The sequence below is a fragment of the Melospiza georgiana genome, chromosome Z (genome assembly GCF_028018845.1).
Source record: "Melospiza georgiana isolate bMelGeo1 chromosome Z, bMelGeo1.pri, whole genome shotgun sequence".
NCBI classification, from domain to species: Eukaryota; Metazoa; Chordata; class Aves; order Passeriformes; family Passerellidae; genus Melospiza; species Melospiza georgiana.
In genome coordinates, this window is record NC_080465.1 from 3879021 (window position 1) to 3939968 (window position 60948).

At 44.3% G+C, this 60948-nt stretch overlaps 1 protein-coding gene across 2 annotated transcripts; it reads right to left on the reverse strand.

Annotated features, from left to right (window-relative positions):
* Nucleotides 1–13427: 13427 nt before the first annotated feature.
* PRRC1 (proline rich coiled-coil 1) lies at nt 13428–38433 on the reverse strand. Of its 2 annotated transcripts, none has more exons than XM_058044624.1 (9): nt 38353–38433; nt 32279–32396; nt 28898–29293; nt 27326–27483; nt 25039–25141; nt 21869–22032; nt 20349–20452; nt 16430–16532; nt 13428–14945 (listed from the first exon to the last, which is right to left on the reverse strand). In XM_058044624.1, exons 2-9 carry the CDS (start codon nt 32373–32375, stop codon nt 14736–14738), a joined length of 1335 nt encoding a protein of 444 aa, XP_057900607.1. In that variant the 5' UTR covers nt 32376–32396; nt 38353–38433; the 3' UTR covers nt 13428–14735. The 2 variants fall into 2 exon arrangements, with proteins under 2 accessions (XP_057900607.1, XP_057900606.1); XM_058044623.1 differs by lacking the exon at nt 38353–38433 and adding an exon at nt 38133–38242.
* Between the last annotated feature and the right edge of the window lie 22515 nt (nt 38434–60948).

Here is a 60948-nt window from a genome sequence, read left to right on the forward strand (position 1 = left end):
GAAACAGTGAAGACACAAAAATTTGAATACACTTACAAAATAAAATAAAAGAGGTAAAGCACAAAGATATTTGTGAAAACAGAACACCTTGTCAAATGAGAAGGGAGTAAACTTGAGGACACAGATAACTGAAAACTGATTTAATTTTAAAATAGAGACCTCTGCTATGCACACAGGGTCAAATGGAAAAATTCTGTTTCAAGCTGAGAATTGACTAAAGAGTTCAGGGAAAGACCTGAAAGTATGCATCTCACCACAAGATGAGTACAAGTACTCCAGATAATGACTTGGAGCACTTAAATTAGATTAATTTCATGTGCCTTCATATGGCTCTCCATCTCTAGAGACCACAGAGGAAACTCTGAGTTCATAAGCCCTTGTTGGTCATGGGTGGGCCCAGCAACAAAACATAGTTCAGATATTTATGTGAACAATAGCATTAACCAATTAAATCCTTACTAATTTCTGTGGGGAAAAAGACTTTAAACAAGCGACCAGAAAAATTTGTGCACTACTAAATCTTGTCAGATGCCGCACTGATTTTTCATTATTTGCCACTTTGGCAGAATGTCCAGGCAGCCCTGGGAAAACACAAGATGACTGAGTGTAAACACGGCTCTACATGGCTCTAATTTAATAAAGAAGCGCAAGCACAACTTTAACATTAGAAGAGAACCATCCTCTCTGGTTCCCACAGCCTATCCTAGGTGCCTCTGCTTAAATCTGTCTGATTTTCCCAGTTTTTACCTACAGAACTGGGTGAAATTCATATTGTTTTATAGCAATATGTAGCAAGTAAGACAACATAAAATTTAAGGTGCAGGATAGTGCATCATTCTCACTTTATCCCTCCTTAGAGCAGTCAGGGCAGGAGAGATGGGAATTTGGCACTGTGAACAAGCTGGATTGGTGGGCACGGGTGAAATTTGTTCCCAGGGGGGTGATGAGTGGCATTTTTGCTGCAAGGATGGTGGTAGGAGCAGGGTTCCCTCACCCTGAGGTCAGGCAGCCTCTCAGCATTCGTGGAGTGCACATGAGGCTCACGTTTCCTTGCTGGCTGTGCTGGGACCCAGGTGCTTCCTCTTGTTTCAGGGGCTGCACTTTGTGGTTTGTGAGCCGCAACTTGTATTTCCACAGCACTAACAGGATGGGAGTGAATGGCACAGAGAGACTCTGAAATATCCTTTTTTCTCCTTTCTTTTTTTTTTTTTCTTCCCCCCCCCTTCCTTTTTTTTCCCCCTTTTTCCCCCTTTTTCTTTTCCTTTTTCTTTCCTTCCCCCCCTTTTTTTTTTCCTTTTTTTTTGGGTTTTTTTTTTTTTTGTTTTGTTTTGTTTTGTTTTTTGTTTTTTTGTTTCGTTGGGTTGGGTTTTTCTTTTTTTTTTTTTTTTCCTTTTTGGTTTTGCTTTTGGGTGTTTTTTTTGGTTTTGTTTGTTTGTTTGTTTTTTCTTCTTTTTGGGTTTGTTTTGTTTTCTTGTTTGTTTGGTTGGTTTGGTTCTGTTTGTTTGTTTTGTTGCTCTTGTTTTTTGAGTGTTTTTTTTTGGTCGTGTTTTCCAAGAGTTCCTGCCCGCTCTGGAGGTTTTGTATCCAGGCATGCATTCCTGAGCAGGAATATGAATGGGGGTTAATAAGGACAGAAAGTAAACCTGACATTTGCTTTTTCATTAGCAGAGAAAACAGGCAGGGCTGATGGCTGAGCTCTGAAAAACATCACCACCTACATCTAATCAAGTGAAACATTCAGGTCAAATGCACACTATAATATAAATGTCTTTGCAAAGATCCACAGCACTGAGATACTTAACAGGCTTGTGTTTTCTCATGTATATTTATTTTTTTTTTAAATGCTGGAAAATGATATTTTCCATTTAGCTGAAAATCCAAGAATGGGAGGTCTCTGCTGTATAAGAGGAAGAAGATTTCTGCAAATTATTGAACTTATAGAAGAAGAAGCACTACCAATGCAGCAAGGCTGACATTGATATAGTTTGGAGTCACAGTGGGAACAGAGAGGGACGATACTTGTAAATATGGCTAGTGGAAGTTATGGTCAAGAATTTTATCTGCCACAGCTTGTATTGAAGACATTTTATTTAGCAAGCATTATTTCCAGCATTTCCTCCAGAAGCCTAAAACAACTGGCTGAACGCTGCTGGAATAAATTATGCCTCCCCAATTTTCATATGCATTTAAACTATCCAAAGATCTCCCAAGTGGTGGGTTACATGTGAAACACAGAGGACTGTTGAAAACAGTTTAAATTTTAAATTTTAATTAATTTCTTCAGTATTTCTTAAAAATACCTGTCTACCACTATTGATCCAGTGAGTTTTCCTTTCTTTGCCACTACATGCTAAAAAATCCAAGAAGAAAAAAAAAAAGCAGCAAGATATTTCTGAGGCCTTGAAAAGAAATCAATGTTTCAATTAAAGAAATATTTTCAGAAACAGCAGGAAGGATAAGAGGTTGAGAGATTTCCTGCAGATAAGAAGGTGCATCATCTCAGGGTAATGACTATTTTGATTTTTTTATTAGACATTTTTTGGTTTGTTTATTTATAAAGCAAAATGGACTAAGCTAATTGTACTTATGATTCCTCCACAGCCAGATTAAAATTATGTGTCCAAGTACTTTCAGTATTTTCATGTCTCCTTGGTCCAAAACTTACTTTTTGAACATTTCCTATCAACTTAAGAGGAACATTTCCTATCAACAAATTCAATAGCATTTTACAACAGTCCCACCAAACTGCAAGAGTATGTTTTACAAGGAGTTGACCAAGCTACAGGAAGCAGACCTGATTTATCTCTAAGGTATTGTCTTAAGGGCAACACCTCCAGTGAGAAACAATTTTTGGAACACACCAAAACCTTTGAGGCAGAACTTACTGCACTGCTAACGCTGAAAGCAGCTAAATGTGCTTTTTTAAAATTAAAATTACTGAGCTCTCCCATTCGGATTCATGACTGAGCAGGAGAGCTCAGGTTTTCAAGCCATGCCTAATACTTCTGTGTCACATGGCAGGCAGATTATCTCCCTGCTGCTGGCTAATTAAAGTCATTTTTTCCCCACAGGGCTGGACTCTAGTCCACTCCACTCTCCCTGACATCCAGTGCCACCATGTGGAGACAATTTGTTACTCTCTGGATGCCTGAGAGGAGCTTTTTCTAAGGACAAACAATTACATTCACTTAAAATCCGGTATTTGCAATAATGAAACTATTTTTTGGGGGGAAAAATCACATCAATAAGGTGTTTGGCAGTTAAAATTTCCTTGGCTGTTAAGAACCTCCTTAATGCCTCAGATGTGTACTGCTAGCTGCCATGACTTCTCCCTGTATTAAAATAAAAGAAACCTTTTCTAAAAGAGAGCTCTAATCTTCTAAAATGGTATGAAAGCATCATTCACTGGAGTTTATTTTTGGGTGCTAAAATTTTCACTGTCTTTCCTCAAGGACAAAGTGACAGATTCCTTCCTTGAGAAGAAAAAAGAAACCAGTTTTATCTTCCATTCTTACATAACTATATGCCCACACAGACACACATACACTTCCGTATCCACAAATGCACAAAAAACCCCCATAAAATATTTAACCTGGAGACAGATTATGGGGGAGAGGATGGTCTCCTTGTGGTCACGATATGTTTTGACCTCCCTGAGACAGGAGCTCCACCCTGGTAGGTTTCAGACTCAATGGTGGCCTGAAGGCAAATCGATGTGAAGACGCAGAAATAAAAGAGTAAAACAGTTTGTGCTCGCTTCCAAATTGTCAGAAGCTGCACAGAAAACACATGTGACAGGTGGCTGTCACATTAGCAAATGTCGGGTGCTGCAATGCACTGACTCCTTTTGCCTCGTGTGTTTCCTGCCACAGAACAAAAACACATTTAGCTTTGGCACAGCAAGTTTTCCAGGGAGGTCAAAATGACCTTCAAACAAGCAGGTCCACGATGCTTATCAGAATCCATTACTGAGGATAGCAAAACAGCACATTAACTTTATCCGAAATGATACCCTGTGGTCTGTCCCACTGCCACAGCCCAAACATCCAGTGTGGAGATACAAACCAAAGGAAACAAGTGGGTCATGTTTCACCAAGCCTTAAGAGCCCAGGAAGTAACCACAATTTGCTGTGTGACTTTGGCAGGAGCACTTTTAATTAAACATGCAATGAATTGGGATCAGGTCTGTATGTCGGGAGAAATGAAATCTGAAATTAAATTCTGAAGCTTTCCCCCAAATGCCTACAAACCACGGTGAAAAATGTTGTGCACAGAAACAAGCAGGGAAGCAGGAATTCTATATTTGTCTTACTTTGCCTCAGACATGGAAGCACTGACAGCATCTCTCAGGTCGGAAAAAAAACAGGTTATCACCCCATACAGCAAAGTCCTAGTCAAACCACTGTGACACTTTCAAGGACTTGCTGTGCCACAAAACTTTTCACTAATCTGGATTAGAACAAAGAAAATCACAGCAAAACCAGCTTTCTTTCCCTTTAGCAGAAACTTTTCCTCTTGAAGCCCATGACACCACGAATGTTTGTTACAACTTAGAACTGCTCTTGCAATACAGTCCCTTCTACACAGCTCTTATACTTTAGAGGGGAAAAAAAAGGCAAAACATTCAAATGAGGATGCTGATTTGCATTTATACGTACACTTTTTAATATACTATAGAAAATACATTAAAAATTTTAATAATCATGCATATATAAGTTCATATAAATGCATGTGTATGACCAAAGTAAAAAAAACAGCCAGACTTCTTGGTGAGAGTACAATTTCTGCCCTGTTTTGCCTAAGCTTTTATAGCCTCTTCATTTGGCAGGCCAGTTTAAACAGGGCCAGTAATTGCCAGGTCCTCAGAATTGTGTCCATGGTGAATAAACCAGGAAGATTCTTTGTTAAAGAAGCATCAGTAAAGCAGCCTCTGGGCAGCACTCACAAGCATAACTGAAGAGTCTCAAGCACAGAATACTCAGAGGTGTCACTGGTTTATGCCATCCTGTGCTCTGTCTCCTGATTCACAGGGGCCAAGCTAGAAACCAGAAATTAATCTGGCTTCTGCTGTAACAGAGAACAAAAACATTTTTGAAAATACCTCATCATCCAAAGGAGAGCCAAGGAGAATCTTGATTGGATGCAGGGGAAAGAAGTGACACAGGAGCAGGAAAGGGCTGAGGTACAATACTCATTTTCATGAAATGGAATAAAGGATGAAACAATCCAAGGGGAATGGGTCAGTAAGGTGCTGTGTGACTTGTGTTTCACTTGTGACAACCACAGATCTGTGGGGCTGGGTGGGATCCAACTGAGGATCCTGAAGGAGATGGAGGAAGGCCTCACTGAGCCACTTTCATCCTTTTAACAGCAGTCCTGGCAACCCAGGAAGGTCCCAGATGACTGGAAGTTGGCAAATGTGAAAAATGCGAATTTTTATTATTGGTTTTTCCAGGCTTTTATCCCTCTTCTTGGCTGTTACATTGTGAAAAATGCATATTTTATGACTGGCTTTTCAAAAATATTAAAATGAATATTATATGTGTTGTGTTAGAAAGTGATGCTGTATTAATTTGCTTAAGCAGTGTGTTAAATATAGTTTTAGGTTATAACATAATGTTAAAATAGAAACTATTCTATGCAAGATAATTTTTTAAAAAAAGGACTCTCACCGAGATAGCAGCCACAGGACAGCTGAATCTTTCAGAGAAAGACAATTTATGTCCCCAATATCAGGGGGAATGAACTTCTTCCTGCCTCGCTCAAGCATGAAGACATTGTCAAGATTAGGAGGAAGAAGGTGACACTGACGAGACAGAATCCTGTGTTTGAATGGAATTTATGAATCATGTATGAGGTGTATGAATATGCAACAGGTTATTGTTTTTAAGGGTTAATCCTCTGTTAACGTGGGTCCTTTTTCAGGCTCGTGCTGCCCAGAAAATGGTACCTGGACATCCGTAACTCTTTGTTTCTATTGTCTCATATTGTCCCAATCCAAATTGTCCAAATTATTATTACTCTAATTGCATTACTATTTTATAACCATGTTATTACTATTAAACTTTTAAAACTTTAAAAGCAAGTGATTGGCGTTTTTCACAGGAAATGTGTTACCGACCTCCCAGAGGCCCAGATGGAGGGTCTGGGGAAGCACCTACAGGCCAGTGGGGTGAGGGACAGCAGCGTGAGGCGCTGGGTCCTGCCCTCGGCTCACAACAACCCCATGGAGCTCCAGGCTGGGGAAAAGGGGCTGGAAAATATCACCGACAAGGGTCTCTGTACAAATCACAAACGGGATGGGACTGCTGTGGAACGCGCCTCGAGCTGTTTGATTTTCCAGCATCACTCTCATTACATGGCTATGACAATGGGAAGATGCCAGCAGCTCACATCCCAGGCAGCAGACACAGAACTCAATGTCACAACTCACTTTATAAGATTTTTGACCAATCACACAAAGCGAAAACACATTGACAGTAGTTCTATCCAACCACTGTAAGCACAGGTACCTTTGGTTAAACAATGCTTGCTTATTTCAAATACAATACCTGCTTGTAAGCCTTAAAACACAATGCACAGTCCTCCATTATTAAGCTTCAAACTTCCTAATATCTTGCTAGATAAACTTTTCTGCAGTTTAGGGAGTAATTCTAGACAAGTGTTAATACACACACCATTCTTCTATTTGTCCTTTCATTTCTTTGTCTTACTTTTCTTCTTACATAATTTTTCTACTGACCTATCTCATGGCTGCTGCTTGGCTATTCACAGTCCCGCTGTCTCTGAGGCCTGCCTTTGCAGCTTTCCCCAAACCCTCTGGTTTTGTGGGTTCCCACAGGAAAAGGCCCCGGGGGCGCTGTGCCAGCAGCCGGACACAGCCCAGGGGTGCCCGGGGGCCCAGAGGCCGATGGCCCCGGGGCTGTGCCGGCCTGGGGCGGCAGCGGGAGCGGGGCAGGGCCCGTCCCTGGGCCGGCCCTGCTGAGGCCGCACCTCGAGGGCTGCGGCACCTCCGGGCCCTCACACGGGCAATGGAGGGGCTGCGGCGTGGCCGGGCAGGGAACGGAGCTGGGAAGGGAATGGAGCCCCGGGAGAGGCTGAGGGAGCCGGGAAGGGGCTCGGCCTGGAGCAAAGGAGGCTCAGGGGGCCCTTGTGGCTCTGCACAGCTCCTGCCAGGAGGGCACAGCCGGGGGGTGTCACCGTGATATTCTGTGAAAAATTGCCTCACCAGGATCTTTTCTCCTGAGAAGCTGGGAAGCTTCAGCTTCTCCATGTTTTGTTTTTCTGGAATGTGATTTGGAGAGGTGTTTACTCAGCATGTGAATTGTTTTTAATTAATGGCCAATCCTAGTCCAACTGTGTTGGACTCTGCATCTGTCACAGGTTTTTATTATTCATTCTTTTCTAGCTTTCTGATGTCTCTCTTTCGTTAGTATAGTTTTAGTATATAATTTTCTTTTAACATAATATAACATCATTATATAATAAATCAGCCTTCTGAGAACATGGAGTCAATTCTCATCCCTCACCTCGTCCTGGGGCCCTCACAACAGCACAAAGGGGGGGTCGGGCTGTGCTCCAGGGAGCAGGGACAGGAGCAGAGTTTGGAACGGCCTCAGGCTGGGACAGGGCAGATTTGGACTGGAATTTAGGGGAAATTTCTTTGCCCAAAAGGTTGTCAGGCATTGAAACAGGCTTCCTGAGGAAGTCTTGGATCCACCACCCCCAGTGCAAGGAAGTTTTAAGTCACCATGTTCACTTGTTATCTACATGTATCACATGCCTTGTGGGCTTTTTTTTATTTTTAGATTTTCAACAGTTCTGCCTGTACAATGGCGAAATAAATGCCCTTGGATTGGGCTAAAGGAGGACACAGCAGATTTATGCAGGTGTTTGTGCTCAGCAGAGAGACACCAGACACAGGCAGCCGCTCTATCTGCAACCCCTCACACAGGAGTCTGGTACCTCTTGAGATTTCCCTTTCTTGTTTTTTGGCCTCAGTATCCCTCAAGTGGGTAATTACAGGATGGTTTTCAGGGTAGATCATCTCCCTTTCACAGAAGCACACAGAAGAAAACACACACTCAAGGATTACACAGCCAGAATGTAAAATGCCAAAATGTTTTTGGCCCAGCACGTGGCATATGCAACCCATAAAATTAATACAGAATTGCAGCACTAAAGCTGATTATGAATTGTGCTGACTGCAAGCACAGAAGGAAGATGTGTAGAAGACACAGTTACATCCTCTGCCAAGAAACATTTCCCTCCTACTATACAAACTTCAGAAAAAGATATGCTCTGAAATGGCATTATTTTATCTGTTTTATTCACACCAGATTATTAAAATTTGCCAGAATTTTCTGAGTAGGTCCTTTGAATGGTTTAAAAAAACTCTCAGCAACAACATGCCTTTCATTAAAAAGTTAAATTTAAACATTATTGGGCAACTCCACAGTCGGAAGGATGCAGCAGAGGCAGGACATTCTGCTCAAGTTCATCCTGAAAACGTGTGTCAACACTGACTGGAAGGATCTGCTCTCATAGAATAGTGTTTATTCACTATTCTTTCACTTCCAGATGAGTTCATCCCGCACCAAGAAGAAGGGTGGGTTTGGTCACAGCCAATGAGCAGAAAGATTAATTTCTGGGGAAATCTGAACTCTCAGTTCTCAAAACTAAGAGAACTTAGTGGGCTTTATTGAACTTATCTTGAAGATGTGGATTCAAACCCAGTTTGTTTGTTTTGCCATGACTCAGAAGTCAAAACAAACTGTGAAGAAAACACTTTTTTTCCCCTATTAAATTAAATGTATGGGAGCAATGCTTTGGTGTTAGACAGTTATGCAGATCTTGGAAAAAAACCACTCACGACCTCTGCTGTCTTTAAATGAAATAAAATAATGAAAACATGGAGCTACCTTATCACCCCACATGAATTGCTGTTTAAACACTGATTTAAACTAGCAAAGGACTGGGACTTTGACTGAAACCAGTCATGTTTCAGTCAACAAAAAAGTGAGACGTGGACTTCCTTATGAAGAAAACAGAGAGAAAATTGTGTATTGGGAATATAAACAGCCTGCAGTGAGAGGAAACTAAGATTAGCAAAGTAAATTAAAGAGGTAATTCAAAAATGCAACAGAGGTCTTCTGTGGGCAAAATGATGAAACTTTCTCGTTCATAGCAGCAGAATTTTCACTACTAGAAATGAGTGTAAGAAGAGGCAGCACTCTTTCTGCTTCCTTTTTCTAAAAGTGCAATTAATGACTTTGTGCAGGTAATGTATGGACTTTGCCAATACTGCTTTTCATGTGCATCAGATAATGGGACAAATCTTACAATGCTTATTTTATCACAATTACAACTTTCTAAATATTGGGATGTTCACTTCTGATATATATACTGATATATATTCTGATATAAAAACCCTGAGAACCACAGAAAAAAAAGAAACAGGTAACAGTGCAATGACTTATTACAGCAACTCCCATTATGTTAAAAATATTCTCCTGCCCTTTCTTTTTCAGACACAGGTTTGCTGATTTTTAGTTTTAATGCATTTTATCAAAATAACTAATTTCAGTAGTTATTTTTGTAATTTCAGTAATTTTGTATTTAGTAATTTCTGCCTTGCATGTGTAATTCTTTTTAGCAAGAAATGTTTTCTTCCTACTATATGAACTTGAAAACATATATGTACTGTAATGTCATTAATTTCTGTTTTATTCACACCAGATTATTAAAAGAGCATTATCATCCAAGAGCAGCATCTCGGGTCCACCGCTATTAATAGTATAATTAATAATAATAATGATAGTAACAATTATATAATATACTACATATATTATATATATATATACACACACACACCCTATAATATATATAATATATTATTAGTGTTATTATATAACTGGTCTGCCTGGGAATTCTTTCTAAGCCTGCTGCTGTGCCTGAAACTGTTTTTCACCTCTTGTTGGATGGGCACAGCTATTCAGAATCCCACTACTGGTCAAAACAGTCACACAAATTGCACTTCTCCAAGAACATGTAGAGCATTCAGCACTTGCTCTGCAATGGCTGCTCCTGCAAGTGTAAGGGTTACATTATGAAAATGAGCCATGGGTACTGTGCATTCAATGAGTTATGGTAAAAGCAGAGAAAGGAGGTGATACTTGAGGAAAAAAGAAATTAAGGTCCCTCTCACAGCAGTGAACTCAACTGCAAGGCATGAATACACAAATATTCAAGTTAAGGCAAGTGAAAACTTTCAAAACTCAGAGAACTCTTGAGGGAATACAAAACCAAGCTGACAAAGGTACTTGGCTGAGTGATTCAATGCGTTATTCACCACAAAACTACGGCAGTAGCTAATTTTTAATTTGATCCTTACCAAACACAGGATGGTTGCACTCATCTGACAACAAAGATTAAAACAAGTTTGAAAGTTTTGGTGTGTGATTTCCAATACCAGATTTTTTATTAAAAAAAACCCCAAAAACCAAAAAACCAAAACAAACAAAAACATTCACTCGTGTCATGGAGCATCCTTTAAAGGAAGCATGTTTTTGTGGTCAACACCAAAAAAGCCCAGGCATAACACAGAATTCCATATGAATTTGTACTAAAACAGCCAACATAATCTTGGAAAAACAACTTACCTTTCTCCTTTACTTCTATGAGGTACTTCCCTGTTTTTCACACAGCTACATTTGCTCACACATGTAAAATACCAAGACAGCTGAAAATCACTTTCTCAACACTAAATATTTTATTTTTTCCTGTAACCTTAAAGATCCATCTCCTTTTAATCCAGTACGTGAGAACCCCCTGTGTTAGCTCAGAAGCAGCTGTTGAGTGTTTTTGGACCTGTTATTCCTCCCTGTATTCCCAATTTAGCTGACAGGCCATAGTCTGGCCAGCAGAATCAGCTGGCTGGAGTATCCAAAGCTTTGACAGAATTCTGCACAATGAGATGATAAATCAAACCAATTGGCCCCTTTTCCTTTTAGGAATTTGAAATCCATTCACCATTAGTTTGATCACTTTTTTTCCTGAATTATGTAACTATGGATGGAACAAAGCCATAAAGTGAAAGGCAAATTACTCCCAAGATTCAGGATTTCAAAATATGAGTTCATGATAGGTTACAAATAGAAGTGTTGAAGTTAAAATCCACATCAGAAAATTAATCAAGTTTGAAGGTATTTTACTCTTGCTTTTAAGTCTGTTAACAACTTTTCATGGGATACAGCATGTTCTCATTTACTACTTGTTCCTAACAGTAGGAAATAAACAAAAGAATTTTTTTTTCTTTTTAAAAATTTGCTCAAAATTATTCAATGTAATTGCAAACTAAACACACAGAACTCTGTATTGCAGAGTGAACATTATTCAGTGAAATTCCTTACTTTCATCTGCAAAGTTTACTATTATGAAAAAAAGGGGATACTTTTACAAATATCCTTAAGAATTGTTACAAAAATTCTCATTTGCACAGGTTTATACTTACAGAAATCCTTCAGAAATCTCCCACTTGAAAAACACCCCCTGAAAAACTTCCCTCATGCTGCATGGAGGGGGGTAAACATCAAAAGCAACGTATAAACTTCATTAGACAGAGATATGGAATCACATCTGTGCTAAGTGTCTCTGCTAGAATATTTGCATGCTTGTGCTCTCCTAAAAAGCTGGCCAAAATTGGCAATCAGACACAAGTTATTCCACATTCCGGATTTCTCAACTACCCTCTGCAATCCTCCTGCATTCAGGCCTCACCAGATATTCCTATTTCTCTGGCACTCTCCTGATTGCTTTCACATCCTTCCAGACCCTGTTCTTTCCTTTGCCCTCTTCTGCCACTCCTCAATATCTTGCCAAATTGAGCAGGGGTCTAGAAAGGGGGAGTGGTATTATAATTTCTGAAAGCCTTTTGTTAAAGGAGAACACTCTGGAAAGAGTACGAGCAGTTATTGAGGCTGTTTTGTTCCTGATTTTGGACCAAGATGTTCCACCAAGCTGTAATTGCTGTTCCATCAGACCCCACACGCCCCCGTCCCTTCACAAACATTTAGGGACAATCTTGAGAAAGGCAGCTGGGTGAAAGCTATCAGACTTTGTTCAACAGAAATGTGTGTGGAATTTTATATCCAAGGTTTTTCTCACCATTTTCCCATCATTTTTCTCATCTCAGAGCCATGCTGTTCTGAGCAATGCCGTGATGAAAAACTGAGGCCAGGAACAGAGAATTAACTTCTCAACAAAAGCAGCCCCAAATGCAGATTTCTTTTCCAGAATTTTAAAGAATCTCAGTTTAAGGATCTCACAAATCTTTATGTAATGCAAACTCAAAGAGCTTGGCTGTTTTTTTTTTTTTTAATGTGGAACACAGTTTAAAAATGGTAGTATAATAGTAAAACATACAGTAGTTTTTATGATTTCTTCTGACACTCACATTGGAGGGACCTCAGCAGAAATGGCTTCTGCAGCTGTACCTACAAGTTACCCCCTGCCATGATGTGGCAGTTGGGAGTTGTAACAAAAGCTACATGTCCCAAGCGTCTCTGCTTTTCTAAGTTGATCTGTGTATAAATTTAATGCCCCTGCTGAGCTTTCTCTCTTATTATTGGCCACAACACAACTCTGGGGGTGGTAAAAAAGCGGAACTGTCTCCATAATATGGTTCAGAATTTATCCATGTAACTCAGAGCCTGAGCAAGGCCTCCAGAAAAATGCAGAAAGCAATTTCCAACTTTTTGGCCTCCCAGATCACAGTCCAGACATTTTTCCTTCCCTTGGCCTCTCAGGGAAGAAGCTAAGCTTGTTGTGCTCATGTGAGGATGTGACTTTTCAACACACAAGCAAATAATGCTCTCCAAAGGGAAAGAACTAATAGGTAGCTGCAAAGCTAAATAATTTTAATTCTTCTGGGAGCTGTCAGAAATAAATCACGAGACGTTCATAAGCCAGAGAAAAAACACTGCACTTGACCACACTGTCTTCCTCTACTCCTCTCACCTCTTAAAAAGTGAATGCCAGGGACAGGAAAGGCATAAAAAAAGGGTTGTTCATCTTCAGTTTTAATTTTAAGCCATGCCAGGGCCTAAACCTACTGATGACTTCATGTCCTCCTCCTCTGCATCATGGATGCTGCTAGCAGTGGATAAAACAGCAGCATTCAATTTATTATCTACTGCAAACTGAAATTACAGTAAATGCAAAGATGCCTTTGCTGCATAATGACAAGAAAACCTCTTTGTATCCCCTTTTTGGTTTAACAGGGAAAGAAGAAGTCTCAATGAGGGACCTCAAGATTGAGAGCTGGATCATGTTTTAGTATGTGACAAACCTGCAAACTGACCATGCAAATACAACTTCAATAAAGGTGTTCATCATCTGTAATAAAAACCAAGCCTTTAAAATAGATGCAATTCTCTAGGGAAAACATTTATTCAACTGCTTTACAGAGTAAGCCAATTAAGGCCAAATATATTACTTGGAAATAGACAGGCTTTCACTGGGTACAAATATGAGCTGGCTTAACAGTATACTGTATACAAAATGTTCTTTGAAAGCATCTAAGAAAGGTAAAGGCTGAGCAATACAAGCTGAAAAACTGCTTCTTTAAGGCAAACAAAAAGTATTTGTTTATTCTTTGTTTCTTAAAAAAGTATTACCAAAATATTTCTTCACAATTACTTCCATATTTCTAAGTAAAGATTTAAGATTGTGTGAGTGTGGATGGAAGATATTTATAGCCACCAAAAAAAAAAAAAATCAGACACCACTCAAAACTTACATGAGAAACAGTGAACTCATGACATCATGAAAGCTTTAGACTTAAAAGTGTTTAGAAAACTCAGAATAGCAAAGCAAGTGATACACACATGACCGTTTTCCATAATCAAATTACTGACAACTGTAAAATACATAGAAAAAAATTACATAATTACATATAACAGATGATGTCTGGAAGCACTGGAGTAAATCATGTCATTGAAACTGCTGAGATGATTTCATGTGGGGAGAGCAGTACCTGATCTAAAACCCACTGAAGCAACTTGAAATTGTGTCTGTGGTTCTTCAGCTGGCCACGAATTCAATTACTGTTACATAAAAAGCAGCATAGAAAATGAAAATTCAGAATTATTTAGCAACGACTTCAACTAACAAGGGCATGGATTTGTGCTCTTCTTCAGCAGCTCACTCTTAGGTGCTGTAGACACTACTTGGCATCACTCCTGAGAACTACATACAGACACCAACCCAAGGAGGTGGTAAGTATCCCCTAAACACATGCCCCAAAAACCACATGTAATACAGAAGGTACTCTCTCAGGATTGAAATCCATATATAACGTACATGTTATGCTGTCAACATGTTTATATTACTAATATAATAGAAATAGCTAAACAAATATCCCCTTTAGAAAGAATACTAACTAACTGTCTCAGCAAATGGCTGGTAAGGTGTCACACCACAGCACATTCCAGTTAAAAAACTGCAATGCTGCCTGTAGCAGTCATAAATACACGTTTGTTTTATGAATCATATGGGAGATCACACATTAGCTAAAAACTGCAATTGCTCACTTCCACTCCTGGCAATCACCTTCACTTCTCAACAGGCAGAGACGGTTTAGAGTTGAAATCACAAATCTTGCGCTGCTGAGCACGGGAACGCGGGGCTTCCACGAGAACCAAACCCGCGTTCCCGGCGTGAGGGCGTCCCTGCTGTCACACGGTCCTGGGCGGCAGCTGCTGCTTGTACATGCCTGCCAGGGCCTTGGCCGCGCTGTAGATCATCTGGCGGCGGGACATGCCCGTGAACACGGCGTGCCAGTCCGTGCGGCTCGCGTTCAGCACGCTCTTCTCCAGCACCTCGCCCACCGTCACCAGCAGCCCCGACCACCTCAGGCTGTAGTCCTGAGGGGTCAGGCTCTTGGCCTGCGTGTGAAAGTTTGACAACTGGTTACTCAAACAGTCTGGATTGGTAGATTTGCGTCTGCTGTTGGATTTAAGCGGATTTTGCAAGAATCATGCTTGTATCAACAGACCTATGTGGAAAATTAAAGGGTGTGAGAAGCAAATTTGTCACAGACATATTTTATGAAAAATACGTTTGCTAGGATTTTTCTCCGGAGAAGCTGAGAGTCCTCAGAGGAAAAGAGAAACAGTAATTATCTGCTGCTGTGAAATGCAACAGGTGCATCTGTGATTGGTCTCATGTGGTTGTTTCTAATTAATGGCCAATCACAGTCAGCTGGCTCGGACTCTCTAGTCAGTCACAAGATTTTATTATTATTCTATTCCTTTCTATTCCTTGCTTGCCTTCTGATGAAATAATTTCTTCCATTCTTTTAGTATAGTTTTAATATATAATTTTCTTTTAACACAATATATATTATAAAATAATAACTCAGCCTTCTGAAACATGGAGTCAAGGTTCTTGTCTCCTTTTAGTATGGTTTTAATATATCATTTTCTTTTAACACAATATATATTATAAAATAATAAATCAGCCTTCTGAAACATGGAGTAAAGTTCTCGTCTCTTCCATCGTCCTGCGGCCCCTGTGAACACCACCACACAAATTTCAGCTATTCAGAAATTGGTGCTACTGAAAAAAGCCCCAAAGTTACTGTTTGCTCACCCAAAACAACATCCTCAGGATCAAACCCCAAACAGTTCTGGTTATAAATTCTTCATGGAAACATTTATTTTAAAAGAATTTTCAGGCCAGAGTTAACTGAAGAATGACTCATATCTGCTGTCAGGCAACATGCAGTGACTGGAGTAATTCCCAGTCTGTGCCCAAAAAAAAATAAACCACCTCCAGAAAAACTTCTTTTGGTGGTATTTCAGAACTGCACACTACTGCAGCTCATTCCATTATTTTCACTCAAATGAAACATGGTATTTTCAATATTTAAATATTCTCATTTCAGAATTGTACATCTTTGCCAAAATAGCACATTTGAAATCAGCCTTGTCTTTCAGGTAGGACTCTGTGTTCAGAGGACTTAAGTCCAAGTATTGACCTGGAAAATGGAATGCTTTGTTTTTAGGAATGAATTTTCAGAGAGTAAAGCATGCTGCCTGCTTGGTTAGTATTTCTTCTTAAATAGGAGAGCAAAACTTGTGACAGATATTGCAAATATCCAAAGTGACAGATATTGCAGAATGAGACTCTTGACTAAGAAAAGCTTTACTATAAATGTCTAAAGATTAGTTCATTAACATGATGCAAAAATATTCTGCAAAAATATTCATAAATAATTCATAAACATGATGCAAAAATATCCTCATTCCATAAATGAAAACATTTAAGTGTAATAACTTCCAGTAAGAACTAACATCAAAACTAAAATGAAAACTTCAGTCTTATGTCTCAGCTGTTAATGGTAAGAAAACTGAAAATATGTTCTCACCTGCTGAACATACTGCAAAGGCACTGGTGTTGCTTGGGTGAATGCTTCCAGGTGAATTCCATGAATTGGATCCTCAATAATCAGACATCCAATGTCAAACCACCTGCAGTGATATGCAAATTGTTTTTTTTCTGAGTACTGGTGAAAACCAACATGCTAAAAGTTGAATTATGAACATTTTACAAGTCCTATTACAGCTGCAGTAATAATTTAATAATGAAACTCATCAAACTGTTATGGTATTTTGCAAGTGAAATTTGCATATGTCACTTTTCATCCATCCATCCATCCATCCATCCATCCATCCATCCATCCATCCATCCATCCATCCATCCATCCATCCATCCATCCATCTCTCATAATAGCGCATGTATATGCAAGTAAAACGCATAAAATACACAGAAATATAAATTTCATGAAACTTACAAATCAAAGAAAAAAAAGAGAGCTGGAGGGGTGGGTGTGTGGGCAGACACAATCCCTTGGCCACAGGTATTCTGACAGAGTTTTCATTTGATCTTTCAAAGAACCTTTCTCATTAAAATAACCTCCCCTAACAATTTTAAAGAAAATTTTCTATTTATCATTCATCTTCTACATTCAGAAGATTTTTTTGGAAAGTCTAATGCTACAGCAATAATTAAAATTATTTATTCAGGGAAACATTTCTGCCTGTCTGGACCACATAAGCCTCACAGTAAGAGTTTAGTGGAGCCAGACAGGAAGAAGCAGTTCCATCATCTTTTTAGCAGGGAGCAGAGCACTGGGATGCTTTGACTGGCAACTATTAAAGGCTGCTGAGAAAGCCTCATGGCTAAATATAACTTGCTTCCAATTAATAATCAAATTGCTGGTATTTTCTTGTCTTCTAATGTTTGCATTTTTATCCATGTGATGGGCTTTTATTTATGTTTTGGACAGATACTCTCCTTTTGCTATATTTTTCATTTAGTATTTTTAGTGAAATATAAATGAGGAATTTTCTAAAGTAAATAGGAGTAGGAAGAAGTTTTAATTTTTGTTTAGCATTTATTTCCATCTAGTCTGATTTAGACATTTTACTGTCTTTTCAAAGAGGATTAACTATGACATATATTATTACTAGTGTGGGTAGTTACTTGAAACTCCTCTCCTTTGGACATGTAGAAGCATGGTCAACACTGGAAGAAAACTATGTAAGTTTGTATTAAGAAAAACACAGCATTGTCCCTAATGTCTTGGCATTTACATATAAAGCTGCTTCAAGAACTGCCAGTCAAACAATGTTACAAAATCAAGTTGCAAAGTATTTTGAAACAGAATTTTTTGTGTCTGCGCAGTGCAAATTAGATGCAATAATACATTCTCAGTGAAAGGAAAACAGAAAATACATTATTTGATAAAATCATTTTGTTCTAAATGCCAAATATCTCCCAATATCTCTTCTGATACAATTTCAGAGAGAGAAGGGAGGATGCACACCCCAATGCACAAACTGTTAGCCAAATTCCAAATTTTACCACTCCTTAATTTTTTCAGCTCACTTCAATGTGTTTTTACATTGTCAATCTACAAAATCTGACAAGGACTTCATTATATTAAGGTCTCAAGAAGCCAGGACAAAAAGCTGAACGTCATCACCAAAACCAAGCCTGCCAAGATACTTCAGACAGATCTTCTCCTCCTTTCTCCTTCTCATTCTCCTTATTCTCATCATTCTCTTTCTCCTCCTTTCTCCTTCTCATTCTCCTTATTCTCATCATTCTCTTTCTCCTCCTTTCTCCTTCTCATTCTCCTTATTCTCATCATTCTCTTTCTCCTCCTTTCTCCTTCTCATTCTCCTTATTCTCATCATTCTCTTTCTCCTCCTTTCTCCTTCTCATTCTCCTTATTCTCATCATTCTCTTTCTCCTCCTTTCTCCTTCTCATTCTCCTTATTCTCATCATTCTCTTTCTCCTCCTTTCTCCTTCTCATTCTCCTTATTCTCATCATTCTCTTTCTCCTCCTTTCTCCTTCTCATTCTCCTTATTCTCATCATTCTCTTTCTCCTCCTTTCTCCTTCTCATTCTCCTTATTCTCATCATTCTCTTTCTCCTCCTTTCTCCTTCTCATTCTCCTTATTCTCATCATTCTCTTTCTCCTCCTTTCTCCTTCTCATTCTCCTTATTCTCATCATTCTCTTTCTCCTCCTTTCTCCTTCTCATTCTCCTTATTCTCATCATTCTCTTTCTCCTCCTTTCTCCTTCTCATTCTCCTTATTCTCATCATTCTCTTTCTCCTCCTTTCTCCTTCTCATTCTCCTTATTCTCATCATTCTCTTTCTCCTCCTTTCTCCTTCTCATTCTCCTTATTCTCATCATTCTCTTTCTCCTCCTTTCTCCTTCTCATTCTCCTTATTCTCATCATTCTCTTTCTCCTCCTTTCTCCTTCTCATTCTCCTTATTCTCATCATTCTCTTTCTCCTCCTTTCTCCTTCTCATTCTCCTTATTCTCATCATTCTCTTTCTCCTCCTTTCTCCTTCTCATTCTCCTTATTCTCATCATTCTCTTTCTCCTCCTTTCTCCTTCTCATTCTCCTTATTCTCATCATTCTCTTTCTCCTCCTTTCTCCTTCTCATTCTCCTTATTCTCATCATTCTCTTTCTCCTCCTTTCTCCTTCTCATTCTCCTTATTCTCATCATTCTCTTTCTCCTCCTTTCTCCTTCTCATTCTCCTTATTCTCATCATTCTCTTTCTCCTCCTTTCTCCTTCTCATTCTCCTTATTCTCATCATTCTCTTTCTCCTCCTTTCTCCTTCTCATTCTCCTTATTCTCATCATTCTCTTTCTCCTCCTTTCTCCTTCTCATTCTCCTTATTCTCATCATTCTCTTTCTCCTCCTTTCTCCTTCTCATTCTCCTTATTCTCATCATTCTCTTTCTCCTCCTTTCTCCTTCTCATTCTCCTTATTCTCATCATTCTCTTTCTCCTCCTTTCTCCTTCTCATTCTCCTTATTCTCATCATTCTCTTTCTCCTCCTTTCTCCTTCTCATTCTCCTTATTCTCATCATTCTCTTTCTCCTCCTTTCTCCTTCTCATTCTCCTTATTCTCATCATTCTCTTTCTCCTCCTTTCTCCTTCTCATTCTCCTTATTCTCATCATTCTCTTTCTCCTCCTTTCTCCTTCTCATTCTCCTTATTCTCATCATTCTCTTTCTCCTCCTTTCTCCTTCTCATTCTCCTTATTCTCATCATTCTCTTTCTCCTCCTTTCTCCTTCTCATTCTCCTTATTCTCATCATTCTCTTTCTCCTCCTTTCTCCTTCTCATTCTCCTTATTCTCATCATTCTCTTTCTCCTCCTTTCTCCTTCTCATTCTCCTTATTCTCATCATTCTCTTTCTCCTCCTTTCTCCTTCTCATTCTCCTTATTCTCATCATTCTCTTTCTCCTCCTTTCTCCTTCTCATTCTCCTTATTCTCATCATTCTCTTTCTCCTCCTTTCTCCTTCTCATTCTCCTTATTCTCATCATTCTCTTTCTCCTCCTTTCTCCTTCTCATTCTCCTTATTCTCATCATTCTCTTTCTCCTCCTTTCTCCTTCTCATTCTCCTTATTCTCATCATTCTCTTTCTCCTCCTTTCTCCTTCTCATTCTCCTTATTCTCATTCTCTTTCTCCTCCTTTCTCCTTCTCATTCTCCTTATTCTCATTCTCTTTCTCCTCCTTTCTCCTTCTCATTCTCCTTATTCTCATTCTCTTTCTCCTTCTTCCTCATTCTCCTTATTCTCTTTCTCCTTATCATTCTCTTTATTCTCCTTAATTTTCCTCTTCTTTCTCCTTATTCTCCTTCTTTCTCCTTCTCTTTCTCCTTCTCCCTCTCCCTCCCAAACTGCCACCAGCTCCTTACAAGGTGTCCCCACAACGTGTCCCCACCCTCCTGGGACAAACGCAAGGCTCTCACTTGTCAGGAAGCAGCTCCTCGATGAAGTTTTCCACCGACACAGCAGGCTGCTTCTCGTGGATGACTCCTGTCCGGCGCAGGCTGTCTATCCTCTCCTGGGCTCCCTGAGTGGCAACACAAGCTGTTAGACAAAACTGAGCCACAGCTTAGTGCTGTGCTTGCAGATCGACCCCAAAAGAACCCCAGAACACACTTTTCTAAATGACTCTATGGGAAAAAAACCCAACAACTCAAACTAAGGAAAAGCCAGGAATCCCAAACAGCAACAAAAACCTATGATAAAGCTAATTAAATTTTTTTAGGTTTTTTTGCATTCCAAGAAAAATACCCAGGGTAGCATGCAAAGAATTCCCAATCTGTGACAACAATTCCTAACCTTTGATGGTTTTAACTCTCACTTAAAGCATCAGTGTATATTTGTGTTACTTTGACATTTCTACCACTTAAAACTTCTTGGGTTTAGGGTGTTTAAGAGCTTTGGACCAGCTTTGTAAGAGCAAGGGAAAGAATCCATTTGTTGTGTTACATATCCAACTAACATACAGGAATTATTCCCCTGAAAACTGTTATCACTCTGAAGTTGTAACAGAAATATACAATATACTGCAGGAGATAAATAAAGGAACACGCACATTGTTTTGCTTTATCTTAATACAAAATTGCATCAGATAATACACTGCTATGAGGACAGGCTTTAGTCTGCAAACACTGCCACAACAGTCGGGGGAAAGCCTTCCTTTTTCATGAATTTTTGCTTACATTTAGTTAATAGAGTATGAAACAGCTGTTTTCAGGATTTTCACTCATTGGCCTGAACTGATGAAACAACCTTTGCTAACCCCTCCTCTAGGGCAGCACAGCAGTTTGCTAGGCTGCCCAGGGAATTCTTATTTTTCAAAGAGAACACAGATCTGTTCAGAAAGATCAAGTGTTAATCAAATTGTCTTTGATCTACAGAATCAGTGGGGAGAAAAATCAATCTTGGAGACTTTTAATTTCTAACATTTCCAACATGATGTGCTGGTAATATATTCAAAAAATGCCTAATATACTTGGAAGCCACAGTAATAGCCCGACGTATGCAAGATGTGATGGCAATCAGTGACAGTACAATGAAACTGACATAAATGGCATCATACACTGACATAGGTACTCTTCACTTGCTGCAAATATGTTTGCAAGAAATTTTGAAAATATTTCAAAGAGAGCTTTAGATCTAATGATCCAAACTGAGGAAAAAAAGACAAAAAAACGCCAAACCCCTTAACCCATAAAATAACAAGACCAATGAATCAACAAAAAACTCCATCAAGCCTGGACAAAACAAAACAAAAACCAAACAAAACAAACAAAAAAACCAAACAAAAACCACCTCAATGAACAAACAATAACAAAAAACGAAAACACCAAAAAAATCCCCAAAGAAAATGTTTACCTATCCCAGAAACTGACCTTCACTTTACAGAAAATGAGATAATTTTGGGTGAATTTCTCTTTGCTACTACTACATATCAACTTACCTTTAAGCCTGCAGCATAGCCCACAGGCTGTGGTGCAATGTTGGACTGTGCAGCCTCTCCAGTCACAACAGCCATCCCAAAGACTTCTTGAAAAGCATCCCGAATTGCTGCAACTTTCACCTCTTTATTGGAAGTGACCACTATGTCCAGCTCTCCTCCAGTTCCTGCAAAATAATTTTGTAAAGTGATCTGTAAGAAATGGAATATTTCTCCTTCCCATGGCAGTATAGTTCAAACACAGTTCTACAGCTTCTCCAGCTGCTTTTTCTCTTTGTCATGCACTGAACAATAATTCTTCCATGAAGCAGAAGTCACTTAAGTTAGGAACTGAAATTCAGATGAATAACTAAGGGATACAAAGGGGAAAAACAGGCAGCAGGAATAGATCTATTTTCAGGTTCAGCACCCAAAAAAAAAATCATACCACACATTCAAGATGACAATTCACAGAGCTTTAGGAAAATAACTCAAAGACATCCTTTTCCAAGGATGTTTTGGTGTCCTGTGAAGCATCAAGGAATACTGCAAACCCTCATGAATGGGTTGAAGAACACTGATGCAGGTCATAAAATCCAGTGAGCAGCTGCCAAATTACACAAGATTTAAAAGAAAGGCTCCCATTACTTTTTAGCTGTCCTTGGAATGTGAACTTCAGTGTCATTTTATTGCTCTTTTTAGATTTTAAATACCTATGGAACCAAAAAGCTTGTACAGAGTTCCAAACATTTCCTGTAGGGTTATATCTCCATAAAGAAGCATGAGCTTTCACTAAACTTTTTCAGAATGAAACAAAAGAACTCATGAATGAAAAGAAATCTAAAACTACCACAGAAGACTCAATCACACCTCACATCTGTCTGTCACAGCTGGATCACTTTTATTGTGCAGAAACACACAATAAAACTCATCCCTGCTGTGAGAAGCTTTCTCAAGAACAGATAAATCTTTCCTCAAACATGGAATATGACATCAGAGAGAGCTGCCTAAATAAAATACATCAACCACACAAGCTTACAGAGTTTGCAGTATTTATCCTGATTCAAGCTAAGTTCCTTCACTGATAAGGGTAAACCCAAAGCCTAATTTTAATGAAAAAACAATTAACTTTTTGGCTCAGCAGACCTCAGTTACAGGAATCATCTTATTTTTATGAATAATCACCAGATAGGCTAGAACCTTTTAGTAAAACCTACTATTTGTGGGGTTTAAGGTAATTTTTTATCATTTTATTTATCAATTGCTTTGCTGAATGTAATTAGGTGTACAGATCACTGAACTTGGAACAATTGTTTTAAATGCTGGGCAACTACTGGACTAAAAATAATTGAGAGTATCTTTTTTCATTGATTCCTTCTTGATATAAATCAATTTAACATAATTAAACAAGTGCTTAAAATTGACTGCAGGCTTTTACTGAAGTTAGCCTTGCCTGACTGCTCAGGAACAGAAATACTGTTCAACAGCTTTTAATGAAGTTAAAAACTAATCCATAACATATGTAGCAAATTACTACCTAACAGTTTTAAGAATGGCAAATGTGCCTCATGTCTGGTTGCAGAATACAGAATATGTTCTTTTGTATTATGGATCATCAAATATCAAAGCCATCTATTTTTTTCATCAGAGATACTACAGAACTGAAAAAAAGATACTACATGGGTTAAAAGAAACCATTTGTGACAAAATCTAGTAAAATGGAAACCTAAAATGTAAGAACTAGATGCACCCTGGTAAATTCAGGGGCAGAACTCTTGTATCAGGTTTAGCTCTGACACCTGAATGTGAAATTTCATTGTACCTTGTGCATTATAAACTGAAATTACAGTTCCTTATTTAATTTAAGATTCCCTGCTGTCTTTTGTTGTAAAAGTACTGTTGTTGATGCTTATGAGGTGACCATTTCCTGTCTAGATAGAAATTGTCTGTTCCAGGAGTGCAGCTCAGATAACACTTTCACCATGTGCCAATGAAAACAGTTCAGCTCTTTTCAAGAAAGAGATTACAGAAATACTATTTGTTCAGATGAGGGAGAAAAAAAAAAGAAAATTTCAACCACCTCATCCAGAAGCTTTAGTAATTTCAGGTTTTGGCAATGAGGAACATGAAATTCCTTGGCATTGCAGTAATGGAGGGAGAGCAGAGAGAAGTGGGGCTGTTTTTGTAGAATACATTTCTACAAGGAAGTACAGGCTAAGTTTACAAACCTCTGCTCCTTTTTCACAACCTGAAACTACAAAAATAATGCAGTACATAAATGGCCAAGATACAGATACTCCCCCTTCCAGAACTGTAGAGAGTTTAGAGGTAACTACTGACTTAAAATACTCAACCTAAATCCCACAAACCAAGCATTTTATTCATATTACTTCCTCCTCCAGATAAAGCTGTTCTGTCAATAAACACTGGGCCAAACTATCCAGGATACCAACAGATCCTGTTTCTAAAAAAAGGACAGCGATGACTGCAATAGAAACCTTAAATACACTTTGTCAAATCAACCTTTACTGTAGCTTTGCCCTGCATCCTGCTACTCTTCTCAAATACCTTTAGAAGGCATTGCTGGCTGGCCTCACTAGTTTTATTCCCACTCCCTCCTCCCTAGACAGCTGCTGGGAGATTTTCCCTTAAATGTAAGAGAATTAACTACTACTCAATAATTAAGTCATTTTCCCCTGTCCTCTGCACTAGTACAAAAGTGCAGCAGTAGTTAGCTGGGTCACCTAAAAGGTTCAGCTGAAAAAAAAAACCTCAGGAAAACAAAATAATAAAAAAATCATTTTAATGGTTTCTTCTTAGTCTTAGGTGTTTCCTGACCAGCTTTTGTCATAGGCAGAACAAAGTCAGTACTGGCACACCTAGGAGGGAGGACTAATAGCCTGCTTATCAGACTATTAGGAGAAAAAAAGCCATGCCAAAAAAAACAAAAATAAACCACCAGCCTGGACAACTGGTGCCTTTTGCTTGCTTTTTTTACTTTCAGGTCACCTACATGTGACATGCAGTGTCCGCCGGTAACATAAGAAATGTGAGTAACGCAAAGATTTTCTTTCCTGTTCATTTTCAATCTGTAACTGAAATGCTTTTACACTTCAAGTGTACAAGTAATGGCTTTTGTAGTAGCTTCTCCAGGATTTACAGGCAATACTTAATGGTTTATCATAAACACTTACTGATATATGGAACCATGCCAGGATCCAGCGTTGTGATCATGGTCTCCACTGAATGCTTGGTTTTATCAAGAACAGACTTCACCATGGGATTCTCAGCTACACCCTAAATTTAAGCAAATATATTTCCATATTATTTTCCTGGGTTGGTTTTTTTTTTTCTCCTCAAGAAATTCAAAATGTTACATATAATATAATATAACCAAAATATTAAGCTGCTCTGTAACATCTGCTGTGCATTACTCAGCACAAACACTGCAGGATAACACTTATCAGTGTATGGCTTTTCTGTTACTACCTCAGTAATGCAGAAACAGCCCTTGCAAAGCCAGGCAGTGCTTCTCCAGGTAGCATCCTGCCTGCCTAACTAACATAAAGTCATTATACAGATGGTTCCTGAACACTGAGAATGCTTCTACCTGTGGAGGATGCCTTTATGTGTTTATCTGCCTAGCACAAAGAGGGTGAAATAATCCATATTTTTATACAAATCCCAAACATTAGGTTATCGCAACAATTATGCGGAAATTAGTCTTGGAACTGCAATGGGACTGCTCAGGCATCTTTGAAGAAACTGAAACAGTCCCATTTGATTCCAGACCATTAATTTGTCAATTTTAGATTGACACAGTTTGCAGTATTAATGAGCTTGAAGGAAATCTGAAAGGAAGGTGTATGATTTCTTAACAACACCAGAGGAAAAAGGGTATATCAAATTACTTCAACAACAGAAATAAAGAAAAGTGTGGCAACTACTGCATGAGCTCCTCAACAGGAAATTCAGGATGCATTTCTGTAAAAATTACCACAACATGTCCCAGATTCTGGCTCACCTTTAAAAAGCACATAGTCTGATGTGAGCTTACTTCATACATCATGAACTTGATGGTTTCAGTATAACTAATGATTCCTAATTCTTTCACTGAAGAAATTCTCAAGCAGCAGTGACTGAACACACAGAGCACATGGAATGCTTGATACTTCAACCAAAATCTTTTTACTGGAGTCAGTAACATAGACCCGCTCTATAAACAGAAACAGAACACCTTCTGGATCCTAGTGGCAGCACTAAAATGTGGATGAGATTGGCTTTTCAATTAATTTGCAATGGAAAGCTCTGGTACTCCAAGAAGGGCTAAAGAATCATGTTACAAGTAAAACGTTCTCTTCTAGAACACTGCCACCCACTGCAAATATTAGGAGGAATATAAGGACTGAAAGGAAAACACTGTTACTTAAAGGAAGAAGGAAAATGTGTTTTTTATGATCATGAGAAGACATTTCTCCCTGAAAATGGCAGCACGACACTGTGCTCTCAGTGTACTGATGGAGAGTTAATCTTTCTCTTTAAGGCTGTATCACTGCAGAGATGGAGGGTTCAGTCTGCCATGTCACACACAACTTCTTCTGCCAGGTTTTCAAGCTTAAAAGGGATTGAAAACCAAAATTTTTCAAGGGCACTGGGACAATAATTTTCTTTATTGTTCCTAAGGACAAAATGTGGTGCTGCTCTTGAAGACAGCTCAGTGTTGATATATAGCCCTCAGAGCTTCTTGCTACAATCTTCATGATGCCACTTAAATGTAGCATCTCTTACAGCTCCAGAGAGTTTACAGGCTAATGAAATTCCACTAGCTGATGTTGCTGCTTATTTCCTCTGTCTGATTAGATGGCATCACAAGGAGAATCTGTTCTGCACTGTGCATTCCATGCCTTCTAGCAGACTAATCTTACAAAATACCTTAGATGCTTCTTTGTGATTGAAAACATAGGTAGCTTGTCTGTCCTTGAAAAAAGACAAAATATAACTTGATTGTTATAGAACAAACATGACTTGCATCCCACAGGAATCCAACTCAGTTAATTAGGAAGTTATAGACGGGATATGCAAAGCATTCAGGTAAGGTAAAACAGACTTCTCTTTTTCTACATACATTCTACATTCTGCATAGTCTTTGTGAAGTAAAAAACACCCTTCAGGACTTAAAGGGCTCTAGAATTTTGTCTGGTTTAAGAACATATCCATATCGAACAGGCTCTATCACAAGTTCGTATCACAGCAATCAAAACTAACCTAGAACACCTGAATTTGTGAGTCCCCTCTCTTCTATACAGAGAAAAGGTAAAAGCATAGTTTCAGCAAACAGCACTATTTAAAACAGCCACCTTGCACATGAGGCTGGAAAAAGAAATTACTTATAGTAGCATGCACTTAAAAGAGTGCAACAAGTCTTCCTATAGTCAGTACAAGTTGGTAATTCCTCACGAAGGCAACAGAAAAACCCCCTACCTTTATAAACCCCCAGATTCCTCCAGCAGGTGCTCCACTCTGGGCAGTAGATACCCTGGGATCTTCATGCTCCTCGGGAAAAGTGATTGCAGAACCAGCCCCAGGAGACAAAGATGAAGAGAAAGTTGCCTGTTGAGTAATGGGATCTGCCAAAACACCTGTAAGAGAGAAATATAAAACACAAGGGTTTAATTTGTTATATTGAAGCAACATGCAATTGTTTAAGAGGAAAATAGCAGGAATAATAAAACAATTCCAGGCAAATTCATCTCATTTCTTGGAGGCACAAGAACAATTCTGCTTGTCAAAGGCTAGCAGATCTAATGAATGCAATCATACCTGCTAAGAAAATTGAGACTGCTTGCACATTATGTACAAAGTTAAACAATTATTCTTTCTCTTATCACACTAATTTAAAAGCTGTTCTTTTTACTGTATTCAAATTTTCAGAATAAACACTCAGTAAAGAGAGGGACAAGTGTTAGTCACTGAACAAAGGCACAGGATTGTTTTCATACAATAGGAAAAGTAAATTTTCTAACACCAAGTGCTGGAAATCAATAGTAGTAGAAAAAGGACGGAAGCTTTACGTATTTGGAAAACAAAACAAACTAAAACAGTAGAAAAATAAAGTCAGAGCCTTTGCCCCATTACTCAAGCTTATTTTAACGGATTTTCCAACACTAGGCTTAACTGAGAGTTATTTTTATTTTAAGCTGCACAACTGATAGCTGTTTTTAAACATCCTCCTAATACAGACTACTTAAAAGAGATATCACCAGTAATAATAAAAGCTTGGCCCAACTGCAGCTGAGGAGAGAAGTTTCCACTCCACAAGCTGGTAATTACATCAGTTCAGCAACCACAGCAACTGCCTGCATGGAAGGCATGTATTATTATGTATTTTTAGCTGTCCCAATGCAATTTTGCGGCTGCAAACAAAAAAAAAAAAAATGCAGAAGCTGGTGTCATGTGACAGCTTGTCAAGAGACAGATTTTCAGAACAAAACCCTGAAAATTATGAGTTTATTGTCATTCTGGGGAAACAGGTGGGACAAAATGGTCTTCAAGGCCTTTTCCACCCAAACCATTCTGGGATTCTACCAGTATTAAAACACAAGTGATTATTCAGGTTTACTACTATCCCCTGTAAATCTGTTTTAACTCCCTTCTATGCTGCTCATCTAACTATGGTCTATAATGGAAGGTATTATTTCCCTAGCCTTGCATCCTTAAAAAATACAAGTGCATCCACATCACTTCCTACAATAGCTTCAAGAATAAAAAAAAAGTTGAGGGTGGCTCTCTGAGCTGAAGAAAAGCTGGCCTTTGGTGTGCAAGGTAACAAAAATTAAAGTCCTCAAACAAAAGATTTTCCTGTGAACCTGAATGCCACCATAACTTAAAGCAGACTCTGTCCTGGACCATGACTGTATTTTAAAAGCGATTATGCCTTCTTTTGAGTAGAGCTAACTAATTAAGAGTATTATCCCTTCTAAGTACAACTAATTAATTAAGTATACCCAAAAGAATAATAAGCAAACAAGGAGATCCTCAGCAATAAACAGTTACCTGTGACTGGAGGTGCAGAGAATGAAGGCATCAGTGGGCTCTGAGGTGCTCGGCCAGCGTGACCTCTGGTGATATCATAGGTGGAAGAAATGGAAAACCCTGAAATGGGGGGACCAGTGGGAGGTGCAGCAAGGCCAGGGCCAGCAGCAGAGCTCAGAGGAGGAAGAGGAGGAGCAGCAGAGAACTGGGACACGGGGGTGCTGAAGGCTGCAGGGGCAGCAGGGGGTGGGACAGGGCTCTGGGGTGGCGCAATTGTAGAAACGGTGGCAGAAGGCACAAGTGGAAGAGAGGCCGAGGTCATCATGGGCGGAGGAGCTGGGGACACTCCAGCTGGCAAGGGGGGTGAGTAGGCAGGAGAAGATGGCATGCTTGGTGTGGCAAGGGGGCTGGAAAAAGCTACAAAAAATACGGGGGAAAAAAAAAAAAAGAGAGAGAAAAAAATTTAGAAGCCTTAATCTCAACGATTAAGTTATATATTTTGTTCAGACGCTTCAGTTATATATTTTGTTCAGTTATATATATTGTTCAGACACTCCACAAATAATTTTTAATCAGCCAGGTTTTTTTTTTCATTTGAAGTGAATTTGAAACTTCTGCCTGAGTTTTCACACAGCTCCAATGGCACTTAATCCCTGGTGACAGCATCTTGTAGGACACATCTCTTCCTGCATGACCCTACTGGTCATTAGCTTAAAAAGACAAGTCCGCATTTGACTACTGAATTCACAGCAGCTGAAACCTGCCTCAGAAATTTCAAGCTAGCTCTGTTATTCCTGAGGGACTGCTGCATCAGCTGAGGATGCAGGAAGTGCTCCTCCTCAGGAATAAAACACACACTCCTAATATCAGATTTAGAGGTGTGGCACTGGAAAATGGACTGAACCTCAGGCAGCTCTCTCTTCTCTGGCACTCACCTCCCTGATCCCTCTTTCCCTGTTTCAGCTGATCCTTGGATAAGCCAATTTTCCTGTCTACAGCCAATCAAGGCAGGAAATGAGGTCAGAAAAACAGAAATTGCCTTTTTTGATGGCAGCAACATGCTGAATCAGCTTAAGCATCTCACTGGCCTCAGCCTAAACAGCACAGTCAAATGATGTGCAATTCACACTAATGCCATGGTCTCGAAACTTGGTCACACACACGCATCAGTAAAAAAAGAAAAAAAAAAAAGAGCATCCATTCCCCCACGTAAAATCTACTTCTATATTGTTTACATGTACCACTGTTCAGTATGTCATATATATTACAAAACATTCACAACAAAAAATTTCAAAATTATGAGATAAAGACAAATGAAAAAAAATTGTCAAGAGTACAAAATATTTTCTCCTTGCACTGGAAATGGTTTTGATAATATACTATCAATATAATAATATAGTTCTTTAATAATGGTTAACATACTATATAACAAAATCATTGACAGTAACTTTCTAGGTTGAGCAGTGCAACTGAAGAACCTCAGCACTTTTTACAGCTTGGTTTAACACCTCATGGTGTGCAGGAATTTAAAGGTCTGCTTCTACATTCAGACTATTCTGATGCTTGGGTTTAAGGGCTGAAAAAAACACCTTACACAGATCCATATGGAGGAATTGCTTTGTTGGCTGTGTTTGCTGTACCATGCTATTCATTTCCCACTTACACCCATAAACCATGCATTTCCTTGGAATTTAGCTGGCAAACTTTCATCTTCCCCTTGCAAGATGAACATGCTGCATTTATGTATTTTAATTTTATTTTTAATTTTATAAATTTTTAAAAATTTTTTATTTTGAGTGTGTTCAAATCCCACAGAAACAGTTTGGAAGATGTTCACACAGGTCAGGAAATTATCTTTGCAGGTTGATGTCTACAGATCTGACAGTTTTTATGCAACACTTGCATTGGTTTTGGCTGCAGGAATGAATAATGATGGAAGTTATTTCCAAATATCAGTTTTGGAAATAGTTTCTCAGAAACATGACATTCTTATAAAAGTACTTCCTGCATCACTCCGTGTTGAAATGTCACCTTTACCTGGATGGGACAAGTTATGAGTGCATTTTTTTTTTTATAACATCAACCAGGTAGTAGTTGAAAGTATCAACTAGTCTCAGCAAATCTGAGACTTTTCGTTAAAAAAAGTTAATGTCCACATTAATTTCAACAACTCTTTTAACAGACCTTGCAACTGGTGGCCAGCAAACCTCTGCCCCATTAAAAAAAAATTAGATCTTTCATGGTTTCTCCCTGTGTAAGTAGAAAATACTGCCAAAGACGTACTATTTAAAGACCATTTCTATAAAATTAACTTTATTGATGACATCCTGTACCACAATTCATGCACTTCTGGCTCTGGTTTCTTTGCCTGTGTATGAATGAGGCAGTGAATACATTTCATGTGTGCTAACATCTCTGCAAGCCTACTCCAGAATCCATTTTCATCCTAGCTAAAGCAACTGCACCATCATAGGTTACATTTCCACAGTTTTAATTTTAGAAAATTGCTTTTGTTATACAACTAATTTAGTGCTATAGGCTGAGATCTTGTGAGAATATTCCTCCTTTAGCATCTGACAAAACATACCGCACAAGTCTGATTTAACAATGTCACATCTGCCAAAAAATTCAGTATGTGGTATTCAAATGTGGTGTTCAGAATCTTGAGAAAAATCAGAGAAATCACTCTGATTACCCCTCACAAGTGAGACCTTAAAGCACCTTTCCAGTACCTAAAGGGGCTGCAAGAGAGCTGGAGGGACTTTGTGCAAAGAGGTGGAGTGACAGGACAGGGGGAATGGCGTTAAACTGGATAATTTAGGGCAGTTATTAACAAGAATTGTTCCCTGGCAGGGTGGGCAGGGGCTGGGATGGAATTCCCAGAGCAGCTGGGGCTGCCCCTGCATCCCTGGCTGTGCCCGAGGCCAGGCTGGACACTGGGACAATGGGAGGTGTCCCTGCCATGGCACAGGTGGGACAAAATGGTCTTCAAGGCCTTTTCCACCCAAACCATTCTGGGATTCTACCAGCATTAAAACACAAGTGATTATTCAGGTTTACCACTATCCCCTGTAAATCTGTTTTAACTCCCTTCTATGCTGCTCATCTAACTATGGTCTATAATAAAAGGTATTATTTCCCTAGCCTTGCATCCTTAAAAACTACAAGTGCACCCACATCACTTCCTACAGGACTTTCAAGAACATAAAAAAAAAAAAAAAAAGCTAAAATTATTCTGTGCGATACCAGATGCATTACATATAAGGAGCCCACTTCCACGATTAAGAAACAATTTAAATGCTTCCAATTATCCTGGAGAAGAGAACTGCAATTATGCTGATTGCAGCTGGTTCTGTAGTGCTTCGAAAGCCCGAGTAAAGGTTTATTATTTATTATCATCACCTAAAGTGACAGGCGCGGCAGCAGCAGCAGCGTCCCCGGCTGCGCTCGGAGGGGGCGTGCCAGGCGGAGTCGTCTCTATGCCGCTCTCTTCCATCATCTTCCTTCAGCTACAAAAAAGCTGTGAGGGGGGAAAAAAAACCACATAAAGCGTCTTCAGAAATAAGGGAAAAGATTTTCAGTTCGAACACAAAGGCCACAACGCAGTTATTTACATTGCTGGACAGAGCAGGTAGTTCAAATACCAACTCTAGGGGAAAAAAAAGAAAAACACTGACTTATCTCAAGTACAAAATTATCCAGTTTGTCCCCCTTCTCCTGTATCTTCCCTTTATTTTTAGCACTTTGATTATACCTCAAACTCCCGGACTCTTTCTAAAATTCTTACTGTGCCTGTCCAGCTACTGCTTCCAAAATATACTGGTGGTACTTGGAAGAATAATCATACAGAAATAATTACACATCATAAACCCCATACCCCATTGCAAGAAAAACTTAACTACAGGGAACAATTCTGCAGCATTGTTGAGCTGTAATAATGCAAACCACAACCTGTTACTTCCAGCATGATTAAAATTACACTGACACCAAGTTTTCCAGTATAGCCAATTCCTGTAAAATCCATACACCACACTTCTCTGGTGATGTTAACAGAAGCAGAAGTAATTGAAGGCTTTGGTTTTTATTTAGAAGGCCAGAAGAATCTTTTGACATATTTGAATAAACCTTTAAGATGTACTACTTCTAAAAAAAATTAACTTAAGAGTATTAATGTAAAAGGTCTTAGAAAAGTGGAAAAATTAGGATTTTCATGAACACCAGGCGATTTTCCATGCTTCATTGCAGCAGCAGCTTACAAAAAGTCCTGCTTCTTCACAAGCCTGGTTAATTACCTGTACCACTCCTTGAGGCAGCAGTCCTTAAGGAACTTTCACTGAAATGACAGTCTTGTATAAAGTAATTATCTATATAAAAAACAGATAGGCTCAAGACATTTTCCACCACATCCATTACATCAGTGGCTACTGAAGACTGCCAGCTTATTCCCTTTCAGAATTCAAAGGCGTAGATAGTATGTTGAATAAAAATTCTCACATATATATAAAAAGACCTCCACTTACAAAGGCACAGGGGCGTTCCTCTGTTTAAAAAACAAAAGTAAAAATTCCTCATTCTCTCATCGTTGTTTCAAAGGTACATACAACTCTCAGTTTAATGTGAAGGAAAAATTACTATTATTACCAAACTGAAAAATCCAGAGAGCAGGACATCAATGTCAGTCTTGACAAGTGGAGGAAGAGTTCCCAAAAGAAATGAGAGCATCAAAATCACACACAGCAGAAGCCACAGACCCTCTGCCAAATTAGTATGATCTGCATTAAGTGATTCAGGATTAAATGCTTCAGCCCAGCCATGGAAAGCAAGTCAACGTGGCTTATGTGCAGCACTCTTCAACAAATTCTTATGACAGATGGATTTTGGGTTCTGAGCATCTCTAATTCACTTACAGGCTTCTCTTCAGATGGGATGAAAGGGTCAGTAGCTGCCTGGTGGGGAACGGACTGTCCTTGCAAAGTACATCCCATCATCCCATAAAAAAGAAATGCACACGCTTCCATTTAACTTTACTAAGGGCAGGAACTTGCAATTTATGATTTTTGTCTTTTAATCAGTTTACATTCCTCTGCACAGAGGTATTTCTTAAGTTATTCTTCCAGTTATACACTGAAAGGGATGAAAGAATTTTCCACTGTGCAATTAAAGTAATCACTGACCAAAACCTAGAAACATTTTTTTGAGGCTCTTCCAATCTGCTGCTTGATTTCACCCAATTCCATGATTAAAAGCTGGTGAGAGGTGCTTACTACTTAAAATAAATTCTGTGGCCATGCAGAATTACTGGTAAAGTTCCACAGAGCAACTTTCCAAAAACTCTGTGCAAGGATTTTTCAAATTTTCATCAATCTATTACAGTGGTGGTGCTGGGGGATGGGAGAGGGAGCAACACCCCAAAAAGCCACCTGATGTCTGGAAAAGTCAGGAATTAGTAGAAATATAAATAACTCCGTAGCTGTTTTTTGCTATTAACTTCATAATAGGAAAGATTGAGGACAGAAATAATAATTCCAAATGTGCAAAAAATCATGTCAGCTGCTGAAATACGATAAAAATCCCATATGAATCTGACTTCAACCATGTCTTGACTAATATGGAGCCTGCACAAACAGGCAGTGATTTTTTTTTCTGTACAGTGATTTTTCAACAGGATCCACCTGTGGTTTGCAAGTACAGCATTATGAAAAAAGTAAATAATTTAAAGGAAAAAAAAAAGGGAAAAGACCAGACACGGGAATAGGCAAAAGGAAAGCAGAAAGCACAAAGGGTAACTTAAAGCTAATAGCTCACAATGTTGAAATAACCCAGCACCACAGACTATTGAAATGATCCTACAGGATATTCATGAACATAACTGGCACACCCAAACCCAGCAGTGTGAGAGGAATGGGTGGAAGGAGAAAACCATGGGGAAAAGGACCCAAGAAATCCATTAGCAGCGTTCAGTCCTCAACGAAAATCCCAGAGGGGGTTCCCAACTTCCCTCATGGGAGATGCAGGGAAAAAGATTCCCAGCAGGATGAGCCCGCAATTCCTTAAGGACTGTCTTTTCAGTGACTTGAGAAAAAACCCCAAATCTATAATAGTAACTCCACATAATCCAAGCCACAAACACACAATTTGCAACAGGGAGCACCTGGAAACTCAGCCCAACTTCTCAAGGAACTGATTTTTGTGCCTTCTTGCAAACTGGAACATTTTGGTTTACTAAACTGAAGAGGCAAAGGAGAAACCCAGAGGCGGGGAAAGCGAAGCACATGGAATTTAGGTGAAAACAATTTCAGTACTGCCATCTAGTGATCCGTGACCAGAAGCTGCAAATTCGATAACGCCACGTCTTCCTAGAAGGAAATCCTGGTTTGTTTTTATATGGAAATGAAAAAGTGGGGATATGGTGATGAGAAATACAGGAAAAATGTATTTACAGTGATCAGTCATCCTTAAAACAAACCCTTTAGGAAGTAGAAGCATGAATTCTGTTTGACCAATTATTAAAAAAAAAAAAAACAACCCTTTTTCAGTACAATGAAGACACTATAAGGATGATGCTAAATCCTCATATTACACAAAGGAATTACAGTACACCCACAAAATCCGTCTCTAGAACCATTTCTACTGATTCTCACCAGCTGAACCTCATCCATTAATCTAAAACAAAATCTCAGCCATTAACCTAGTTCTCAAACTAGGTAATTAGGCTGTGTATACTGAACACAAAACCAGACTACAACTCTGACTGAAATTTTTAACAGGGCTTGTGCTAAAAGCAGGAAGTAAATAATTTGATTTAGAGACTAGAATGGCAAGTTATTAATCTTTTCACTTTATTTTAATAGAAAGTAATTGCATTTGTGCTAATATTTTGCAATCATCTTAACGACTTAACCACACTTCAAAAGCATTCTTCACGTTATTACTCTAAAATACAGACATTCACAGCTAATGGTAAGATTACCTACAAATGGGAGATTAGCAAATTTCATGTGGATAAAAACACATCATCTAGAATCAGCTATACTTCAGAGTTTATAATGAGGTGTATTTTCAGTCATCTTTAATTGATCCCTTCTTCTGTTTCGGTAAGTGCTCCTGCTAGTAAAAAAAGCAAAAATCCCAAACAAAAAACCAAACCAAACCAAAACAAAATACAAACCCCCTCAAAACCCACAAAAATAAACCACAATATATTTAGGCACACCAAGAGAGGAAACTGCTCTCTAAATAGAGCCTAAAATGAAACATAACCACTAAGCTGGAACACTAAATTGAAATGTCACTAAAAGTTTTGACTTTAATCATACTAGGCATAACTTTTAATTAAGTTTTCACATGCTGCAGGCACTGCTTGTCGCTAAGCACACGCTGACAACTATGCAGAATGAGGTGCAGCTAAACACCAAACAAATGGCAACACTCTTCACAAAATGAAACCAAACCAGAACTGGACCCTGAGTACATTTAAAACTTTCATCTGAAAAGTTCCTCGTGGTTGGTTTTTGGGGTTTTTTTTTTGGTGGTTTTTTTTTTTCCTCACTTTAGAAAGGGAGAGCACTAAGGAGATCACTTTTCTCTGTGCAAAGATAGTGCACAAAGAGGCCATCAGTTCAATCACCTCGTGTGAACGACTTGTTCCAAAGTCCAAAGTCTTAAAGAGAGGTAATCAGGAGAGGGGATAAACAACACAAGAAAAACCCCCAACAGACCAACCCCCCAAAACTCTCCTGTACCTGATTTGTGAGAGTTCGGGCTCTTTACTGATGCCACACCTCCAACAACGCACCTGGGTGTGAGGCGATCCCTTGACTGGAAACTGAGGTGGCAAATATCTTTTCACGATTAAGGCCTTAGAGGAGGAAACTGAAGCTAAGTCAACTTTCCTCCCAATTCACAGTGAAGCTGATTGCACCAGGTAAACAGTACTGTGCACTTATTATTTTGGGGCTCTGTTCAAGTTGTGCTTCTTCCAAGTTAACATGGGCGCTTCAAAGATGTGACACAAGCTAGAAAATCCACAAATGAAATAACTGCAATGTGCCAGTTTACATGTTTCGTGGTATAGCTTAACGCAGAATCTGATGTATTGAACTATCAGTAAAGAGTGAAAAACATTCACACTAAAAGAGAGTAGGTTTAGGTCAGGAAGAAATCCTTGACTGTGAGGGTGGTGAGGCCCCAGCACAGGGTGCCCAGAGAAGCTGAGGCTTCCACTGGATCCCTGGCAGTGTCCAAGGCCAGGCTGGACAGGGCTCGGAGTAACCTGGGATAGTGGAAAGTGTCCCTGCCCATGGCAGGGGATGGAACAAAATTATCTTCAAGGTCCCTTCCAACGCAAACCATTCTGTGATTCCATATTCACCACATAAATTATGTTAACCGCAGCACCCGCATAACTTTTTCACCTTAAAAGAAACCCCAAAGAAGCCTTTTCACCACTGTGCTTGAGACCTAACACACACCAGGACAGCTGGAAACATCAGGCATGACAGCAAGGCTGTTGGCCTTCCCTTGTCACTAGTGCTGGCATAGTCCACAGACACATAAACCCAGCAAGCTCCATTTTTCCAAAGGCTGCCTGACCTCATCAGACTCATTAGAATGTCAATTATTTCACATTTTCACGCCACTGCCAATCCTCAGGATTTGCAGCAAACTACACCCCCCTTTGCTGTCAAACATTTCAGTGTCACAAAACCCTCTCAAAACCTCACACACCAGTGATGGCTGCAGCACAGCTAGGTCTTGAACTGCACAGCACCGTGAAATAACAGCACCAAAGAAACAGGCAGACCCAGCCCATTCCAACAGCTCGCTCCCATCATTTTTCCAGAGTATGGATATCACAGGGCATGATGCAACAGCTCCACCACTTTCAGAGCTATTCTCCCAAAAGAAATAATGCGGGGGTTTTTTTGCGATAATAAAACGAAATAAATCATACCAAGAGCAAATTATGCCTCCAGACACACCACAATGAAGCAGTAAGGCTCCTGAAGCACCACTTCCCTCCGGCATTAACAAAAGTGAGGATAAACCCGCAGGCGTTTTACCAGGACCAGCATTCCCATTCCCCGCTGCGGGGCTGGAATTCGGTGCCCCGAGGCTCCGAACAACCCGGCACCCACACTCTCCACGCAGGAGGAAACCCGGCCTGAGGCAGGAGCAGGACGGCACCGGCGACCCAAGGAATCCCCGGGATAAATCGCACCGGGAATTCTGCGCAGTGCTGCTCCCCGACCCTCACCTCACAGCGAGCCTCAGCGCTGGCAGCTCTCGGAGCGCAGGAGCCGCCGCAGCCCTGCAAGGACGCGCCGGGTCAAAACACGAGGAGCGAACCCCGCACCTCCCGCAGCCGCTCCGGGCCCCGGCACCGCCCGGCCCAGCCCTCTGGCCGCTCCTCCCCGCCGCCGGGAACCACGGGTCCACAACGCGGCGCCTCCTCCCGCCGCCAAAAGCGCCCTCACCGAGACAGATCCCCCCGTCCCGTGTTGTCTCTTCCCGGCCTTTTCCGTCCCAGAGATACACGGAAGGAGGCCGCAGCCGGCGCCGCCTTGGACTTCAACTCCCAGCATTCTGCGCGCCGCCGGCCCCGCGCCATGCCACGTCTCTCAGGGCCGGGTCCAACGGCCCCTCGCGGGGGGGTCGCACCCCGTCTTGCGCCCTCAGCTTGGTTCGCTCCGCACGCATATAAAAGCGGCGGGGCGGGCGGGATCTCGGCAGCGCCACGTTGGCGGCGTCAGGGAGCGGGTGTGGGCGGAATGCGCGTCTGAATTACGTAGTGCCGTTAGATCTTAGCCTTACAAGGACAGCCTTAAGACGTAATCGGGCATCCTGTGTAGATCACTAATTGTAGAGATTTGAAGTACGTCTCCATTGAAGCGATTTGGGTTCACAGAGCGAATTAGAATGGGAAAGGCTTCTGAGGTTATGGAGTGGAGCCTGTGACCAGCTCCCTCAGCCTCTCCTGGGGCTCCGTTCCGTTCCCAGCTCCGTTCCCTTCCCTGGCCACGCCGCAGCTCCTCCATTCCCCGTGTGAGGGCCCAGAGGTGCCGCAGCCCTCGAGGTGCGGCCTCAGCAGGGACGGGCCCTGCCTTGCTCCTGCTGCCGCCCCACGGCCGGCACAGCCCCGGGGCCATCGGCCTCTGGGCCCCCGGGGCACCAGCAGCACTATGGACCTGAATAGCCCCCTTGATGTCTCATCCCTGCTCACAAAAGAAGAAAAAAATTACGTGATTAATTAAGCCTTGCAGGCTTGACGCTCCGTTAGGCTCCTATCGCAGCTAATGCAGGAATTTGGAGTGTATCTCAGTTAAGGCCTGAAAAATAAGACTCAACAGATAGACTTCCCGTTGAATCTGCATATGATATTAAGGGAAATTTAGCAAAGCCAAGTACTTTTAAATTAGACAGATTTCAATTTTTTTTTCAGGAGATGGTTTTTTCTTCTTGTGGTATCTGCATTTCCCAGTAGAATTTAAGGTTTGAGAAATAAGAGGAACAAAAGCTGAATATTTTTTTGTGCCCTCTTGACTTTCCCAAAACTGTGCTATTCCAGTGACAAAAAATGTCCTCAGCTATGATGGTATTTTACATTTTGCTGGTAAAACAGCAGAGTATGTGAGAATCCAGAGCCTGCAATACACCCTTGAAGCTGTATCCTGATGGAGAATAAATTTGTACACTCTCTCAGAGAGAAATACACAGCAAAATACTGTCAGAATTCTTAACGTTCGAATCCAAATGGTTTATCAGTTGAAGTGTGCAGCTCTTCAATATGCACCCAGATGTAGTTATTAATTTAGCATTCATTGTTAGAGGGATGCTGTGAGTGAAGTGCCTCTAGAGTCAATGTACTCTCATGCTGTGTGTGCCTGGAAATGTCTGCTGGAACCAACAGCAGTTTTTGTTCCTCTAGACTGTGGTAAAACAAGCTAGTTGGAAGCACCCATTGGAAAGAACAAGACCAAGGGCGTTAACCAAGAGAATAGAGATAAGCGGGGAATATTTGCAGCTAGAGAAGCAGAACGAATACATGCCTTCAGTTTTTTTGTAACTGTTTGCCAAATATGTTGATGCACGTTGCTTTGTGTCAATAGGAAGGATGAGCTATTTAATTGTGACCAATGATTTAATGGTATGCTTTGTTAAGGAGTACATAAAAAGAAAACAAGCAGTAATAATTTAAAAATATTAGAGAAACAAGAAGGTGAAAAATGCCAATCACTTGTTTCGAAAATTTTTAAAAGTTTAATAGTAGTAAAATGGTTAAAAAAATAGTAACACAATTAGAGTAATAACAATTTGGACACATTGAATTAAGACAATACAAGACAATAAAAGCAAAGAGTTACGGACGTCCGGGTGCCTTTTTCTGGGCATCACAAGCCCCAAAAAAGGACACCCATTAACAAAGGATTAATCCTTAAGAACAATAGCCCGTTGCATATTCATACACTTCATACATGATGCATAAATTTCATTCAAACACAGGATTCCGTCTGATCTTCATCAGCTTCTTCCCTCTAATCATAACAGTGCCTTCGAGGTGGGAAGAAGTTAGTTTCTTCCAATAAGAAGGCAATAAATTTTTTTTTTCTGGAAGATTTAGATGTCCTGTGGCTGCTATCTCACTGCGAGTCCTTTCTTTTAAACAAAGCATCTTACATAGCATAGTTTATATTTTAACAATGTTTATAACCTAATACTATATTTAACACAGTACTTCAGAAAATTAATATAGCATTATTTTCTAACACAATACGTATAATACTATTTTAGTATTTGCAAAAAGCCAATCATAAAATACATGCATTTTTCACAAAGAATTAAGAGGAAGTGTAAGTGATGAACAAAAGCTGAAGCTTTTCTGTGATCTCTCACTTCCCAAAACTCTGTTACTCCAGTGACAAAAAACATCTTCAGCCTTGATGCGGGTGAAGAGGACAGGGAAAAGGCAGGATCAGGGGGTAGTGCTGGAAGGAGAGGATTCTGGGGAGGAGAAGCCTCTGCCATGAGGTGGTGGCCATTTTGTGGTGCTGCAGCGGCTGCCACGAGGTGGTGGCCATCTTGTGGCACTTCTCTGGAATGTGCGAGAGTGGGTTTTGGGGAATAAATCAACTGTGAACATTCTCAGGATTAGCTATGGGGAAAAAGGGATTGGGAAAAGGTTTAGGGACAAATTCCCTGACAGTGTGGCCACCACTGTCAGGGTGAAGGTACCGAGGGGACTGGGGGGAGCCAGGGAGATGGTAGCAACCCTGCGTTTGCTGTGGATGGGTTGCTCTCCCTTGTCCACCCGATGTAGGGGAAACGGGTAGAAAAAGAAGGCAGGGATGGGGGTTGAGGGAGAACTGGGGACCACAGTGTCAGACATTTTTTGCTTTACCACTCACAATTTGTGCCACTAGTCTTGACAATCTTAATAATCAAAAGAAACAATTTCATATATCCTTCCTTTACAGTAGGGTTCCTCCTTTTTGTGCTTTCCGTTAACAAACACCCTACAGTCCTCCAGAAATTCTCATCACTAACCTCTTTGGCCATTATTTGTGGGAACTTAAACATCCAACGAACAAACCCCTTAGCCAAACTTTTGGGAAATTTTTCACCCCCCTTCCTCAGGAGCCCCACAACTTGGAGATAAACCTCTCTCTAATGGGTGGACAGCCAAGTATCCATGCTGCTGACCAAACTTACTCCCACCCGCTCACTGCTGAAAACTAAGGAAAATAAACTGGGAAAGGGTCCCGAAAGCCGATGGCGGCAAGCCCCATGCACTGCGCGCGGTGCATTCCCTCACCCCCAGGGGCGTGGTTGCCTGTGGAGAGCCCCCCTAGTTGGGTCCGTCCCAACGCCACCAGGGAAACTCACCCAACCGTCGATTTCAGGAGAAAAAGCAGCAGTGAGGGTCCTAAGTCCTGAAGGCATCCTGTCTTGCTGCAAGAAAGGGGTCATCCTCTCCCGCTGCAGGAAAGGGTTGCCCTTCCGTCCCTGAGAGGACCACTGGACAACAGTCAGCGTGCTTACACAAGGGCACTGGTGCTGCCAAGAACCAAATCCAAAGGGCTGATGCCCACAGGAACAGTTCAAATCCAGAGGGCTTCCTGCCATGCAGCAATGTCCTTCGGAAGTGGCGTCCTACACAGTGCCAGCGGTAGAAGAGCTGACAGAAGTAGCCCCATGTTACTCTGGTGACAAAAAACGTCCTCAGCATTGATGGCACTTTCTGAGTTGCTTAGAAAGTAGCAGAGTATGTGAGAACTGAAGAGGGGCTCAGTACATCTGGCTGGGAAGGAGCAAGGAATTGGGGCACCTGGAAATGTCCCCAGGGCTCTCTGCTTATGTGCCACACTGGGAGGACCGAGCCTTGTTCTTTGCCCCCAGCCCTGGGAACCATGCTCTGTGCAGTTCACACAGGCAGGGCAAGCCAGCAGAGTTGCAACCACGCTCTTGGTGTGGTTGAACACAGCTTGTCTTGGGTCCTGCTCAGAGTACTCAGATGCTTTGCAGTGTTGTGTTGCTGGGATTCTTCTTAGTCCCTTCATTTCAACCTGAGCTTTTTCTGCGCTGTGCCAAAGCCAAGTGAGGCACGTTCTGAGCACATCTGGCTGGGAGGCAGCAGGAACCTGGAGCACCTGGAAATGTCCCCAGAGCCACTCTGGGTTTCTGCCACGCTGAGAGGACCGAGCTCTGTTCTTTGCCCCCAGCCCTGGGAACTATGTTCTGTGCAGTTCACACAGGCAGGGCAAGCCAGCAGAATTGCAGCCACACTCCTGGTGTGGTTGAATACAGCTTGTCTTTGGTTCTGCTGAGACAGAGTACTCAGATGCTTTGCAGTGTTGCGTTGCTGGGATTCTTGTTAGTCCTTTAATTTCAACCTGAGCGCTTTTCTGTGCTGCGCCAGCCCAAGTGAGGCACACTCTGAGCTCTTCACACCGAGTGGACCCTGTGCTGCTCACACACCAGGTGATGCCCATGCTGACCATGGGTGCATTAGCTGGGAAATCCTAACCAAAACGACTACATGGAGATATTCCTGGCCCTCCTGCACTGTTCGCTAGTGTCTCTCCGAGTGTGTGATCAGTCACCCCAGCTTGCTCTGGCACTCCAGGCAGCGTGGTACGCTCCTGTTCCTCAGGAAGAGGTTTTGGGTACTGAAGCGACCTTGAACTTTTTTGGACTCAGCAACTGGGAAAAAGGGATTGGAAGGAGGGTTAGGAGCAGGTTCCCCGACGCGGGGACTGGAGTAAGTCAGGGAGATGGTAGCAGCCCTGCGTCTGCTCTGGACGCGTTGCTTCCCCCCCTCCACCCGGTGTAGGGGAAGTGGGAACAGGGAAAGAAGGCAGGGACAGGGGTTGAGGGAAGAACTGGGGAGCTTGCCGCAGGACATTTTCCACTTCCCTGTTCATGAATTGCAGCATCATTTTTTACAACTTCGATAATTAAAAGAAACAGCCGCATATACCCTTCCCTGACTGTAGGATCACTTTTCTTGGTACTGTCAGTTAATTCACAACTCACTGCCTTCCAGAAACTCTTCTTCTTTGACCTTTTCAGCGGTCAATTGCGGAAACTAAGAAAATAGCGATTGGTCAAAGCTTTTAACTAAACCCTTGCAAAACTGTCCAACCCCCTCCTGGCAGGAATCCCACAACTTGGAAATACACCTCTTTCTGCTGAGAAGACAGCCTGTTACCCATGCTGCCAACTCAGAACATTTCCACCCACTTGCTGGTGGAAACGGAGAACCTAAAACTTTGAAAAGGGTCCCAAAAGCCGCGGCGGCAACTGCTCATGCTGCATGTCCCATCCGCTGGGATCAACAGTCGCCTAAAGGGAGCCCCCCTGGCTTGGTACATCCCAGCGCCACCAGGGAAAAACTCACCAAACCTCTGACTTCGGGAAAAAAACCAGCAGGAGCAGTCCCCAGTCCAGGAAGGCATCTTCTTATCTTCCTGCTGCAAGAAAGGGGTGCACCTTCGCTCCCCTGGGAGCACCACTGGACATAAATAGGCGTGCTCACGCAGGGTTGTTGGTGCTGCTAGGAACCAATAATTCCACAAGGGCCCATGCCCACAGGACAGGTCCAGCGCCATTAGGTGGCTCCCTCCTGAGCTGTGATGCTTTCAAAGCCGCATCACGTTCAGCGCCAAAGGTGGAGGGCTCAGCCGAAGCTGCCACAGAGAGTATTCAGATGCTTTGCAGTGTTGCGTTGCTGGGATTCTTCTAGTCCCTTCACGTCAAGCTGAGTCCTTTTCTGCATTATCCTAAACCCAAGTGAGGCATGCTCTGAGTTGTTCACACAAAGTGGACACTGTGCTGCTCACAAAACCCAGGTGATGGCTGTGCTGATCACTGGTGCATTGGCCAGGAAATCCTAACCAAAACTGATGGAGAAACCATGGAGATATTCCTGGCATCTTGCATCTGCTCAACTTCATCCTGGTCAAGTTGAAATATCAAGTTGAAATAAAACTTATGACACACCTTCAGCCCTGTATGAGTGGCTAACAGGGCCAGCATGAAGGCCATTGTTGGAGAAATGGCCTGGTTGGAGAAACAGGGCTGAGCACATCTGGCTGGGAGGCAGCAGGAACCTGGGGCACCTGGAAATGTCTCCAGAGCCGCTCTGGGTTTCTGCCGCACTGGGAGGACTGAGCCCTGTTTTCTCCCCCAGGGCTGGGAACCATGCTCTGTGCAGTTCACACAGGCAGGGCAAGCCAGCAGAGTTGCAGCCACGCTCCTGGTGTGGTTGAACACAGCTTGTCTTGGGTCCTGCTGAGACATAGTACTCAGATGCTTTGCAGTGTTGCATTGCTGGGATTCTTCTTAGTCCCTTCATTTCAACCTGAGCGCTTTTCGGTGCTGCGCCAGCCCAAGTGAGACACGTTCCGAGCACATCTGGCTGGGAGGGAGCAGGAACCTGGAGCACCTGGAAATGTCCCTAGAGCGACTCTGGGCTTCTGCCACGCTGGGAGGACCGAGCCCCAGTTCTTTCTTCCCAGCCCTGGGAACCATGCTCTGTGCAGTTCACACAGGCAGGGCAAGCCAGCAGAGTTGCAGCCATGCTCCTGGTGTGGTTGAACACAGCTTGTCTTGGGTCCTGCTCAGACAGAGTACTCAGATGCTTTGCAGTGTTGCATTGCTGGGATTCTTCCTAGTCCCTTCCTTTCAACCCGAGTCCTTTTCTGCACTACGCTGCTGTAGCCTGCTCTGTGGCCCCAGGAGCTGGACAAATGCCGGCTAGCTGCTCCTGGTGTGTGGCCAGAGGAGACCACAAGATCTGCCACTTCCAGGTTCTTCTGGAAATCTCTCGGATAGTGGTGCTGTCTGCAGCATGGGTGGTGCAGGCAATAGCATAGCTACGAAGTCCCGAGATAAAGGAAGGAGAGAGTGGATGTTGCCTCCGCTTGAGGCGTGGCGTCCCGGGTCGAGAACGGCTCGGTGGCAGCACTTTTGCCACACGGTCCAAGTACACGCACTCACCAATGTGGTAGACGGTAAATGGCATTTATTAATGGTTAGACCAGGTCATTTATAACAGGGGTTAACTGCGGCGAGGTGTATCTGGCCTTAGAGGTCAGTGTCTGGCTAGCTGAGGATGGCCGACACCCAGCTGCAATCCTGCCAGCACCCCTCGGCGTCTAATGGCCTCAGGCTGTGCTGGCTGCGGACGGGTCTCGCTGCTGCCAAGACGAGTAGAAAGGAGCTGGACACTCTGGGGGTAAAGTCAGGTTTATTGGAGATGCCAAGAAGCCAACCAGGGAGTGACCCAGAGAAGAGGGAGAAGCAAGGTTTTAAAGGGAGGAGGTGTATCAGGAAGGGGTTTACAAAGAACCACTAAGGGAACGTAAGGGAGTGAACATAACATGACAGACATAAGGGAAAACCCAATTGATACAAAGTAAGGGAGGGGCCCTGGGACCACTGCCAATCACTACCCCCAGAGCGAAGAGGTTTCTGGAAAACTAGGTGGAGTGGGGGTGACTGACGAGACCCAGGGAGGAGAACAAGTATACAAATAAGGAAATGAAGGGGAGGAGGAATTATATGACTTGAGGGACTGACAGGGCCAAGGGTGGGAGTAACTATAGTAACAGAATGAGTGGCAGGGCTATGGCGGGAAAACTGGGGAGGGCAGAACCATTTACATAAAATGGGGGGAGCAATACAGAACATGGGGGAACAATACAATAAACTTAACAAACGCACTGCAACAGTTAACGGTAACGGTAAAAGGGGAGGGGTTCTGCCTGACAGTAACATTGCGATATCTTAACTTCCCACTAGTGGACACTTGTGTGGATGCCAGGGCGCTTTATTTCCCAGGCAGAACCAGTGACGGGTGTCAGAGGAGGACAGCTTGGGGAGGCAGTGATAAAGGAAATGGGTGTGACAGCAGGAGACACAAGTTGACCAATAAATGAAGCTCAGGGAAGGAGCGTGGGACACCAGTAAGGATTACATGGGGAGGAGGGAGGAGGCAAATCATGCATCGAGTAAGGGATGACTGACACGGAAAGCTGTCGAAATAAAGGCTACAATGATAGGGGAAGTGGGCAACACCAGGAGGGAGGAAATAAACTTATAAGGGCATAAAGGAAGGATCAAGGGATCAGTCACCTCGAGGGACAAGCCATTGGCAGGAAAACAAGGGGTAAACAACTTAGGGAAAAACCATTATGAGGGAAGTACTTGGGGGAAACTGAGGACCAAACCATATTTTTAACTTCTAAAAGGTATAACCAGCTTAACAACTTAACTCATATAAATGTTTTAAAACATCTCCCTCTTCTTTGTTCAAAAATAAAGAGAAGGGCACTGTGGAAAAGAACGGAGTTCAGTCGTTTTTACGCCTCGGTGCTCTCTGCTTTCTGTCTTTTCCGTCATCTGTCATTTCTCGTGACTGCGGTGGCAAGCACTATCTTGGATGCTGAGAAAGGCTTTGTGGTGGAGGCAGTGATGATCCGCTTCAGGACACCGAAGCACAAGGACAGCAGAAAAAGGATGATAATAAAATAACTTTTGTCCTTCATGAGGGACAGCATCCACCTGGAAAGGCCCCAGTTTTTTAACAGGCCGTTAAACCAGTCCTTGCCTTCCTGTTGCACGTTACCCACCATGCCTTTGATTTCCTGGATGGATGCGTGGAAGGTTTTCAGGGCCCAGCTAGCTCCCAGGAACCCCGATACTGGGTGGGTGCGGGCAGACCTTGTTCTTGACGTGTCTTGTCGCAGAGCGTCTCTGCCGCTAACACACGCACAGTCGTGGATGCTTAAAAGACGGCACGGCCAGACAGAAGAAGGACTCGGAGGGAAGAAATAATAAACAATTCGAAGACTGAAAATCTGAAGAGTCCAGACTCGTCCTTTGAAACGCGGGCTGTCCCAAGGCCATCATACGCGTGTCCGTGCAGAGACAAACAGCCGAAATGGATAATATAAAAAGAATGGCTTTTTCCCCTTTGACATCAACCTTACCTCAAACTTTCTCTGCAACCTCCCCCTTGTCCCCTCCTCCCACAGACAGATTGGCTCTTGGATGACAGATTGAAACAACCCAGCCCCTCAAACTCCTGGCATTTATGCCTGTGTGCCAGTGGCAGAAAATCAGTAGCTGCCTTGTTTTGCAGGGTCGCCAATTTGGTTATCTCCTCATCATCTAAGAGGTCGCTTAAGGCCATAGATGTTAAGTTCACCTGGCGAGTCACCCAGCATTTAAGATTTCGTAGCTCACTAAGAGCTTTTGCAGCTGCTACCTGTGGTGGTTTGGACCAGAAATGAGATTTCTGGGATGCTGTGGTCCCTTCTTGTTCCCCTTCATCAGCAAGACCACAGTTTTCACCTTCCGGCCAGTTTGTAATTGCATCCAGAATCCCAGGGCGATTCAGTTTTCCAATACAGGCGCAGTGTGTGATAACAGCGAAGTAGAAAAACGGACACAGCAACACACTTAGATTTGGCCCAGTGATAAATTTCACTGTCACAATGCTCATTGAATTGAGTTGCACCCCTTTTGACAATCTTTGAGCTTAATTTGGCACTCTGAATTGGTATTTGGGTCATGTTCAGTGATGTCAGGGAAAGGCAGCCCAGGGTGCATGGGCCCCCGAGAGGGGATTCCTGGATATGCCCTGTCTCCGCAGATAAGAAAGACCTGGTGTGGTTGAACATAGCTTGTCTTTGCTCCTGCTCAGAGTACTCAGATGCTTTGCAGTGTTGCATTGCTGGGATTCTTCCTAGTCCCTTCATTTCAACTCGGGCCCTTTTCTGTACTGGGCCAAACCCAAGTGAGGCACATTATGAGCACATCTGGCTGGGAGGCAGCAGGAACCTGGGGCACCTGGAAATGTCCCCAGAGCCACTCTGGGTTTCTGCCACACTGGGAGGACTGAGCCCCTGTTCTTTCTCCCCCAGCCTTGGGAACTACGCTCTGTTCACACAGGCAGGGCAAGCCAGCAGGGCTGCCGCCACGCTCCTGGTGTGGTTGAACACAGCTTGTATTGGGTCCTGCTCAGAGTACTCAGATGCTTTGCAGTGTTGCGTTGCTGGGATTCTTGTTAGTCCTTTCATTTCAACCTGAGCGCTTTTCGGTGCTGCGCCAGCCCAAGTGAGACACGTTCCGAGCACATCTGGCTGGAAGGGAGGAGGAACCTGGGGCACCTGGAAATGTCCCCAGAGCTGCTCTGGGTTTCTGCCACACTGGGAAGACCGAGCCCCAGTTCTTTCTTCCCAGCCCTCGGAACCATGCTCTGTGTAGTTCACACCTGCAGGGCAAATGAGTAGAGTTGCAGCCATGCTCCTGGTGTGGTTGAACACAGCTTGTCTTGGGTCCTGCTCAGACAGAGTACTCAGATGCTTTGCAGTGTTGCGTTGCTGGGATTCTTGTTAGTCCCTTCATTTCAACCCGAGTCCTTTTCTGCACTACGCTGCTATGGCGGTGTCGATGGCAGGAGTGCTGTGACCTTCCTGAAGAAGCGCCTTTATGAAGATGTCCTAGAGGGACAGGCACAATCCTAGCAGTTGAGTGATTTCTCAGCTCTCAATCTTGCGGCAGTGCCAGCGATGTGAAGAAAGACTTGAGCACTGTGTGGCTGGTTCCACAGAGTTGGAGGGTTTTATTAGAGCAGGACCTCTGTGAAGGGAGCCAGGGGCAGCAGCTTGTGCGTCACAGGGGAAAACAGGTTTATATAGGGAACTGTAATGGCGGGGAGAAACAAGGAATGAATAGGGATATGTCACAGGGCTTGTAAGGGCTGCAGGATGAAGAGAGAGGCAAGAATGTTGACCTGATGTTCAGAAGGCTTGATTTATTATTTTATGGTATATATATAACATTATAACTATACTAAAAGAAATGGAAGGAAAAGTTCTCAGAAGCTAGGTAAGCTAGGAATAGAAAAGGAATGAATAACAAAGTTCTGTGTCCCAGCAGAAGGCGAGAACAGCTCTGCTGTGAGTGGTCAGTAAATCCAAACATCCACAGGAGACCAGTCACGGATCCACCTGTTGCATTCCACAGCAGCAGATAACCATTGTTTACTTTTTGCTGCTGAAACTTCTCAGCTTCAGCAGGAAAAATCCTAATGGAAGAATTTTAATGAAAAGATGTCTGTGACAGACATACATGAAACTTGGGAGAGGGACAGGGTAGAAACCAATGGGATTACAATACATTAACATAGAACTGCAAAGGATGATGGGCAGGAGGGTTTCCTCACCCTAAGTGTAGTGTGCTTCTTTCAAGGGTTGGCTCTCCAGGGGAGAGCAATCAGTCCTTTGCTGGCCGATTCCCCAGCCCCCACAGCTCCTTGTTCTTTATTCAATACAAAAGCATCTTCTAGAGACTTGTTCAGCAGTCTTTTAAACATCCAAACATACATGTAGAAAAAATGATGAGTAAGAAAAACCAGAAAACATTTTGAAGGAGGGATGCGCTGGGGCGTATTTGGCCCTGAAGTCCGGCTAGCAGATGCGAGATGGAGGTGGCCGACACCCCCGGCGCATGTACTGCCAGCCCCCCTCGGCGGCTTGGCCTTGGGCTGGGCTGGATGCACGGTGTGGGTTGAAGCGGTAACGGACGAAGGAAGAGGCGTCCAAAAGCTGGGGGCTAACTCCGCTTTATTGAAGGTCTGATGACACGAACAGGGAAGGAGGGTGCCAACCAGCAAAGGGCAGGGAGTGAGGGGAGAGGCAAAGTTTTAAAAGGAAGGGGTGGAGAGAGGAGGGAAGCCCAACTAGCCAACCAGGATGGGGTGCAAACATAACTGGCATAGGGGACTAGCCAATTGATACAACATAAAGGAGGGGCCCCGGGACCACAGCCAACCACAGCCCCCAGAGAGGCGAAGCTTCTAGAAGGCAGGGAGGAGTGGGGGGTGATTGAGCCCAGGGAGGAGGGAAAACTTACATATAAGGAGTAAAAGGGAGGGATAATTACATAACAGGGGGAGATTGGCAGTTGAGGGGGAAGGGGGTAACCAAGGAAACCAACTGCCAGGCGAGGCAGTGGCGGGAAAATCAGGGAAGGGAGGAACCATTGTACAGAAACGGGGGAGAATACATAAAATGGGGGAACAACTGGGGAAGTTAAACAACACAACACAACGTCTCCCCGTTTCTTAACAAATAAAATAAAAGAACCTAGGAGTCCATATAAACTTAAATTTCGGGGACCCGCGGCTGGTCCGGCCAGTCCTCGCCTTCTTCGAGCTGGGGCTCGTCCGCCCATGGGTGGTCAGTGGGTGGCACAGTTGACCCCTCCTCATCTGCAGCTTCTTCGGCCTCCGAGGAGAGGTCCCCCAGCTCGATGTGCTCTTCGGCGGGCACTGCGGCATGGTTGATGTTGAGCGAGGTGGCTTTAGATATCAGTCTCTGGACCAGACCGCGGATCACCATGACGAGAACTAAAAGCATAACCAAACTCAAGATAACTTTAATAATAGTTTCTATGATAGATGTGGCCCACCCGCTCAGGCCCCAACCCTTGAAAAGGTCCCCCAGCCAGTCCGAGGTCTCTTGTCGGACCTTGTGAACCAGGTCTTGTGGTTTACGTATGGATTGTCTGGCGTCCTCGGCTCGGGTGGACAGGTTCAAGCAGCAGAGGCCCTCAAACTCCTCACAGTGGTGATGGTGAGGCAACAATAGAAAATCTATTGCTGCCCTGTTTTGGAGTGTCGCCTTCCTTGTAATTTCCTTGTCTGATAGGAGGTCGTATAATGCGGCTGATGTAAAATTGGCTTGTTTTGCCACCCAACACTCTAGGCGGCCCAATTCTCCTAGAGCCTTCGCCACCGATACCCAAGGCAATAAAATGGTAAAGGCAACGGACTTTGAGTGAGACCAATGGGTAATTTCGGCATCACAGTCCTCGGTGAGATCTTTAAGATCTCTTTTTGACCTGCCCAATTCGGACGTGATGTTAGATCGTTTCCAATCAATAATTTGGGACATGTTGGGTGTGAACAGCGTCAACCGGCCAAAGGTGCACGGCCCTCCAACCAGGCCAGAGGGGATGCCTGCCCACGCTCGGTCTCCGCAAATTAAAAACACACCCCGAGGAAGGGAGTAAGGGGTCCGGCCAGTAGTGGTGGGGCCAAGGATTTTCAAGACGGCCTGACACCACTGTTTGGCCTGGTATTCTTTATTAGACTGAAGGACCACCTCACTGCCCTTCTCTACGGGGGTGATGGTATAATCGAACTGAAAGCAAATAGAGGCGTTGGCGGAGCCGAGTAGGTGTAGTTCTGTGGGCTCGGAGGTTGCAGGAGCCAGCCTGAACACTCCGTCTCTCCAGGAATTTGAGGGGTCAAAACTGGGGAGGATCGTGAGGCTCTGGGCCAGAATAGGGGAAAAGGAACATTGGAAAGTGGGAGGGAAGTCGCCTGGAGAGAAAGGGATCCCCACAGGGCAAGACGACATCGGGTCCTCTGCTGCGCCGGTGTCCAGGCAAATGCTGTCCTGCCCAAGCGACTGAGCCAAGGCACGCCAGACATTGACCTTGGGCTGGGGGACAACCCACGGCTCCGTAGATGGTATCAGGAGCCAGCAGGTCGCCATCAGGACGAGCAGCATCCCGGGGTTTGGGGCCAGCGGTGGTGTAGCGGGGGCCATTGGGGAGATGTAACTGAAACGACAAAGAACGGTAAACGCATATCGAAATCATAAGTATGGTTCCTCCCCGAAAAGCCAACTTAAATAAAACATTCGGAGTGACATGTCAGGGACAGGGGGAGAACAGGAAGAAGCGTGGAGAAGGAGGTCCAGTGGTGGAGGAGAGGCTGGAGGGGAAGGCTCTTCCTCCACTGAGGGAAGGTCCGGAGGAGTGAGTGGATGGTAGATGGTGAAGCCTCCTCTGTCGCCGCCAACACGCCTGCCGAACTTGCGGTACAGTCCCTGCTTTTGTCCCCTGCTTCGGGATGAAGGGCCTTACCCATTTTGATGGAACCCACTTGTGACCTGAGGGGGTAGACACGCAAGCGTATCCCCTTCCCCAGGTCACCAAGTCGAAGGGGCCCTCCGTCCGCCAGGTCTCCGGATCCTTGACCAGAACCGGAGGCCTGACTTTGGGCTGCAGCTGCTGGTGGCTGCCAACTGCCGAAATGCCGGACCACTGGAGGATTCTGGCTGTTGAAAGAGCAGTTAAGAAAGTTGAGGGTGTACAAGGCTCTCGACAGCCGGACGTGGAGGGTCTCCACCTTCATCGCCGGTTGTTGGCGGGACAGTGTCTTCTTAAGGCTCTGGTGGGCCCTCTCCACCATGGCTTGGCCTGTCGGGGAATAGGGGATGCCGGTCTTATGGACTATTCCCCATTGCTGCAGGAAGCTCCACAGCTCCTTAGAAGTATACGCTGGGCCGTTATCAGTTTTTAAGGCCCTAGGGATGCCCAAGACAGCGAATGCCTGAAGCAGATGCTTCTGAACATCCGCTGCCTTTTCACCTGTGTGGGCAGAAGTGTAGATAGCTCCGGAGAAGGTGTCTACTGAGACGTGGACGTAACACAACCAGCCAAAAGATGGAACATGTGTTACGTCCGTCTGCCACACCTCGCAGCTCGCCAGGCCTCGAGGATTAGCTCCTGAGGCGACGGTGGGCATTTGGTGTTGCTGGCATTGGGGACATGTGGCCACGATCGCCTTGGCCTGGTCCTGCGTCAGGTTGAATTGCCGAACCAGGCCGGGCGCATTTTGATGAAAGAGCTGGTGGCTGATCTTAGCCTGGCCGAACACATCCGGGAGCGGGCCCTGCGTAACGGCAGCCACGGCCAAGGAGTCGGCATGGCGGTTGCCCTCCGCTATGAACCCGGGCAGGTCAGTGTGTGACCTCACATGCATCACGTAAAATGGGTGCTCGCGGTGGGAGACCAACTCGACGAGCCTATTTAATAATTCAAACAATCTCTTGTTTGTGACCTCTTGAAGAACTGCATGTTCTGCTCTGGACACTACACCTGCGACGTACGCAGAATCTGTCACCAAATTGAAAGGTCCAGGGAATCTCTGGAAGGCCCTGACGACTGCGTCTAACTCAGCAACTTGTGGAGAACCCTCCACAAGAACAGCATCGGTCTCCCACTGCTGAGTCTGAGGATCCCTCCAAGTCATGACAGACTTGTGGGATGCTCCAGACGCGTCAGTAAAGACAGTCACGGCATCCACTGGTTCCCTACTTTGAACCTTAGTGAGAGACAATTTGAAATCTGAATTAAATAATTTGTGGGCCGGCCGATCAACTGCGACGCGCCCAGTGTAGCTGTCTAGTGCAAACTGTAGGTATTCATTAGTTTGCAGCAGTTCTTCAAAGGTCTTTAATTTTAATTGGCCCGCTTCCAATTTGATTGGAATGTGAATGCATGAAAAGTCACACCCTGCCAGCTCCCTGATCCTCGATCTCGCTTTGAGGATCAGTTCGGCTACCAACTCTTGTGGCCGTGTCATCCTTTTGGACCTATGGTGGCTGAGGAACACCCACTCTGTGATCAAGAGGGGGTCACCCAGGCCCTGGTCCTTCAGGTCTTGGTCCCACTGGTGGATCATGCCGTGGAGATGTGGCAGCTTTCCCAGTATAATGAATTTGAACGGCAAGCCCGGGTGGTACCAATGGGCCTGCCTGGCCGAAATAGTTTTTTGAACCTTCTCCAGAGCCACCTCTGCCTCTGGGGTGAGAGCCCTAGGGGAACTAAGCCCCTCTCCCCCTTTCAACAAATTGAAAAGGGGGGCCAGGTCTTCGGTGGGAATGCCTAGCCAGGGTCTCACCCAATTTAAAGACCCACACAGTTGATGGACATCCGCTAGGGTCTGGACTTTGGTCCGAATAGCCAATTTTTGCGGAACAATGGTCCGCTTTGTAATTTTGAGGCCCAGGTACTTCCAAGGTGGCATCCACTAAATGTTGTCCTGCTGGAGCTCAAACCCTGCAGTAACCAACGCGTTGGTTGTCAGGTCAAGCGCATGGGCAAGTAAACTGTGGTCGGCCGCACACACGAGGATGTCATCCATGTAATGATGAATGATGACGGCATCCCCGAGGGCTGTACGCAGAGGTGACAGCAGCGAAGCAACGTACCATTGGCAGATCACAGGGCTGTTCTTCATGCCCTGTTGGTAGTACCCGCCAACAGTAGTGCTTGGCCGGGGACTCACGGTTGATGGACGGAACCGTGAAAGCAAAGCGCGGGGCATCGTCTGGGTGAAGGGGAATCTGGAAGAAAGATATCAATTATTGCCAGATTCCAATTTTGGGGGAGCATTGCTGGGGATGGCATCCCTGGTTGGAGAGATCCCATATCAACAATTAAATCATTAATTTGGCGGAGGTCGGTCAGGAGCCGCCACTTATCTTTATTGGGCTTCTTGATGACAAAAACCGGGGAGTTCCATGGTGACATAGACTCCTCGATATTGCCCTTAAGTAACTGCTCCTGTACGAGCTCATTGAGCGCCTTCAATTTCTGTTTGTTAAGTGGCCACTGTTGGACCTGGCTATCAGAAAGCCAATCCAGCTTCCAAGTCCGGCGCTCATCAGTGGCCACTGCCCGAAAAACCTGGGGAGCCTTTGGTAAGTCAATTCTGGCCCCCCACTGGGCTAGTAGATCTCTCCCCCAGAGAGGCTCGGTGTAATCCAAAACAAACGGGCGCACTGATGCCAATTGCCCGTCGGGCCCCTTAATTTGGACAATGCTCTTTGACTGTTTAGCCAATTGCAAACCCCCGACACCTGAAATCGTGCCCGCTGCACTTTGCAAATTCCAATGTGACGGCCACTCCCGAGAGGGAATGATCGTCACATCTGCACCCGTGTCCAAGAGACCCCTGACGACCTTTCGATCCCCGCCCAATGAGAGTTGACGTGTCAGGCGGGGCTTCTCCCTCCCTACGAGTTGCGCCCAGGCCACTGACGGAGGCGATGTCCTCTCCACGTCGTTTCTCCAATGGTCTTTATCAGGAACCGGAATGGCCTGGGTGATGACCTGTCCCTTGGGAAGGAGAAGTGGGGGTTGGACACAGTACAGCCCTACCGCGAAACGATCCCGGTCGGTAGTGACCAGACCGGGAACGATGTGCACGTCTCGTGGCGTGTGCTTAGTGTCACCGACGACAGTCCACCTGCAACGTCCCAGTTTCCTCCAGCGACCCGGATGTTGGAGGTCGACAGACACCAGCTGGATGTTACTACTAGGGATATAGAAATCCTTAGTTAGCTGCAGCCTGTATGGGGAAGCAGAGGACAGGGTGTTAAGCGCAGGAACTGCACCACAGGTATCAGTCAAATCCGTAAAGTACGTCAAGTCCGGCAAAACGTAAGTTGGCGGCGGCACTCCCTCATCTCCTTCCTCCCCGCGTGATGTTAGTTTGCCCGCCGCATTTCTGTCAACGTGCAGGGAGGGACTGCGCTCTTGGCTTAGTTTTTTGAAGCTTTTTTCTCTCTCTCCCTCTGCCTCCTGCAATTAAGATAGTCCAGCCTCATGGGGCACTGGGGCATCCAGTGCCCTACCTCGCCACATAAGTGGCAGGGGTGGGTGTCGGTTGTTCTTCTGCCGGGCCCTGGTGTTGGTGGCCCGGCAGCGGGGGCAGCCTCAAGGTCGAACGGCTCGGGCTCGGGGAGATCGGCAAAGGCTACGGAGGTTCTGCGTGGGTGCGCAGAAAGAGGGACGTGAGCCACTACCGCCTCCATCATTGCCTCCACCGTGGGCCGGGGATTTCGGGGGGGAGTCCTGATCGCCTTCCTGCATTCAGGATTGGCGTTATAATACGCCATCTTCCTAAGCATGCATTCTCTCTCCCTGTCCCCGGACACCTGTGCTTCAACGAAGCGGTAGAGGCGTTCGATAAAGGCCAGGTAGGGCTCTTGCGCGCCCTGCCGCACATCGTCTTCCTCCCATTGAGAGGTGACGACTGCGAGCTTAAAAAAAGCTCGCTCCACAGCCTGAGCCGTCTTCACTAGATGTTGTGGAAAGAGATCCCGAGCCTGGGCTGCCCCAGTCGCCCACTGCCCCTCGCCTAATAGATGCTCTTCCTGAACTATCAGGCTGTCCGCGTCGTGAGAAGTTGAAGGACTCCCCCAAAGGTTTGGGAGAACCTCCAAAATCTCCCTCTTCCACTCCGCCACCCAAATCCGGAACTCCATGGGGCCTGTCAAGCTGGAGAAGAGAGCCCTCAGGTCAGCTGGCACCAGATCTCCCTGCACAAGGGCATTACGGAGCAACCCCCGGAAGTATTCAGACTCCCGGGAGTAGTCCTTCTGCGCCTTGCACAGCTCCTTGATCCGGGCCGGTGCTAAAGGCACCTACTGCGCCAGAGAACTCCCCTCTCCGCTCAGGGTGTACGAAACCGGGGCGGCTTCCAACAAGGGCGCCTGCCCCAGCCTCCGGTCATCCACCCCCCCCCCCCCCCCCCCGGAACACAAAGCGTGGGAACCGGAAGGGAAGGCGTGGGAACCGGAAGTGGAAGAGGTTGAGGCGGGGCCTGGTAGTGAGGCGGGACAAGGGGGTGGGCACAACACACCACCCCTCTCCGCCCCCTGGGTGGAACATGGGGGCGGAGCCGAACACGAAGGAGTATCAGGGGAGGGATCCACGGGGGGCTGGACTGGGGGAGGAGATATGGGAGGAGCCGAAGGAGGAGCCGAATGAGTGGGGGGAGCAGGGGCGGGATCAGTAGAGGGCTGTACCGGGGGCGGAGGAACGGGAGGAGTCAAGGGAGGAGCTGAGTATGAGGGAGGAGCAGGGGCGGGATCAGCAGGAGGCTGTACCGAGGGTGGAGGAACGGGAGGAGTCGAAGGAGGAGCAGTGGGAGGGACCGTGGAGGGGTACAAGGGAGGGGCAACCGAGAAAGGGGTTGGATCAGGAGGGAGAAAGGGATTGGGATTTGGGAGAAAGGGGTTCTGGGGAAGGGAAGGGGCCCTGGCGGGAACGGCCATGTGGCCGCCGCCATTTTGGGCACCCTGGGAGCCATCTTCGAAACCTTCAACAAACTGAACTTGAGGTTTTGTAACTGGGGACTTGGGGACAGGGACAGAGGGGTCAGGAAGAAAAGAAGCCTGGCCAGGGCTCCTCGAAGGGGGAGGCCGAGCAGGTCGAGGGGGAGCGGGGACAGGTCGAACCCCCTGCTTCTTTTCGGCCTTTAGAATCCCCCTCGAGGGCTCCTGCCTATGGGATGGGGGAGCGGAATGAGGGACAAGGGGGCAAGCAAACGAGGGGAACGAGGGGATAACACAGAACTTGCGGGTCCCTTCTTAGGCTCCCCTACTGGGCGGAGAATGGCAAGCACAGTGCCAGCCCACTATGCCACGTTGACTAATTTTGTCTCCCCAGACTTCACGGTCTCATCTAATTTTGCCACAACGGCTGCCCAAAAACGTGGCTGTTTCACAACTTCTGAGGAGACATTGGGGAACTTCGAAAAGACCCACTTAACCAACAACTTTAACACCTGCTTGGGGGCCTTATGCCCACCCGTAAGCAGCAAACCTTTAACATAGTAATAGACCTCTTTCTGCTCCTTTCCCAAGCCTGCACCCATGGCGCCTTTTTAGCAGCAAAAATTTTACTACTAGAAAGGGGGAAAGGTAGCTGATGTTGCACCCCTCTCGCCCGGGGAAAAACGCCAACTAAAACAACAAGCCGCTTACAACCACCCTCCGCCCTCCTACCGTCCCGAAGTCCGGGGGAAGGTGCGAGGGGCAAGGGAATAGGGTGGTGGGTCTGGCCCCCGCGTCCGGGGAAAGTCCGGCTCCCACGGGAAAATTAAAACAACAAAGGTTCGGGGTTTAGGGAAGAGGGTGGGGGGCAGGTCCCCAGGGCAGCGCCTGTACCCCTAGGGGAAAGTTTAAAAAGGCGAAGGGGAAGCCCGGAGAGTCCCCAGGGAGAAAAGGGGCCCGGACTTACCAATCCAGTTGTAGCGGCAACAAAAACCCAGGCGAGGGGCCTTCGTCCAGGAGTCGTCCCGGCGGGTGCTTGGGAGTCCCGACTCCGGTCCCCAGGGAGCGCTGCCCTAGAATGGGCCTGCTACTACCTTGGGGTAGGTCGACGGCCAAGGAATTTGTAAAATCCCACACCGCGGGGTCCGGTCAGTGGTCCAGACGTCCGGCGTCCACTCTCAGGCCCCACGTTGGGTGCCAACCTGCGCTGGGGCGTATTTGGCCCTGAAGTCCGGCTAGCAGATGCGAGAAGGAGGTGGCCGACACCCCCGGCGCATGTACTGCCAGCCCCCCTCGGCGGCTTGGACTTGGGCTGGGCTGGATGCACGGTGTGGGTTGAAGCGCTAACGGATGAAGGAAGAGGCGTCCAAAAGCTGGGGGCTAACTCTGCTTTATTGAAGGTTTGATGGCGTGAACCGAGAGGGAGGGTGCCAACCAGCAAATGGCAGGGAGTGAGGGGAGAGGCAAAGTTTTAAAAGGAAGGGGTGGAGAGAGGAGGGAAGCCCAACTAGCCAACCAGGATGGGGTGCAAACATAACTGGCATAGGGGACTAGCCAATTGATACAACATAAAGGAGGGGCCCCGGGACCACAGCCAACCACAGCCCCCAGAGAGGCGAAGCTTCTAGAAGGCAGGGAGGAGTGGGGGGTGATTGACTGGGCCCAGGGAGGAGGGAAAACTTACATATAAGGAGTAAAAGGGAGGGACAATTACATAACAGGGGGAGATTGGCAGTTGAGGGGGAAGGGGGTAACCAAGGAAACCAACTGCCAGGCGAGGCAGGGGCAGGAAAATCAGGGAAGGGAGGAACCATTGTACAGAAACGGGGGAGAATACATAAAATGGGGGAACAACTGGGGAAATTAAACAACACAACACAACAGAGGGAACCAACCCAACCCTCGAGTCCCAAGCTTACAGAGAAGCTCTTGGACCACTGGGTTTCTTTCTTGTTGAGTTCTTTGACCATGTCCTGAATCTTTTGGATGTGGGCATGGATGCCTTTGCCGTGACTAGATAAATTGAAGCAGCCCAGCCTGTGGAATTCCTCGCAGCCATGTCTGTGGGAAAGAAGTAAAATTTGATGGTGGCACGATTTTGAAGTGTCACATGACAGGTGGTCTCCTCTGCGGCGAGGTGTGGCCTTTATGGTCAAGTGTCCGGCTAGCAGGAGGGCGGCCAACACCCAGATGCAAATCTGGGAGCACCCCTCGGCATCTGGTGGTCTTGGGCTGTGCTCCCTGCGGACAGGCTCGCTGCTATTAAGACGAGAATGAAGGAGCTGGACACTCGATGGGGACAATCGGGTTTATTGAGGAACCCAAGACATCAGCCAGGGTGTAACAAGGTTATAAAGGGAGGAGGTGTCTCAGGGAGGGGTTTACATAGAACCAATAGGGGAAGACAAGGGAGTGAACTTAACATAATAGACATCAGGGAAAACCCAATTCATACAATGCAAGGGAGGAGCCCCGGGACCACAACCAATAATAACCCCCATAGGGAAGAAGATTCTAGCAAACTGGGAGGAGTGGGGGTGATTGACTGGGCCAGGGGAGGAGAAACAGGCATACATATAAGGGAGTTAGGGGGAGGAGGAACAAGGGGGACTGACAACACCAGTGGCGGGAGTTCCTAGGGTAACAGAATGAATGACAACTCAATGGCAGGAAAAACTGGGGAGGCCAGAACCATTACAGAACATAAGGGGAACAAATACAGAAAATGGGGGAGCAATTAAGTAAACTAACTAAACACACTACAACACTCCTCGTTGGTCAGGAGGTCACTTAACACAGCGGATGTTAAGTTGGCTTGCTTACCAAGCCAGCACTGCAGGTGAGAAAGCTCTGTGAGGGCTTTGGTGGCAGAAACCGAAGGTAGGAAAATGGACATCACCAACAATGTGTATGACCAGTCAATAATTTTGCTGTCATAATTTTCATCTAATTGAGTGAGCTCTCGTTCTTGGCAGGCCAATTAGTTCTTTTTCTGCCAATCGGTAATAGTTGTGGAGTTCGGAGTTCAGATGGTAAGCTGGCCAAGCGTGCAAGGATCTCCTTGCAGGAAGGAGGGAGTCCTGGCCTGCACTCTGTCCCCACAGATCAGGAACATGCCCCAGGGTAACACTCTGGGATGACAGGTGGAGATGGAAAGTGTGCTGCTGGTGTAATTGCACCAATCAAATTGATTGTATGTTTTTTCATTTGGTGATGCATCTCTCATATAAATAGATTTTTGATACTCTGCAGTAGGCCATGTCTTACCTGGTGGGTGGTAGTGAAACTTAATGCAATATGTGGCCTTGGAAGACCCCAAAAGCTCCAATTCTTGGGGCTCCTCTGGTGCATGTGGCAAAATCCTCATCCACTCATCCCATGTGTCCACTGGATTGGGCTCCTTCCCTGTGAAGGGATACTCGTTGGGCTTCAGGGGAATCCCTACCTGTCACACCTCCCGGCTAGATGGTGACGGGGGGTGACAGTCTCCTTCTCCTGGGCTCTGCAGAATCCCGCTGCCAGGGGAGGCGCAGCGCGGAACAAAAGGACACTATGGTGCGCGAGGGTGTATGTGGCCAAAGGTCCGGCTAGCAGAAGGTGAAAGGCCGATGTCTCTGCTGCATCGAAGGCCAGCCCCCCTTGGTG

What these genes read in the sequence shown, in the direction of transcription:
- PRRC1 (XM_058044624.1), bottom strand. Translation starts at nt 32,375, where the DNA reads ATGATGGAAGAGAGCGGCATAGAGACGACTCCGCCTGGCACGCCCCCT. An exon ending in TGCCGCGCCTGTCACTTTAG is followed by an intron (nt 29,294 to 32,278) that starts GTGATGATAATA and finishes TATTTTTTGTAG; the next exon opens with CTTTTTCCAGCCCCCTTGCC. An exon ending in CTCTGCACCTCCAGTCACAG is followed by an intron (nt 27,484 to 28,897) that starts GTAACTGTTTAT and finishes TCTCTCTTACAG; the next exon opens with GTGTTTTGGCAGATCCCATT.